General features: G+C 44.3%; 2 pseudogenes; one reads left to right on the forward strand and one right to left on the reverse strand.

The window, feature by feature from the left end:
- Positions 1–23,064: 23,064 nt before the first annotated feature.
- Positions 23,065–59,111, reverse strand: LOC124974565 (pyroglutamylated RF-amide peptide receptor-like; annotated as a pseudogene).
- LOC124974550 (roquin-2-like) lies at positions 41,630–45,117 on the forward strand (annotated as a pseudogene).
- Positions 59,112–72,089: the final 12,978 nt, after the last annotated feature.

Here is a 72,089-nt window from a genome sequence, read left to right on the forward strand (position 1 = left end):
TCATAAATTCTCATTATTTATAAATTTATTTTATATATGATGTCATTATTAATAAATTATTCTCTGACATACAAATACCTAAGGAGTCATATGCCCATGAAATGTAATGTTAAAAAAACAAAATAAAATGATATTATACTGATAAGTCCTGTGAGGTCCTCTTCATGTCATAGTCACATTTTTTTATTCCCATAAAATCATCATTATGCACCTGATATTTAATATAGTTTTGATAAGTGTGATTGTCACATGTAAATGAGCTTACTATGGAAGACTGTCTATTGAGGTCCTGTTGCTTGTGTTGGATTATTATTGTGAGAACTTTCTTTTGTCAGAGATGGGTAGACTGTGGACTTTGAACAATGAATGTACAAGTAAAGAAGTCTCAATATTAAGGAATGTTCCCACTATCCCTATTTTTTCTAGTGTTTTGAGCATGAAGGGGTGCTGTATTTTATCAAATGCTTTTTCTGCATCTATTGAAATAATCATGTGATTCTTGACTTTAAGTCTGTTGATATGGTGAATTACATTTATTGATTTTGATTTCTTGATGTTGAACCAACCTTGCATCCCTGGGATGAAACCCACTTGATCGTGGTGCGCTATCTTTTTAATATGTTTTTGTATGTGATTTGCTAAAATTTTGTTGAGAATTTTTGCGTCGATGTTCATTAAGGATATTGGTCTGAAATTTTCTTTCCTCGATTTATCTCTGTCTGGTTTAGGTATCAGGGTAATATTGGCTTCATAGAATGAGTTTGGGAGGGTTCCTTCCTCTTCTATTTCGTGGAATACTTTGAGGAGTAATGGAATGAGCTCTTCTTTAATGGTTTTGTAGAATGCAGCAGAGAACCCATCTGGTCCTGGACTTTTCTTTGTTGGTAGGCTTTTGATGACTTCTTTTATTTCATTACTTGAAATTGGTCTATTTAAATTGTGTATGTCCTCCTCATTCAGTTTAGGCAAGTCGTATGTCTCTAGAAACATGTTGATGTCTTTGTTGGAGTAAAGATTTTCAAAATAGCTTCTAATTATGTATTGTATTTCAATCGTGTCTGTTGTGATATTTCCTTGTTCATTCAGAATTTTAGTAATTTGGGTTTTCTCTCTTCTTCTCTTTGTTAGTGTGGCTCAGGGTTTATCAATTTTGTTTATTTTTTCAAAGAAACAACTATTTATTTTGTCAATTTTTTGAATTGTTTCTTTTGTTTCAATTTCATTGATTTCAGCTCTGATTTTAACTATTTCCTGTCTTCTACTGCTTTTGGTGGTGGTCTGTTCTTTTCCTAGGGCTTTGAGCTATAGTGTTAGGTCATTTATTTGTTGATTTTTTCTTCTTCTATTGAATGCACTCCATGAAATAAATTTTCCTCTAAGTACTGCTTTAATAGCATCCCAGAGATTTTGATATGATGTTTCTTTGTTCCACATCTCTGGTAATAATAGAAATGCAAATAAAAACCACCCTAAGATTCCATCTCGCCCCAATTAGAATGGCGATTATCAAGAAAACAAGCAACAACAGGTGTTGGCGAGGATGTGGGGGAAAAGCTACACTCATACATTGCTGGTGGGTCTACAAATTAGTGCAGCCACTCTGGAAAGTAGTGTGGAGATTCCTTAGAAAACTTTGAATGGAACCACCATTTGACCCAGCTATCCCACTCCTTGGCCTATACCCAAAGAACTTACAATCAGCATACTACAGAGATACAGCCACATCAATGTTCATAGCTACTCAATTCACAATAGCCAGATTGTGGAACCAACCTAGATGTCCTTCAATTGATGAGTGGATAAAGAATTGTGGTATATATATATATACAATGGAATATTACTCAGTCACAAAGAATGATAAAATTATGGCATTTACAGGCAAATGGATGCAATTGGAGAATATCATGCTAAGTGAGATAAGCCAATCTCAAAAAAAACAAAGGAAGAATGATCTCTCTGATAAGCGGATGATGGCACATAATGGGGGTGGGAGGGGTTAGTGTTAGTGTTAGGGTTAGGGCTAGGGAAGGGGACAAGAATGAAGGAAGGAAGGACTGTATAGAGGGAAAAGAGGGTTGGGAGTGGTGGGGGAAAGGCAAAAAATAGCAGAATGAATCAAACAACATTACCCTCTGTAAATTTATGATTACACAAATGGTATGCCTTTATTCCATGTACAAACAGAGAAACAACATGTATCCCATTTGTTTACAATAATAAAAAAGAGAAAAAAAAGAAGTCTCAAATTTGAGTTTCTGTGATGACCAAATTTGAAATTTGAAATTTGAAAGTATTTTCCCTTCTCAATAAAAATAGCTATTTCTTGGATTGGACTTTCAAAGTTCATAGATGCTTAAAAGGTAAATAGGAATAGGATTTTAGATATGTAGAGAATAAGTCATACCTATTTAATTTGAGAAAGTAAAAAGAGGGAAAAATACAAGAATATAGTGGAAAATTTGAAATAGGTTTACTGGAACACATAATAACAGTGCCTAATATCTCTGTGATAGCATGTTCATTGAACTTTCTAAAACATTATCTTATTTTATGTTTACAAACCATCATTTATAGATAAGAAAATTGTATCTTAGAGTGATTAGGTGACTTGTCCAAAGTACACATATCTCACAAGTGATAAAACCAAAACTCTATTCTGTGTTTTCTGACTCTTGAGCCTGTAAATAAATGTTCAGTGAATAATTTACTCCATCCAAGGGGATGGAGTAGATACATCAGAAGTAAACTGTATGCAATGGAGAAAAGATAGCCTCTTCAACAAATGGTGCTGGGAAAACTGGAAATCCATATGCAACAGAATGAAACTAAACCCCTATCTCTCACCCTCCACAAAAATCAACTCACAATGGATCAAGGACCTTGAAATCAGACCAGAGACCCTGCATCTTTTTTTTTTTAATTTTTTTTTATTGTACACAAATGGGATACATGTTGTTTCTCTATTTGTACATGGCGTAAAGGCATACCATTTGTGTAATCATAAATTTACATAGGGTAATGTTTGATTCATTCTGTTATTTTTTTCCCTTCCAGCCACCCCTCCCACCCCTCTTTTCCCTCTATACAGTCCTTCCTTCCTCCATTCTTGCCCCCCTCCCTAAACCTAACTCTAACCCTAACACTAACTCTTCCCACCCCCCATTATGTGTCCTCATCCACTTATTAGTGATATCATTCTTCCTTTGGTTTTTTGAGATTGGCTTATCTCACTTAGCATGATATTCTCCAGTTTCATCCATTTGCCTGCAAATGCCATAATTTTATCATTCTTTAAGGCAGAGTAATATTCCATTGTGTATATATATACCACATTTTCTTTATCCATTCATCAATTGAGGACATCTAGGTTGGTTCCACAATCTGGCTATTGTGAATTGAGTAGCTATGAACATTGATGTGGCTGTATCTCTGTAATATGCTGATTTTAAGTCCTTTGGGTATAGGCCAAGGAGTGGGATAGCTGGGTCAAATGGTGGTTCCATTCAAAGTTTTCTAAGGAGTCTCCATACTGCTTTCCAGAGTGGCTGCACTAATTTGCAGCCCCACCAGCAATGTATGAGTGTAGCTTTCTCCCCACATCCTCGCCAACACCTGTTGTTGCTTGTATTCTTGATAATCGCCATTCTAATTGGGGTGAGATGGAATCTTAGGGTGGTTTTGATTTGCATTTCTCTTATTACTAGAGATGTTGAACATTTTTCCATATGTTTGTTGATTGCTTGTAGATCTTCTTCTGTGAAGTGTCTATTCATTTCCTTAGCCCATTTGTCGATTGGATTACTTGCATTCTTGGTGTAGAGTTTTTTGAGTTCTTTACAGATTCTGGAGATTAGTGCTCTATCTGAAGTATGATTGGCAAAGATTTTCTCCCACTCTGTAGGCTCTTTCTTCGCACTGTAGATAGTTTCCTTTGCTGAGAGAAAGATTTTTAGTTTGAATCTATCCCAGTTATTAATTCTTGCTTTTATTTCTTGTGCTATTGGAGTCCTGTTGAGGAAGTCTGGTCCTAAGTCGACATGTTGAAGATCTGGACCTACTTTTTCTTCTATAAGATGCAAGGTCTCTGGTCTGATTCCGAGATCCTTAATCCATTTTGAGTTTAGTTTCGTGCATGGTGAGAGATATGGGTTTAGTTTCATTCTGTTGCATATGGATTTCCAATTCTCCCAGCACCATTTGTTGAAGAGGCTATCTTTTCTCCATTGCATATTTTTGGAAGCTTTGTCTAGTATGAGAAAATTGTATTTATTTGGGTTTGTGTCTGTGTTCTCTATTCTGTACCATTGATCCACCTTTCTATTTTGGTACCAATACCATGCCGTTTTTGTTACTATTGCTTTGTAGTAGAGTTGAAGATCTGGTATTGCCATACCCCCTGCTTCACTCTTTCTGCCAAGGATTGCTTTAGCTATTCTGGGTTTTTTATTCTTCCAGATGAATTTCATAATTTCTTGCTCTATTTCTGTAAGGTACATCATTGGGATTTTAATTGGAATTGCATTGAATCTGTATAGCACTTTTGGTAGTATGGCCATTTTGACAATATTAATTCTTCCTATCCAAGAACATGGGAGATCTTTCCATCTTCTAAGGTTTTCTTTAATTTTTTTCTTTAGTGTTCTGTAGTTATCATTGTAGAGGTCTTTCACCTCTTTTGTGAGATTGATTCCCAAGTATTTTATTTTTTTCAAAGCTATTGTGAATGGGGTAGTTTTCCTAATTTCTCTTTCTGAGGATTCATCGCTTATGTATAGAAATGCCTTAGATTTATGTGCATTGATCTTTTTTTTTCTTTTTTTTAATTGTATACAAATGGGATACATGTTGTTTCTCTATTTGTACATAGAGTCAAGGCATACCATTTGTGTAATCATACGTTTACATAGGGCAATGATGTTTATTTTTTTTCCCTTTCCCCCACCCCTCCCACACCTCTTTTCCCTCTATACAGTCCTTCTTTCCTTCATTCTTACCGCTCTCCTTATCCCTAACCCTAAACCTAACCCTAAACCTAATGCTAACCCCTCCCACCCCTCATTTTATGTCCTCATCCGCTTATCAGCGAGATCATTTGTCCTTTAGTTTTTTGAGATTGGCTTATCTCACTTAGCATGATATCCTCCAATTAAATCCTTTTGCCTGTAAATGCCATAATTTTATCATTCTTCATTGCGGAGTAATATTCCATTGTATATATATGCCAAAGTTTCTTTATCCATTCATCAACTGAAGGGCATCTAGGTTGGTTCCACAATCTGGCTATGGTGAATTGAGCAGCAATGAACATTGATGTGGCTGTATCTCTGTAATATGCTGATTTTGAGTCCTTTGGGTATAGGCCAAGGAGTGGGATAGCTGGGTCAAATGGTGTTTCCATTCCAAGCTTTCTGAGGAATCTCCACACTGCTTTCCAGAGTGGCTGCACTAATTTGCAACCCCACCAGCAATGTATGAGTGTTCCTTTTTCACCACATCCTCGCCAACACCTATTGTTGCTTGTATTCTTGATAATCGCCATTCTAATTGGGGTGAGATGAAATCTTAGGGTAGTTTTGATTTGCATTTCCCTTATTACTAGGGATGTTGATCATTTTTTCATATATCTGTTCATTACTTGTACATCTTCTTCTGTGAAGTGTCTGTTCATTTCCTTAGCCCATTTTTTGATTGGATTATTTGTATTCTTTGTGTAGAGTTTTTTGAGTTCTTTATAGATTCTGGAAATTAGCACTCTATCTGAGGTATGGTTGGCAAAGATATTCTCCCACTCTGTAGGCTCTCTCTTCACATTGCTTATAGTTTCCTTTGCTGAGAGAAAGCTTTTTAGTTTGAATCTATCCCAGTTGTTGATTCTTGCTTTTATTTCTTGTGCTATGGGAGTCCTTTTAAGGAAGTCTGATCCTAAGCCAACAAGTTGAAGATTTGTACCTACTTTTTCTTCTATAAGATGCAGGGTCTCTGGTCTAATTCCGAGGTCCTTGATCCATTTTGAGTTGGGTTTTGTGTAGGGTGAGAGATAGGGGTTTAATTTCATTCTATTGCATATGGTTTTCCAGTTTTCCCAGCACCATTTGTTGAAGAGGCTATCTTTTCCCCATTGCATATTTTTGGAACCTTTGTCTAGTATGAGAAAATTGTATTTATTTGGGTTTGTGTCCATGTCCTCTATTCTGTACCATTGATCTACCTCTCTATTTTGGTACCAATACCATGCCGTTTTTGTTATTATTGCTTTGTAGTAGAGTTGAAGTTCTGGTATTGCAATACCCCCTGCTTCGCTCTTGCTACTGAGGATTGCTTTAGCTATTCTAGGTTTTTTATTCTTCCAGATGAATTTCATAATTGCTTGCTCTATTTGTGCAAGGTACATCATTGGGATTTTAATTGGAATTGCATTGAATCTGTATAGCACTTTTGGTAGTATGGCCATTTTGACAATATTAATTCTGCCTATCCAGGAACATGGGAGATCTTTCCATCTTCTAAGGTTTTCTTTAATTTCTTTCTTTAGTGTTCTGTAGTTCTCATTGTAGAGGTCTTTTGTGAGATTGATTCCCAAGTATTTTATTTTTTTCAAAGCTATTGTGAATGGGGTAGTTTTCCTAATTTCTCTTTCTGAAGATTCATCACTTATGTATAAAAATGCATTGGATTTTTAAGCATTGATCTTGTAACCTGCTACTTTACTGAATTCACTCTCAAATTACTAAAATTCAGAATGAACAAGGAAACATCACAACAGACATGAGTGAAATACAAAACATAATTAGAAGCTATTTCGAAAATCTATACTCCAACAAAACAGAAAACCTCGAAGACATCAACAAATTTCTAGAGACATATGAATTACCTAAACTGAACGAGGAGGACATACACAACTTAAATAAACAATTTCAAGCAATGAAATAGAAGAGGTCATCAAAAGCCTACCAACAAAGAAAAGTCCAGGACCAGATGGGTTCTCAGCCGAGTTCTACAAAACCTTTAAAGAAGAGCTCATTCCAATACTCCTCAAACTATTCCATGAAATAGAAGAGGAGGGAACCCTCCCAAACTCGTTCTATGAAGCCAATATCACCCTGATACCTAAACCAGACAGAGACACATCGAGGAAAGAAAATTTCAGACCAATATCCTTAATGAACATCGACGCAAAAATTCTCAATAAAATTTTTGCAAATGTGCACTGATCTTATATCCCACTACTTTACTGAATTCACTTATGAGATCTAACAGTTTTCTGGTGGATTTTCCTGGTTCCTCTAAGTATACAATCATATCATCAGCAAATAGGGATAGTTTGAGTTCTTCTTTTCCTATTCGTATCCCTTTAATTTCTTTGGAGACCCTGCATCTTATAGAAGAAAAAGTAGGTCCAAATCTTCAACTTGTTGACTTAGGATCTGACTTCCTTAACAGAACTCTCATAGCACAAGAATTAAAAGGAAGAATCAATAACTGGGACAGATTCAAACTAAATAGTTTTGTCTCAGCAAAGGAAACTATCAGCAATGCAAAGATAGAGCTTACAGAGTGGGAGAAAATCTTTGCCACTCATACTTCAGATAGAGCACTAATTTCCAGAAGATATAAAGAACTCAAAAAATGTACACCAAGAATACAAATAACCCAATCAACAAACGGGCTAAGGATATGAACAGACACTTCACAGAAGAAGATCTACAAGCAATCAACAAACATATGAAAAAATGTTCAACATCTTTAGTAATAAGAGAAATGCAAATCAAAACCACCTTAAGATTCCATCTCATTCCAATTAGAATGGCGATTATCAAGAATACAAGGAACAATAGGTGTTGGAGAGGATGTGGGGAAAGAGGTATACTCATACATTGTTGATGGGGCTGTAAATTAGTGCAGCCACTCTGGAAAGCAGTGTGGAGATTCCTTAGAAAACTTGAAATAAAACCACCATTTAACCCAGCTATCCCACTCCTCAGCCTATACCCAAAGGACTTAATATCAGCATACTACAGAGATACAGCCACAACAATGTTCATAGCTGCTCAATTCACCATAGCCAGATTGTGGAACCAACCTAGATGCCCCTCAATTGATGAATGGATAAATAAACTGTGGTATATATATACCATGGAATATTACTCAGCCATAAAGAATAATAAAAGTATTGGTTTTGCAGGCAAAAGGATACAGTTGGAGCATATCATGCTAAGTGAGTTAAGCCAATCTCAAAAAACCAAATGATGAATGATCTCACTGATAAGCGGATGATGACACATATGGGGGTGGGAAGGGTCAGGAATGGAGGAAGGAGGGACTCTATAGAGGGATAAGAGGGGTGGGAGGGGTGGGGGGAAATAACAGAATGAATCAAAAACTATTACCCTATATAAATGTATGATTACACAAATGGTATGCCTCTACTTCCTGTACGGAGAAACAAGATGTATCCCATTTGTTTACAATAAAAATAAATTTTAAAAAAAGAAAAGAAATAAACTGTTTAAGTGGTCAGATGATTTTTTAAAAGATGTCATTACCATCCAATGAGATATAACCTTTTCAACAAAGAGGCTGGAAAAACTCATAAGCATGTGCAGAAGGACTGAACTAGACCCTTACCTAACACCATGTGCAAAAATGAACTTACATTGGATCAGAGACCTGGAAATCTCTAGGAAAAATCTCAGGAGGAAACCTTTGTGACTTTGGATTTGGTGGTGACTTTTGGACACAGGGGCACAGGCAACACAAGAAAACGGACAGTTTAAAAATTCATACACTGAAAGCCACTATCAGTAGAAGATAAGACAGTGTCCAGAAGGGGAGAGAATGTTTGCAGTTCTGCATCTGATGAGGGATTATCACCCAGAGCATGAGAATGCCTGCAGCCAACAGCTCAATTAAGATGCACAAAGGATGTGAACAGACATTTCTCCAAAGGCGGCCCACACACAGTCCTGTGCTCACAAAAGCTTTTGACATCACTCAATGTACTCAGGGAGATGCAGGTCAAAAACCACATCCAGGCTTCAGGAAGGCTGCAGGAAAACCCCAGGAAGAGATTTCAGCAAGTGCCAGGAGGAGGTGAAGACATGGGACCCTGGGCACATGGGGTAGGCATGTGAGGTGGCACCGCTGCTGTAAAACGTATGGAAAGCCTTCATTTAAAACAGCATTGAAGTGGTCCCCCTCCTCCATAGGTTCATCTTCTGCAGTTTCAGTTACCTCTGGCCAACCATGGTCTGAAAACATTGAATGGAAAATTTCACAAACAAATAATTCATAAATTTTATCTAAATGATATTATAGTACATTGTTTTGATTTTTCTGTTGTATTACTAGTTGTTATTAATTGCTTACTGTGCCTAATTTATAAATTAGGTTTTATCACAGGCACATATGTGCCGTGTAGGAAAACACACCATGTACGGAGTTCATACCGTCAGCATGGTCAGGCATCCACTAAGGGGGCTTGGAAGGTATTCTCCTGCAGTTGGGGGACACTACTGTACTGTGAAGTTCAGCAACTCCTCTCCCAGGAACACATGCACAAGAAGAGAAGGCAGGGTCCTAAAGAGACATTTGTATCCAGGTTCTCTGCTGCATTATTTACCCTAGCTAAAGATGGAAGCTCCTCAGTGTCCACTGACAGAAGAACATATAACTAGAGCTCCTCCAGTGCCTGGGATATGAAGACAAGAACCTGGCAATCTGCCTTTAATTGCTGAGAGCTTTGTTAATCTGGTTCTTCCTTCTTATGGCATGCTCGATCAAGATTTTACAAAAGCAGAAACTCGGGCTCTGTGAGGGTACCAATGGCTTTATTTCTAAATTCTCTTTGGCTACCTTACACTACTTGATGTTTCTACTGGAGTTTTCTACCTCCTTACTTTAGTCTTGCTCCTCCATTTCTCAGGGTTTTCCAAAACATCTAACATCCTTTAAGAATAGAAAAAAGTGTGTTTGGGGTCAGAGGCTGCAGGTGGCCTGGGGCTGGACATGGCTCAGGGTGACAGCGTGGAGTCGGTCATCAGGCATGGGCACTCCAACCCCCCAGAACCTGCAATACTGACACTAACTGGGCCACTCACCCAGATGTCTCTGATCTCTTTAGAGAGGAAACAGGTGTGTGCTGGGTGAATTGAGGATGAACACCTTGGGGACGCAGTTCTGTTCCTGGTGTTTGATGGACTAGACCAGGATGGCCAGCTGTTCTCTGGAGACATGGGAGCTCCCCAGTTCCGCCTCCCCCATCTCCTGCCCCCTCCCCATTGGCTGAAAGTAAAAGCTCCCAGCCAATGTTCTGCTGAGGAGCATGCTCTCTGCTCTGGCACAACCTCCTGTTTCCCTCCATAACATAATCACATGATCAACATCCAGTTTTCATCAAGACACCGAGAACCCTCATTCCCTGATGCCCTCTTCTTCCCCAGCGTGCTGGGTTCTGGCTGCTCCTCTAAGACCATTCTCGCAGGATCCAAGGGGGAGAGGAATACACATGTTTCCACTCCCTTCTGTAGGAGGAGACTTTCCACACCTGCTTCTGACCCCCCTCAGTGAAATCAGAGAGTGCTGTCCCACCTGCAAGACCCCTCCACTCAGGGAGGACACCTAGAGCCATTTCTCATCTGTTCTTTCCTTCAAATTCCTTTTTTAAGAGTTGCATTTTCTAAGTCAGTAGTGATAGATTTTTTTAAAAAATGTCTATTCTGTGAGTAAGTTTTCCTGAGTTAGTGTATTCCTGCAAACAGCAGCATCAGCCAAGGACGCTGACCTGGTGAGCAGAAGCCACTGGGGTCGGAGCGACTGTTCATTTACTCCTGCTTCACCCCCCACAGTTCATTCTTAATTCCACATTAGCTCATTTATTTCTTTTTTAAAATCAATAAATTACAGGAGGCTGAGGTAGTAGGATTCCAAGTTTGAGGCCATTTTCAGCAACAGCAGGAGTGAGGCTCTAAGAAACTTAGACTCTGTTTCAAAATAAAAAATAAAAAGGTCTGAGGATGTGACTCAGTGGTTAAGTGCCTCTGTGTTCATTCCCCAGTGCCAAAAAAATTAAAATGATAATTATCAATTAAGTCATATTATTAGTTCTGAAAAACAAAAGTTTGGGCAAGCAGGAGAGGGGGTCTGAGGGCTGAGTCAGTAAAGCTATGCTGCCTTTAAAGCTTATGAGTCACCTGGGTCTTATAAATTTCTTTCCTCTGTTATTTAATTAGTTAGCCAATTTTGCCAAACTTACCTGGTGTAGAGAAGAAACAATTTTCTTGATCTGGAGTGGAAGGGGCCTCTCTGCCTGAGTTTCAGAAATATTTGTTGAATAGAGAAGAGCCCTGCCTGTCTGTGCTTGCAGCAGGTTCTGTTTCAGTGTGGGAGGATCCGGGCTTCCCAGCCTACAAATGCTTCATCTGGCAAGAGGCCCAATGCCACTTTCAGGTAGAAGCCACCTCTCAGCATTACCCAGAGCCTGCCAGCCTTGCAGGTCACTGCCTGGAATGGGGTAAGTGGCAGGATGTAAGCCAGAGTCCTGGTGGAGTGGCCGGAGAGGATTTGCTCCTGTCCACTAGGTGGTGGGGAGAAGGTCAAGTTGGCTCAGGCCTTCCGAGTGGGGCTGCAGGTCTCCCGGCACACACTGCTGCCCGACCTGCGGTTAGCACTCAGGAAACAAGGCGTGGTGGCTGCCCACTGCCCCCATGCTCTCCTTGGTGGGTGCTCCTGGGTTCTCCCCATGGTGTGTGTTGTTTGTTTTTGTTTGTTGTAGTGCTGGGGATCATGGCCAGGGCCTCAAGCATGCAGGGAGAGTGCTGGGTCACTGAGCCATTCCCCCACCCTTTTACATTTTTTTTCTATTTTTGACTTAGTGCTTCTATTCTTTTTAACATTACATTAGATATACTTAGAAATGAAATGGTCTTTGATAATGCAGTTTTTACTTGAAGATGTCCTCATTGCTGAAAGACAAAAGGGAACAATTTGTAATGATGGAGTAGACCATCCCAAAGATGTAGGCATCCTCACCGTGCAGGGACTGGACAGTAGAGCCGTGGCACATTAGCAACAGCTGGCAGCTGTGATGGGAAACCAACCCACAGAAGCCTGAGTGGGAGATGGCTGACTTCTCAGCTGTGGACAGCACAGATGTGAGACCCAGGGCAGGGCGGCCATGAGGGGAAGTGTGGGCAGCTCACCTGTGCACTCTGCATCTGCTCCCTGTGATCCTGGAGGCGCAACTTCCATTTGTTACTGATGCTAGTGATAATGACAGTGCCACTCATGCCAAGATGTTCTGGCCATGGAGTGCTGGAGAGAACATGTGGTGTTCACCTGGCCCCACTGGATGTTGGACAGCTAACCTGCAGATGGGCCACTTGCTCCAGATCCTGCAGCTCCCACACTGGGAACCACCAGAGGCCCCAGGATGCACCCTTGTCTACACAGACAGATGTCTTAGGACTATAGGGTCTTACAGATCAACTGAGCCAAGTGACAGGCTTTCTCGTGTGCTTTAACCTGCACCATGGGGTCTCTGGGCTATGTGGACTCAGCCACAGGCTGCTGTATCACAGCCAGGTGCCACAGCACACCACACACTTTGGGACACTCTCAAAACCAGCAGCCTCCACTCCACCAGTGGAAGGTCAAAGCTGTGTCCCCTGGAGCAGAGAGAGATGCCCAGACCCCGAGGGCTTGTGACTGGGTTGGTGGTAGGAGTTCAGGGTACAAAGGCTGGTGATGTACGTAAAGGTGCATCCACACCTGAACACCTCCCCAGGGAGACTGCTCTAAATCTTGCCAACTTCATCTCTACCATCTCTCACTTCCCAGGCACATGTGTTCTTCCAGAGTGGAATCTTCCCCATTATTTTTCCCATTTTGCTGATTGGATGTAAGTAACATCATGTCACAAGTACCCTGGGCCGAGACAAACCTCTGTAGCAACCCAGGCAGGCTCAGGTCTTCATCAGGACTGTATCATAAGGGGACAGCAAACAGACCCCCATCAAGACTGTGGGCTCTGCTCTGTTGTCCACCGTGTCCTGTGCACCTCTCTGAGTTGCCTCTGATGGGTTGAGAAGCATCACACCTTCCTGACCAGTAGCTGCACACAGCATGCCTGTGACCATGGTGACCCGCAGCCAAATCATGCGGCACCGCAGGACACCCAGGCCACTGCTCAGGTCTACTGTCATTGGTCAAAACCCACCTGGGTTTGTAGAGGTTGGATTAGAGAATCAGGCCATCTGGGTCGGGGACACCTGCCTCAGCACTCACCCTTAGAAGCAGCTGGTCTGTGTTCACCCAGGAGGAAACAGTGGAACTCCTGTCTGGTCAGGGGTGGCAGACAGTTTCGGAGACCTTCCCTGCTATGGTGGGCCTTACTCTTCAGGTCAGAAGCATAATTTGCATGTAACAATTTCATCTTTTAAAGTATAAAACTCAGTGAATTTTGACAAATATCTCAAGTGAGCATCATCGGAATCAAAATTTCATTTCTATGATCCAAAATAGTCTGTCACACTGCTTGTTTTCAGTTGTCTGAACTTAGCCAGTTCCTAGCAACCATCTGCCTGCTTTCTGCCCTGGACCTTTGTGCCCTCTGGAATTTCATGGAAATGCCATCATGGAGTATATAGTCTTTCATGTGGAGCTTCTCTCACTTGGCACGATGCTTTGGAAATTATGTTGCATGTATCAAGCAAAATTACCTAACTCTTCGGTGTTGCTGAGTATCATGCAGTCTGGTAGCTTTATCATAATTTGTCTATCTATTCATCAACTGATAAACACTTGGTTTGGTTCCAGTTATTTTTTTATTATGAATTAAACTATAATTAACACTTTGTCCAGGTTTTTTTATGGCTATATGTTTTAATGGCTCTTGGAAGAATATCCAGGGGTGAATTCCTGGGCTGCAGAATAAATGCACCTATTTCCCAAGTGGCTGTGCCATCTCCTATCCCCATCAGCCCCACATGATAATTCTGGTTACTCAGCACTGCCAATCCTTTTTATTCTAGTGGTTCAGCACCAGTGTCTTATTGTCACATCAGCTCCTAGATATCTGATGACTACAGACACTGAGCATGCTTTCATATGCTTATTGGAGATTCATGGAGTGCTTGATCAAATAGTTTGCTGGTGTTCTTACAGAGTTGTAAGGGTTTTTCATAAACAATGGAGATGTGCTCTTCACCACATAGATTTGTGCACATTTCCTCGTACTCTGTGACTCATCTTTCATTTTTGAAGCAGTGCCTTTCAAACAGCAGAAGTCATGAAGTTTGGCGAATTTTATTCTATCACTTATTTCCTTTATGTTTTCTGCATTTATTGCCCAAATGATCCAGGGTACAAGAACTTTCTTCTATGCATCTTTTTTTTTTTTTTTTTTTTTTTATTTTTTTTACGTTTACATAGGGTAATGATGTTTATTATATTTTTCCCCTCCCCCCCACCCCTCCCACCCCTCTTTTCCCTCTACACAGTCCTTCTTTCCTTCATTCTTACTGCTCTCCTTAGCCTAACTCTAAACCTAACCCTAAACCTAATGCTAGCCCGTCCCACCCCCCATTATATGTCCTCATCCGCTTATCAGCGAGATCATTCGTCCTTTAGTTTTTTGAGATTGGCTTATCTCACTTAGCATGATATTCTCCAATTTCGACCATTTGCCTACAAATGCCATAATTTTATCATTCTTCATTGCGGAGTAATATTCCATTGTATATATATGCCAAAGTTTCTTTATCCATTCATCAACTGAAGGGCATCTAGGTTGGTTCCACAATCTGGCTATGGTGAATTGAGCAGCAATGAACATTGATGTGGCTGTATCTCTGTAGTATGCTGATTTTAAGTCCTTTGGGTATAGGCCAAGGAGTGGGATAGCTGGGTCAAATGGTGTTTCCATTCCAAGCTTTCTGAGGAATCTCCACACTGCTTTCCAGAGTGGTTGCACTAATTTGCAACCCCACCAGCAATGTATGAGTGTTCCTTTTTCACCACATCCTCGCCAACACCTATTGTTGCTTGTATTCTTGATAATCGCCATTCTAACTGGGGTGAGATGAAATCTTAGGGTAGTTTTGATTTGCATTTCCCTTATTACTAGGGATGTTGAACATTTTTTCATGTATCTGGTGATTACTTGTACATCTTCTTCTGAGAAGTGTCTGTTCATTTCCTTAGCCCATTTGTTGATTGGATTATTTGTATTCTTCGTGTACAGTTTTTTGAGTTCTTTATAGATTCTGGAAATTAGCGCTCTATCTGAGGTATGGTTGGCAAAGATATTCTCCCACTCTGTAGGCTCTCTCTTCACATTTCTGATAGTTTCCTTTGCTGAGAGAAAGCTTTTTAGTTTGAATCTATCCCATTGTTTATTCTTGCTTTTATTTCTTGTGCTATGGGAGTCCTGTTAAGGAAATCTGATCCTGAGCCAACAAGTTGAAGATTTGTACCTACTTTTTCTTCTATAAGATGCAGGGTCTCTGGTCTGATTCCGAGGTCCTTGATCCATTTTGAGTTGAGTTTTGTGTAGGGTGAGAGATAGGGGTTTAGTTTCATTCTATTGCATATAGTTTTCCAGTTTTCCCAGCACCATTTGTTGAAGAGGCTATCTTTTCTCCATTGCATATTGTTGGAACCTTTGTCTAGTATGAGAAAATTGTATTTATTTGGGTTTGTGTCCATGTCCTCTATTCTGTACCATTGATCTACCTCTCTATTTTGGTACAAATACCATGCCGTTTTTGTTACTATTGCTTTGTAGTAGAGTTGAAGATCTGGAATTGCAATACCCCCTGCTTCGCTCTTGCTACTGAGGATTGCTTTAGCTATTCTAGGTTTTTTATTCTTCCAGATGAATTTCATAATTGCTTGCTCTATTTCTGTAAGGTACATCATTGGGATTTTAATTGGAATTGCATTGAATCTGTATAGAACTTTAGGTAGTATAGCCATTTTGATGATATTAATTCTGCCTATCCAGGAACATGGGAGATCTTTCCATCTTCTAAGGTTTTCTTTAATTTCTTTCTTTAGTGTTCTGTAGTTCTCATTGTAGAGGTCTTTCACCTCTTTTGTGAGATTGATTCCCAAGTATTTTATTTTTTCGATGCTATTGTGAATGGGGTAGTTTTCCTAATTTCTCTTTCTGAAGATTCATCACTTATGTATAAAAATGCATTGGATTTATGAGCATTGATCTTGTAACCTGCTACTTTACTGAATTCACTTATGAGTTCTAAAAGTTTTCTGGTGGAATTTCCAGGTTCCTCTAAATATATAATCATGTCATCAGCGAACAGGGATAGTTTGAGTTCTTCTTTTCCAATTCGTATCCCTTTAATTTCTTTGGTTTGTCTGATTGCTCTGGCTAGAGTCTCAAGGACGATGTTGAATAGAAGCTGTGAAAGAGGGCATCCCTGCCTTGTTCCAGTTTTTAGGGGGAACGCTTTCAGTTTTTCACCATTTAGAATGATATTAGCCATGGGCTTAGTGTAGATGGCCTTTATAATGTTTAGGAATGTTCCCATTACCCCAATTTTTTCTAGTGTTTTGAGCATGAAGGGATGCTGTATTTTATCAAATGCTTTTTCTGCATCTATTGAAATAATCATGTGATTCTTTACTTTAAGTCTGTTGATATGGTGAATGACATTTATTGATTTCCGAATGTTGAACCAACCTTGCATCCCTGGGATAAAACCCACTTGATCGTGGTGCACTATCTTTTAATATATATTTGTATGCGATTTGCTAAAATTTTGTTGAGAATTTTTGCATCGATGTTCATTAAGGATATTGGTCTGAAATTTTCTTTCCTTGATGTGTCTCTGTCTGGTTTAGGTATCAGGGTGATATTGGCTTCATAGAACGAGTTTGGTAGGGTTCCCTCCTCTTCTATTTCATGGAATAGTTTGAGGAGTATTGGAATGAGCTCTTCTTTAAAGGTTTTGTAGAACTCGGCTGAGAACCCATCTGGTCCTGGACTTTTCTTTGTTGGTAGGCTTTTGATGACCTCTTCTATTTCATTGCTTGAAATTGGTTTATTTAAGTTGTGTATGTCCTCCTCGTTCAGTTTAGGTAGTTCATATGTCTCTAGAAATTTGTTGATGTCTTCAAGGTTTTCTGTTTTCTTGGAGTATAGATTTTCGAAATAGCTTCTAATTATGTTTTGTATTTCACTCGTGTCTGTTGTGATGTTTCCTTGTTCATTCCGAATTTTAGTAATTTGAGTTTTCTCCCTCTTTCTCTTTGTTAGTGTGGCTAAGGGTTTATCAATTTTATTTATTTTTTCAAAGAACCAACTATTTATTTTATTAATTTTTCTGATTGTTTCTTTTGTTTCGATTTCGTTGATTTCGGCTCTGATTTTAACTATTTCCTGTCTTCTACTACTTTTGGTATTGGTCTGCTCTTCTTTTTCTAGTGCTTTGAGCTGTAGTGTTAACTCGTTTATTTGTTGATTTCTACTTCTTTTTTTGAATGCACCCCATGAAATAAATCTTCCTCTAAGTACTGCTTTCATAGTGTCCCAGAGATTTTGATATGATGTGTCTTTGTTCTCGTTTACTTCTAAGAATTTTTTTATTTCCCTCCTGATGTCTTCTGTTATCCATTCATCATATAATAGTGTATTATTTAGTCTCCAGGTATTGGAGAAGTTTCTGTTTTTTATTCTGTCATTTATTTCTAATTTCAATCCATTATGATCTGATAGAGTACAAGGTAGTATCTCTATCTTCTTGTATTTACTAACAGTAGCTTTGTGGCATAAAATATGGTCTATTTTAGAGAAGGATCCATGTGCTGCTGAGAAGAAAGTGTATTCATTCTTTGTTGGATGGTATATTCTATATATGTCCGTTAACTCTAAATTGCTGATTGTGTTGTTGAGATCTATAGTTTCTTTATTCAATTTTTGTTTGGACGATCTATCCAGTGGTGAGAGAGGTGTGTTAAAATCGCCTAGTATTATTGTGTTGTGGTCTATTTGATTTCTGGAATTGAGAAGGATTTGTTTGACGTACGTGGATGAGCCAATGTTCGGGGCATAGATATTTATGATTGTTATGTCTTGCTGATTTATGCTTCCCTTAAGCAGCATGTAATGTCCTTCTTTATCCCTTCTGACTAGTTTTGGTTTGAAGTCCACATTATCTGAGATGAGGATGGATACTCCAGCTTTTTTGCTGTGTCCGTGTGCATGGTATGTTTTTCCCCATCCTTTCACCTTTAGTCTGTGGGTGTCTCTTTCTATGAGGTGAGTCTCTTGCAGGCAGCATATTGTTGGATTTTTCTTTTTAATCCAATCTGCCAGTCTGTGTATTTTGATTGATGAATTCAGGCCGTTAACATTCAGGGTTATTATTGTGATATGATTTGTATTCCCAGTCAATTGACTCATATTTGTTTTTGACATGATTTGGTTTCTCCTTTATTTGGCTATTCCTTTAGGCTAGCGCCTCCTGTTGCTGATTTGCATCGTTGTTTTTCATCTCTTCCTCATGGAATATTTTGCTGAGAATGTTCTGTAATGCTGGCTTTCTTTTTGTAAATTCCTTTAGTTTTTGTTTATCATGGAAGGATCTTATTTCATCGTCAAATTTGAAGGTAAGTTTTGCTGGGTATAAGATTCTTGGTTGGCATCCGTTTTCTTTCAGGGCTTGGTATATGTTGTTCCAGGCCCTTCTAGCTTTTAGGGTCTGGATTGAAAAATCTGCTGATATTCTTATTGGTTTCCCTCTGAATGTAATTTGATTCTTTTCTCTCACGGCCTTTAAAATTCTGTCTTTATTTTGTATGTTAGGTATTTTCATAATAATGTGCCTTGGTGTGGGTCTGTTGTAATTTTGTATGTTTGGAGTTCTATAAGCCTCTTGTACTTGGTTTTCCATTTCGTTCTTCAGATTTGGGAAATTTTCTGTTATTATTTCATTGAATAGATTGTTCATTCCTTTGGTTTGTTTCTCTAAGCCTTCCTCAATCCCAATAATTCTCAAATTTGGCCTTTTCATGATATCCCATAGTTCTTGGAGATTCTGTTCATGATTTCTTACCATCTTCTCTGTTTGTTCAACTTTGTTTTCAAGGTTAAATATTTTGTCTTCAATGTCTGAGGTTCTGTCTTCCAGGTGTTCTATCCTATTGGTTATGCTTTCTATGGAGTTTTTAACTTGGTTTATTGTTTCCTTCATTTCAAGGATTTCAGTTTGGTTTTTTTTCAGTATCTCTAACTCTTTATTGAAATGATCTCTTGCTTCCCGTATTTGGTCTTTTAACTGTTGATTGGTGCGATCATTTAATGCCTGCATTTGCTCTTTCATCTCCTCCTTCAATGCCTGCATTTGCTCTTTCATCTCCTCATTAGCTTCCCTGATCGTTTTAATTACGTACATTCTGAAATCCCTTTCTGACATTTCTTCTGCTGTGCTGTCATTGGGTTTTATTGATGTAGTATCTAGGTTTGTTTGGGACATTTTCTTCCCTTGTTTTCTCATAATGGTCAGTTGTCAGTGGGACCCTGAGATATTGCAGTTTTCCACTATTGGCTTATAGTGTCCCAGTAGATTTCCAGTGTATCACCTCCCAGCCTTCAGTACCCTGATGTGTTGGAGGAATCTGATAAAGCAGCTCATTCAAAGAATACTGCCCCTAGCCCCCTACTGGTTCCACGTTTTGGATCTGGCTCTGTGCGGAAATGCTCTCACTGTGGGCCTGCACCGTGCAGCTGGCCGTGTGGGAAGAGCCCACTGCCGGAGTGTGGAAGACTACCTTGGGAAGACTCAAGCTGCCCTGCCCGGCTCTGCTAAGCCACCTCTATCTGGGCCTGCCACCCGGGCTGAGCTTTACCCAGTGGGCAGACTCACCCGTGGCTCTATTTCAGTCCGAGTCTCTCTATGCCTCCCCCTCTTAGCTCCTGGGTTCTGGAGCGACCGGGGTGCAGTCTCCCTCTAGGCCGCCATCTTGGATCGCCCCGTGAAGAGAGCCCGCAGCTGGAGTGGGCAGAGCCGCCTGAAGAGGTCTCCGGCTGCCCTGCCCTTATCCCTGAGGCTGATTGCAGATCGAGGCTCTCCGCTGGTTCTTTGCAGGAGTACACTGCACTGCAGCGGCTCCGGGACTCGGAGCCTGCTCTGTTCAGACAGGCTCTCACTAGCGGGCCAGTTCCGTTCCGAGAACCTGGAGAAGCTGGCTGTGTGGGCGGGGCCCACCGACGGAGTGCACAGGACTGCCTGTGGATGACTCTAGCTGCCCTGCCCGGCTCCGATAAGCCACCTCTATCTGGGCCTGCCACCCGGGCCGAGCTTTACCCAGTGGGCAGACTCACCCGTGGCTCCACTTCAGTCCGAGTCTCTCAATGCCTCCCCTTCTTAACTCCTGGGTTGTGGAGCGACCGGGGGTGCAGTCTCCCTCTAGGCCGCCATCTTGGCTATCTATCTCTTCTATGCATCTTATAGATTTCTCTCTTATGTTTAAATCTATGGTGCATAATGAGTTAGTTTTTGTGTATAGCTTATAGATCAAGGTCCCACTTTTGGTAGTTGGATATTGAACAGTTCTGGGACATTTGTTTGAAAGGTTTAACTCTCCACTGAATTGTGTTGCCCCCTTGACCAGGGCAATCTGAACATGTTCGTGCATCTGTCTTATCTGATATTGCATGCTTTTGTATTTGCTGAATACCTGCCCTCAGGCCACTGCCCTGTTCTCCTGGTTACTGTGATTTATGATAAGACCTTCAGGGAGGCAGTGAAGGTCTGCCACTGAGTTCTTCTTTTTAAAATTGTTCTGGAACTAGGATTGGTCCTTAAGAAAAATAGGATGCACAGCACTGCCATCCAGACCTCCCCAGGCTGTAGGAGCAGGGTGTGCTCTGGGTGGAAGGAGAAAAATGTCCACCACCCTTTGGCACTGATTTAAAACCAAAAACAGGCTCACAGGTTTTAGCTGTGAACAGACCTTTTTCCTGCCTTCCCAGATGTCTCACCCTATGTCGATACATGGAAAATGAGTTTTCTGTACCCCAACTCTTCTTCCTGGATCCCAGGAAGCCTTTTAGTTCTCACTCCAGGCACCAGATAAAGGAAAACCAGGTGGGGGACATGAGTGAGGTCTGCAGAAGAGAATCTGGTGGGAAAAGCGGGCTGGGCAAAGGCAGGGCTGAAAGACAGTGCCGGGAGGTCAGACACGAGGGAGACGGCGGCCACCGGGCAGTCTTCAGGGGCCCTCCCCAAACCAGGCCCTCCACCATCCTCCCCACTCAGTCTCCAGATGGACCCAGAGCTTTGGCCAACAGAAGGACACCCTCCGTCATGGGCTCCCCTGTGCTCCTTCTGCACTTTCTAACAGAGCAGGGGATCCTGTGTATAAAAGTAGCTTCCTGGGATGTCCAGAGATTCTACAGTAAACAGTCATCAGTACCTAGTATCTGCGTGTTCCTAGACCAACCTCAGCAAGGCTTAAGTATTTCAGAAAACCAAAAATTAAGTGATCAACAGCTGTTGATTGGCCATTTTTCTCCGTCGTCTTCGGAGCATGTGTACCCTGTTTAAATTGTCAGATGAGTACTTCGTGGTTAAGTAAGGAGAGCCCACATCAGTGAATCTGATCCACTTTTAATGGTCAATGTTTAACGACAGTGTGTTGCCACAGGGCAACTGGACATGGCAGGTAAATTACAAGATGACCCACCTCCACCTGAGCTGGGCCCTCTTCTCCGTCTCTGCTCTAGTTTGTGTGGTTCCTTGGTGTGTTCCTATGGCCACACACTTCATCACTGTCAACAATCACACAAGCTTTGACATCTAAAGTTAAAGGTAACTCAAGGGTTTGAATGGCCTGGGTTTTTTGGTTCCCAAGTCTTAAAGCTTAAATCCTAAAAGGTCCTGAGAGTTGCTGGACTTCTCTTCCTTCCTGTTACCTCACTGGATGAGTGAGTGCTGGAAAACTGGGGGCATAAAAGTCATCTTGACCAAGAGGCTGTTACTGGACTCTGGGAATCTCAGATTTAGAGGGAAAATGACAGGGCAGTATAGTGGGCTTGGGGTCCCTGACAGTCAGGAGTCGGAAGACTGGAGAGAGCGGGATTGGGTTCAAGGAGGCTGAGGGAGGAACACCAGTGGGGACTCCATTTCCCCTCTGAGCCAGCTCTGGGGCTCAGCCTTGGGACACACACCTCCCTCATCTACTTACTACGTGGAAAGTGTCTTCCATGTAGGAAGAGTCTCCCATTCTGGTAGTGAAAATAAGGGGCTAAAAATATTAGTGGAGACTGGTAGAGGGGTCTCAGTACTTCACAGTCCATCAGCAAATGGCACCTCCAACTCTTCTTGGGATCAGAGACACCAGTTATAGTACAGGCACAGGGAAGTTGTGCAGGGCTGGGGCAGACCTCAGAGGGACTGGGACAGAAGAGGAGCTGGGGGAGCACCTGGGACAAGGCTGTGGAGCTAAGGAGCTCAGAAGACAGGGGCCCTTCCACCCTGGCCACACTGTGTCCCCAGGGACTGCAGTAGAGCTGACCTGCCTGCCATTCAGGTGGGACATGGACAGACAGAGAGCTCAGAGTGGGCACTCCAGAGCTACACAAAGCTGCCACACAGGCGTCTGCCCCTGGGTCTCACTGCTTCCCATCTTCTTTGACTTCATGGTACAGACTTTGTATGCAAAAGACCATATCCCCTGAAGCCACCAGGGCACTAAAGATTCCAGCCCGGCCTTCAGCCAATAACCTAACAGTCAGGAAGAAGGCACAGCTTTCATGTTTTCATTTAATTCAACAATTCACAGAAAGTCACACTATTGACTACACAGGGGAAAACTGCTAGCCAAGAACAAAGATTTCTGTACAAGACAGTTAAAATACCACTTTAATGATCAACAAGGATGGTTCAATACTTTTCCTAAATTCTATCTTCATGTGTGATACAAGATTAAACTGGAAAAAATGATATATTTCCTTCTTGTCATCATTTTAAAAATAAAGTCTCTGACCTTGGCTCAACATGATCTGTGATTACAGCCTGAATGATGACCCTGGAGCTGCTCCAGTTAACACCCACTGCCTGGGGCAGGGCTCTCTAAGCAATCCCGGCTGAAGAGGGCCAGCGGGCACTTGAGGTTCCTGGGGCCCCGTGGTGGCTCCCACAGCTTGACCTCGATCTTGCTGTCACTGAAGGTTTCCACCTTGGTCTCCTCTACCAGGTTCTGTGTCCCAGACAGCTTTGCCTTCTTCTGCATCATCGTAATCCCCGAGTGTCCAGGCTGCCGCACTGGGGAGAAGTGTTCTTTTACTAGGCAATAGCAAAAGGCAGACAAAAAAATTTTTTTGAAGTTCTCATTCATAAATGAGTAAATGATGGGATTGCAGATGGAGTTGGAAAAGCCAATGATTTGCATGATAGCAAAGACTATCTTGATGGTAATGTCATCATACTCCTTTTTGAAATTACCTGGAATAAAGCAATACTATAGAATGCTAGTTTGTCTTTCATCAAGGATTAAACAGGCTGTGGCTCATGCCCTATCTTCACCACAAACTTACATTTACACAGTGGGTAGAGGCCTGGAAACTCTCAAGACCACTTGGGGAGACACCTAGTATCTGAATAAATAACCTCTAGGATGGGGCTGCATTCTTAGGAAACAGCCCTGCATGCATACACATGTGGGCCCTGGTGCTCACACATGGACTGTCCTTCAACCCAAGGCTCCAAGTGTCCTGCCATTTAGAAGCGACGGTCACCTGTGAATGTTTGCTAGTGTTCCAAGAACAGGATTACACCAAGACACCCCCTGGGTCCTGGGTCACCAGGTAGGATTCACTGAGGGTCTGACTGAAATCCTCAGCCTCACAACACTATGCTGGGAAGGCTGGTCCTAAATAAAGAAGGTCCGTGAGGTGCCAGCCTTGACCAGGTTATCAGGGAGAAGAGCAGGGGTTGTGGGGGAGAAGAGTCGCAAAGCTTCTCTTTGTCTTCATGATTATCGACAACTTGGTCACAGTCGTGCCTACTTGCCTCCCACACAATGACTGGCGGTCCTCAGCCTGAAGAAAAGGCATTCTGTAATTGGCATGTGATTATTCAAGTGGGGAGAACAAATCCCACAGACTCCTCTCCCATCAGCAGTCCATGAACAAGAAGCCCTCACCCAGCAAGGACACTCACTGTACTCATTCATCATGTGGACGACATGGAATAGCACCCAGCACACGGCGAAAAGAGCCACTATCATCACCATCATGATGACCGCTCGCTTCTTACTCCTAGACCCACAGGGAGACACTGGTTGGTCATCCTGCCCTGGCAAGGTATCCCTCGATGGCATCTGTCAAGGATGTACTCACTGCGAGCTGGTGCTCAACAGGTGACTGGCAAGACTCTGCCACATGCCTTCCCGTCAGACCACCGCACAGGTGCAGCCAGAGGCACAGAGAAGCTAAGGTCCTTTGCCAAGTCTGAGGGCCAACGGAGGGGTGCTTTGGATTTCAATTTAGGCCATCTAACTTTAGTGGCCACACTCTTGCTCACTGCATGTGGAAGAGCATTCACACCCTTAACGGTAAAATGTTAATGTCTATGAAATGTGTGAGCCTCAAGGACGGGACAAAAATGCAACCCGTTATTAAGTCCAAGGAACTAGTTCTTTACGCAGGTGGGCACCAGGGGGCACTGCACACTCGGACTGACGGAAGCCCATGGGCTTGCTCGACCTCTCAATACTGGGCATTGCTTAGCATTCTAGGAGTCATGAGGTACAGACTGTAAAATAAAACACGTGGACGGCCAGTGTCATAGCAGTAAGTAGTATTTTAAAATGCTATTAGTGAATCAGATCAGAAAGTACAGCCTTGATACAAATAAAGTATCAATAATACTACTTTTTAAAAATAACATGCTCCAAATATCATGCTAAGTAAAATGAGTAAATAACAAAAACCAAAGGCCAAATGGTTTCAATGACATGTGGGTATTGATCCATAATTGGGGGGTGGCAAGGGAAAAATGGAGGAACTTTGGATTGAGCAGAGGGGAGAGATTGGGAAGGGGATGGGGCATGGGGTGGGAAAGATGGTGGAATGAGATGACATCATTACCCTACATACATGTATGATTACACCATGATGTGACTACTTTGTGAACAACCAGAGAAAGGAAAAGCTGTGCTCCTTTTGTGTACAATGAGTCAACATGCATTTTGCTGTCATATGTAACTAACTAGAACAAACAAAGATAATAAAATACGGTGCTCCAGTTTGGAAGGATTTTCACACATGCTGTTGCATGTATTTGAGTGACATCCTTGGTGGGGAGAAGGATGGAGGTATCAGGCCCCTCTGACTATGAGGAAAGCAGGCACCTCTCTCCAGCGTGCTGGCCTACACCATGGCTGGCCAGCCTCTGAGAGAGCCCGAGGGGACCACAGGTCCTGACACCAGCCCTCAGCTCCCACCAAGCCATCTTCACACACAGATAACAGTGTAACTGTGTTCCCAGTGCCAAGGAAGTTTCTATCTATAGATGGAGCTTCTGTTCTGATCTCAGAGCTGGTGACCTTGGTCTTCCTGCCTCACACACCATCTCATAAAACCTCAGGATTTGTAGTCCAGCAATGCTCTACCTTTGAACAAAGAATGATGCTTTGACTAAATTGCCGAGGGTTCTGGATCTCTGGTGAATGCCCTACCCCCAGCATAACTGAGTGAGATCACTTGGAGAGAGACGAGCATTTCGTGGGACCGACCCGGTGATCTTGGACTTTTCCTTCCGGTGAATGGTCCAGAGCACAGAGCCATCCCCCACCCTCTTCTTGACCTGAAGCGCGTAGCCATCTTGCCATAGAGGACCAGCATGAGGAGCAGCGGCAGCAGGAAGAGCGAGACCAAGATGAAGGTGGTGTAGGCCTCTGGTGCACTGGGCTGGCCCACTCTTCCAGGCAGCACACATGCTCTTGGTTATAAAGGAAGTCATACTTGACCTTTACAAGAACACAGAGGGTCAGAAGGGCCAGCAGGCAGCAGCCTGAGGGTGGAAGCTGCCAAACTGGGCCCCTCAGATTCGCTGGTGGACCTCTCCCTGAGAATCGCCTTCCCACTGCTATTTGGTTATAAAGTAGTTTCCCACACAACTGCTCAAGATCTTCAGAGTTTTGTGCTTTTACTTTCATTTTTCAATCTTTCTCAACTCTTATTTCCATGGGCCACAAGCTTTCAGTTGGTCGAAAAAGCACAATTAATGAAGTATAGGTTGAAAACATTTTGTGTGAGAGACCAACAAGCTCAATATTCACTGAGGTAATTAATTGACCTTTTCTTTCTTAGTTGCTGAGGAACCAGGTCTGGGGAGTCCTCAGACTTCTTCCTAGCAAGAGGTTCTGAAAGCCACGATTTTTACTACAGTTCCATAGTGGAATGAGAGGGTTGCTTGGAAAGGTACCAAAGGGCAATGGATGGATTCTGGGATGGAAGAGAAATTGGATTCAAACTTCCATCAGATTGTATTTACTTGCTGATGCGTTCTTATGGTTTCTGGAGGATTCGCTTTGAACGTTCAAAAATATTATTGGCAACCATGACAAAAACACTTGGTTATTAAAGCCTTGATTTCCAGGACACACTAAGCATTTGGAACACATCTGAAAGTCATGTCTGTGCAACAGGAATAGCAATGAGGGAATTTATCCAAACTATCAAAACACTTCAATCATACTAGAGGGCTCCTGATGAATACTTAGGTATCAGGCATATTCTGCCTACATTCCCAGCAAATTCTATCACAAATATTCAACATCAGTTGAAAGGTAACAAAACTCAAGTTCTGATCCAAGTGTTGAGGAATTATAATGAGGAACAGTAACACAGTGGGAAAAAAATTCTAAGCTCCAAACTCCCTGGGTATAGGAGGACAAAAGGAAACTCATTCTGACTGCAGGTGAGCAGACCCTACAGGGTCACGGGGGCCTGTCCCAACACATTCCACAGCTTCTTTTGAGACTGGTGGCATCCACACAGGGTCCTGTAGTGCTGGGGACAGGCCCAGGCTTTCCAAAAGCACACTTCAATGTACTTAGGACAACCAGATACCCTATTGCTCTGACTGGCCCTGGGAAGGGACATGCTGGGCCAACATTCCCACCTCCTCTTTCATAATTGCCCTTCTCCCACCTGGTAACATGCCCTCTCCCTCCCTACCCACATCTACCATGGAGCACCAAGGAAAGAGTTCCAGTGGCAGCCATTGTCAAAGCCCAAGACCAGGCAGCCTAGTCCATGCCAGGACATTCTGCTTTCCCTGGTGAAGCATGTTTCTACTCAGGGTGAAGCCTGGCATTTGGGGAAATGGTATTTTGACAGATGCTGGGACACTGTGTATTGGCATGTCACAGTGAGGGAGCAGAGGGGATGACAACTTTGATTTAATCACCTCCTTGCTTCTGTGTCCTGGAAGTTGTCAGAGACATCCCTCCTGAGAGTTAGGCCCACAGCAGGCTGGGAGTCTTGGGAGCATTGACGGAGGAGCTGCTGCCCCCTGACCCTAGGTGGAACCCAGGTTCCCACACCTCCCACGGCCCCACCCTGCTGAAGCTCAGGAGCCAGAAGGTGGCCCTACTAATGCACTTATGGATCTCAAGAAGGAAATCAGACTTTTTCTTGACAGGAAGCAAATCCGATTTGATTGATCTGTCTGACAGGGCAGCTTTGCCAATTAGATGATGCAGTACACGTTTCTCAAACTAAATAGATGACATATATATTTAAAAATACATTTACAGTACAGAATAAGATAATTTTATTTAAAAACTTGATAGATCTTTTTCTTCCCCATGGGCCAGAAATGGACCCCACATCAATGAGGAACAGTAACACAGTGGGAAAAAAATTCCAAGCTCCAAACTCCCTGGGTATAGGAGGAATGTCCCCTGGAATGCCCCCCAGAGGCTCCTGTACTGGAGACTTGCCCCAGAGCGGCAATGGCCAGAGGTGGGGCTTTGGGGGAGCGATGGGACAGTGAGCCCAAGCTCCTCAGTGGATCAACCTACTGAGTGTTCATAGTCGAATAGATTATTAGGAGACAGTGGAAACTGGAGGAGAACCCAGGGAGCAGGAGGGGGTCCTTCCTGCCCCTGGAGACTACATCTTGTCCCTGGCTCTTGCTCAGCTTCCTGGCTTCTACTAGGGGAGAGGTTCCCTCTGCCACAGCCTTCCACCATAATGCTCTGCCTCACCTCAGGCCCAAAGCACTGGAGCCATCGGACTGAAACCCCTGTAGCCAAACTACTGCTTTTCTCCTCTAAGTCATTTTTCTCAGGTACTTGGCCACAGCAGGGAAGAGCTGACTCTCATTCCCTGATTGAACTAGATTGAGTCACCTAGGGCTCCATTCACATGAGTTTCCTGCTGGACATGATGGTAGGGTCAGCAGGAGCTGGGGGCCCAAGGTGTGTGGCACTGAAGGGTCTTCCTGAGCAGCTGGCAGAAGAGTACAGCCTTTGGAAGTCTCAGGGCTGTTATCCAGGGGACACCCAAGGACCTAGGGAGTAGAGTCAACGTGGGCCACAGACCTCCCCAGAGGGCACCAATTCCAGGGGACATCTGCCCTCCCTCTCCCCACTTGCCTTATGGGCTCCTGAGGAGAGAGAGGCAGTGAGTCAGTTAAGAAGGGACAGAGAGACCAGAGGCAAGGCAGAGACGGAGCTGACCATAGACCTTCCATGGTTCTGGGCCTAAAATCATTCCAAGCAGACAGAAAGGCAACATTTAAATGGACTGCTTGTATGAATTGGTGTGACCATGTCTCTGGGCTGGACATTTGACAAGGGACTGAAAGTGACCAGAGACAGGTATTATCTGTGTGACTGCAAGTGTGATGGGATCCACCCTCAGTCAGGAAGAGATGGAATAAAGCCTCGTTGCGCTTTCACTACGGACTCTAGCTCACTCAACGAGACTCACCTCATTCACTGGGAAGCATGGGCTACTTCTCAAGTGTACCATCACCTTGAGGTCCACTGGATGTCCTTGCTGGCCATGCAGTGTGCCTAAAGCTTCACATTTGCCCATCTCTATTCTTAAAAGAACAAAGGGACATGTCCATTTAAACGTTGCCTTGGTATGTGGGTGTCCTCTGTCTCTGAAGCCTGCTCTGAACTAGGTTCCCTGTGCAGAACACGCTAAGGCACAGCCAGGGGACAGGCTGGGCTAACTGCAAAGAATATGCTGCTCCCTTTACTGCGAACCCCAGGCTAGGCTGGGCCTGTCTGGGGAGGTGTGGGAAAGAAGTTGGACAAGATCATCCCTTGACATATTTCCAAATTCAATTTGTCAATAAGCAAGAAAGAACGTACAAAGGTAGGTAAGAAAGAACTAAGTAGACAATCTCAAAAACAAATTTTTATGTGACTTAAAAATATAAGAAAAATCCACATCAATCATTGAATTCTTAACATGCAGTGTGACTGCGAGAGACCCTAGGGAAGCGTTAAAGTCTTTACAATATCAAGAAGAGCTGGATAAAACAGGGGAGGAGTCTAGTCTTACTCCAGTTAGAAGACTTCCTTTGATTAACTGAGGTCACACATTTGCTCAGCGCTCTTGGAAAAAGGGAAATGACTGTGATTACGATGGGGGTGGGGGTGGCTTGGTGAGGGATCCTCAGCCCGGCCAGCGTACCTGCAGCTGCTGCACATGCCACATGGGTGATCCCACAATGACTGCCACCAGTCAGACCACACCTGCAGAAGGCAGATATCATCAGAACAGGACTCTGCTGGGAAGAACACCTGGCGCCGAGGCCCAGCTGCCCGCCATCCCCATCCACCCATCTCCTGCCCTGGCCACACAGTGAGCTCATGGGTTCTCAGTCCTTTGCCCCTCAAAGTTGCTGTTGGAATGATCTTCCTAGGCCAGTTTTAAATGTTAAAGACTCATTAATGCTGTTCTCTTGTCTGTAAGGTACACTGATTCTCAGGCATGGCCTTGAGTCCTCTCCCTTTGTGCCCCAGTCCTCCCCTGAGGAGCCATGCCCAACTGATTTCTCTTCATGCATCCCAGCGCCCACCTGCTCCCTAGTCCCAAGCATGTACCAGGATGGGCCACCCTGTCCTCACCATTGCCCATGGTCTTTCTTTCCAGGATGATTCGGGTCACCTTCCCCAGTGTCCCTGAAGGTTCCTACCACTTCCAAATGAACTGACCACTCGTTCCTGTCGTCAACTTGTATCCCTATGCAGCCCCTCATGGCCTGATGACCCAACTCTTTCTTCTCAGCTTCTCCTTGAGGGCGAGGACAATCCACTATTTTGTTTCCTCAAATAAAATTCCAAGGAAAGTTCCTGGTCCTCAATGGGAGCTGATCCACTTCTCCTGAGAAGGCAAGTAACTTTATGGTTGCCCTAGATTCTTCTTAAATCTAAAGTGCATTATGCTAAGCAGCATAACATGGGCACTATTCTCTGATCTAGAAAACAAATAAGTGTAATTCAGAAACCAGCATGCTCTTTCTAAATACCCTGCACCTCCATCATGCATTTGTTGAGGGAGTCACCTTAATGATAGGTTCTTAGCAAAGAAGAAGAAGGATATGAATTACCAAGGAGTATCTTAACCTGTGAATTTTAGCAAGTCAAAGGCCCCTCTTTGATTTGGGGAAAAATGAAACTCTTTTTTTTTTTTTTTTTCTTTTACTGGGTGAGTCATTATAAAACAGCACATTCCTCTGGGTTCCAAGAAGTTGAGACTCAGGCCATAACCTGGGGTTGTTAGAGGAGATACTTGAACTGGCACTACCAGCAGAAAGTCCTCATGACCCAGTGATCCCAGATGGCTCAGGACTCTTGGACCTGTCTTCTCAGTCCACACCTCTGTCCATATCTATTCTATTCCCGTCAGTGCAGCTGCCGTGTGTCTGGCCATTTTTCCCGATCTGTAGCAAATCTGGAGGAACTGAGTCTCCTGGCCTTGGTTCACTGCCAACCCTCCTGGGTTCCTCGACCAGCCCTGGATGGTTGGCATAGGGTGAGAGGGACAGGCTCATACAACCCATGAACACTTCTGGGCAGGAAAGCCTGGGAGGCCCCCAAGATGGGACTTGGGGGGCAGTGTCAGCTAGAAGAAGGCACAAGGCCAGGAATCCAGGTGTGACTGAGGAGACTGGTTCACAGGACCAGGAGACCACCTCTGGGGAGCTGCTGGGTGCAGAGTCGGGTGGCGCCGGGTTCTGCTTGACTGCTGAGCTGTTCTGCCTTATTGGCCTACTGTGTGTTAGACCCCTCACTCCTCCTTCCCGTCTGGTCACTCTGCCTTCAGGCATCCGTTTCCTCACCCACCTCCCCACCCACACTGTCTCACACACTTCAATGCCAGGAGGTTGTCAATTATCCAAAGCCCAGAGATCTTTGAATTCATTGTAGGAAAGATGTGACACACATTTGAAGATAACTGAAACTGATGAATTTCTCCCTATTGATTTATCTGTTCATTTCCAACTATTTAAAGTAAGTTTAGGATTGGAAACCCTCAGGAATTCTTGTGTAATTCCACAATCCAATGCTAGCTAAATTCTCATTAGTGGAAATAAATGTTTGTTGATGCCTTTCACATGATATATTAATAAAAACTGCTCTCTCTGATGACCACTCAGTGGCCTACTATGCCTCTGTTGGTTTAGCAGCAATAGATCCCGTCAGAGTCTGAGTTCTCAGCTATCCATTACAGAACAGAAAAGGTCTCCCATGTTACTGTGACAGGTGACTGGATGTACATCAGATGTACCACTTGGCATGTGGCACATTCACCAGTGCAGCTAAAGGAGCAGCCGGAACAAGCTGAGAGTTCAGGGATGCCTGGGGCACAGGGGCAATGTGGGGAGCCTGTCTGGCTGGGCATCCAGGAGCCACTGTGCTCTCAGGCAGAGTGGCCTCCTGCTGTGCACTCATTGCCAGGTGCACCCCTGGGTAGCACTCCTGGGCAGCACCCCTGGGCAGCACTCCAATCCTCTGCTTTTCTGGCCACACTTTCCCTGCTGCCTCAGGACCTGCCCAGCTCAGAGCCTGTCACCTTGGGCAGACAATTCCTGGTCCAGCTGGTTAAGGGTAAGGCTGCTGGCAGGTTTCCAGAGGAGCTGCTGAGGAGGTATGTCCTGAAGAAGTCAGTGCTGGGACAGGCCTAAGCAGTGATGGGTGGGCTAGAAACAAATTGGGGCAGTCTATACCCCTGTAATTGCACCCAGTGCTGGCAGGCTCAGGGGTGCACGCCTCAGGGCATGCATGAGGACCTCCCTGAGACTCACCTAGCATCGTGAGAGCCCTCTGGTTGGTGTACTGCCACTTCATTTTAAAAGTGTGGACAAGGCCCTGGTGCCTTTCTACAGCAATGCAGGTCATGGTGAGGATCTCTGTCTTGATGGCGGTGGACTGGACAAATGGCAGCCACTTGCAGGTGAAGGCACCTGCAGGAGGGAAACAGGACAAGTCACTCAGAGAGCAAGGTCTTCCCACCGCAGGTGGGCACACAAGCCTCTGCTTGAGGACCCCATCACTATAGCGAAACACAGACACAGCAGCAGAGAAGGCGCCTTGGCTTCTGCTTTCTCTCTGATTAGACTCTTAGTTCCTAAATATAACATAATTATGTACAATACTGCAATGGTGGGGGACAAATGGATATCTAGTCATTGATTACAGGTAGGAAACAATCAACAGCACCATCACGTGGGACAGTCAGCATGAAGTGGTCTCCTGGGGTCTAAACTGCACAAGAATCTTAGATTCTTCTTCCTTCTTGGTTCCCTGTTAAATCGTCCCAAAGGCACAATGCTCATTAAACACTCCTAACATCACCTTTGATTTCTTCTCTTTGACTCCCATTGAAAAAACTCCATATGAAGATTGTGCATGCACATTTAGCTGATTTTACTTTCTCTAATGCAAAGGTTTCAAGCTGATGGCAGCCAGGCAAGCTATGGCCCACAATCAAGCTTTGTTTGCTTCAGATGATATTTTTTAAAAATTTATTCTAACTACATCTGAGATACCCATGTCATTTTAATCCTTAAAAAATCCTTATAAAATATATCAACATCTCTTTTGAATTTAGTTTAAAAATGAAATAAAATGTTTGATTGTATCCATTGATTTTCCTCATTTTATTTGATTGGGTTTTTTTTAAAGAGATTTATATGAATACAGAGTGTAATATTTAAAAAATCTGAGTTCATTGCCAATCTTTTAAATGTTTATATGACCTGTCTGTGGAAACTGTGCAAGGCGGACCTGGGAAGAAGGAGGTTCTGTGGTGTGTCCTGGAAAGGTACGCCTCGGCCCTGGCCCTTCCCCTCTCTCTCTCTCTCTCTCTCTCTGTGTGCTTGCTGGCTGCTAGGAGGGGAGCAGCTTCACTCTGCCATGCCTTTCTGACATGTTTCTGGGCCTATGATTAGGCCCAGAAATAATAGAGTCAAGAGACCATGAACTGAAGCCTCAGAGATTGTGAACCAAAAGAAATCTTTTCTCCTTTAAGTTGATTCTCTCAGGTATTTTAACCAGCAACAGAAAGCTCACACAAATGTGATGCTTGAACAAATGAATATGTGAATAACTGTCAATCCTATTTCTTGTAGGATTTTCCCCTCTATTTCTCAAAGCTTGATTGGATTTCTCAATTCTTTTGACCAAATTATTCATAAAAATGTTGACCAGTTCAAGGATAAGGAATGCCGGATGGAAATTTTCATGAAATGGACACATGGCCATTTTAATATATTTTAGGGATAATCAAACAAGCAGGTAGAATTGTGTTGCAGAGTTCACTGTAGTGTTATCTCATCACAAACATTTTCATTTTTGTCCATAATGATAACATGGGGTACATGTCAATTGATTTCTCAGTTTCAGGATATACTCTGCTCCTGATTGATCTGTTGGCCACACTGAGACTCAATTTTACCATTTATAAAAAGAGACCAGAGAAATCCACCTGCTACAAGCCAATGTATGTAGTTAAAAGGCCTGAGTGCCTGGTACAGAACATGCTCTTTTGTAAATGGCAGTTCTCTCATCGGGCACCCCAATTAAAAGAACTGAGGTCAATTTGAACTCTTGGGGCTGATGGGTTATTTGTTGCTAAAAGGATGATTAAAAGACATCTAATTTAAAAACTTATCTTCTAGATAAAGACACTTTGGTTCAAAGGGGTTAAATGATGTGCTCACGTCTACAGGCTACTTGTGGAGAGAGCAAGGGTGTGAACCCAGCTGCCTGACTCCAACCATCACATCACGTCACCCTCATCTGTCTTGATGTGGCTGTGCTAAGTGGCAGTCTCCTTGTCTGTGTGCTCACAGATCCTCTGCTCAAGAGCCCACTCAAGCATTGCACACCACACTGAAGTTATGGGATCTGTAATGTTACCCTTCTCATGGATCCCCACGGAACAGGCTCAGCTCCTGACACCCTCAAACCACTTTCTGAAAGGCCCCTGACAGGAGCTGCCTGACCACATCTACAAGTCCCTGTGACGTGTGGCCCCTGGTCTGTCCAGGATGAAGGTCTGCACTCTTTGACGACCACAGGTGCTTCTGTGACCTGCCCTCTTCTCTTGGGTGTTTGTTTCCTTCAGCTCTAACTGGGAATCCATCTCAGCCCCTGCCCTGCAGCAAGCCTCTGCACCACCCTCCCTTTCCCATCAGTTCCTGTTCTGGTCACTTCTCTGTTTTCATCTCTTCCATCGGCCCGCTCCCTGCCTTAGCTGTCCCAAGGTGAATCCTACGGGTCTAAGCTATTTTGTAACAAGAAGTCCCTCGTGACATCTCTCAAAATCAGCCACTTGAACTGCTATTGTCCTAGATCCTTCCACCAACCACTGGTTTCTCAGGATGCCTGCCATGCTTTTCCCTGCAGGACTCCTGATGTCGAGAGCAGAGCTGTTTCTTAACCCGGCCTCGCAGGGATTTCCCCATAGTTTGATGATCCTGCATCCACCTGCATTTCTCCTACTGGCAACAACTTCCTTCTAGAGCATCAGTGCTCACCTGGTGGGCAGACTGTGTCAGGAGACCCTACTGAGGAAGAGAAGAGGGACAGGCAAGTTGCTTTGGTGTCCCAGTGCAGGACCGGAGGCTTGAGAAGGGAGGTCCTTGCTTGCCAGGTATGTGCTTCCACTGCTGCTGCCCCAGGTGTCTGGTCCCCACCTGCAGGAGTCCACACCCCAGCCTCAGCCTGATGCCCTGGGCCCACAGCTCCTCCAGCGCCTTCCCTGAAGTGACTCCGTACCAGCTGCTGCTTGTGACCAAGTAAACTTCTTTGACATGCTTTCCTGCTGTCTCTTTCTCTGGGAGGTACTTTTCCTACAGCAGCGCCCCGTGGCTGGAGTTCCTGGTTCTGCTGCCTCTAAGGTAAGACAGTCCCGAGCCTCCCATGCAGGCTGCCCATGCTGCTTTCCTGTCTGCTACATCCACCTATTGGTGGGAAACCTCTATTATCTGCCTGGCCAACTAGGTCCGGAAGCCATGCTGTGGTTCAGTACTAGCCACCTGCCACGTCCAGCTTGGACTCACTCTGCTCTTCTCCCCAACATGAAACTTCACCCTCAGTGGGAAAGGGTGCAGGGTCGCCACCTGCTTGTCACACCCCTACCACAGAGAGGGCAGGTCTGTGATCCAGGGAAAAACAAGACCACATGCCTGAAAATGGAAACAGCTGGGACTGTGTCTGTGTCCACTGTGGCCTGACAGTGACTTTAAAAAGAATCCAAGTGGAAGGAACAGGATTTTGAAAAGAGAGCATTCATTTGTAGAAAAGATTTTTTTTAAATTGTCTTATTAATTTAGAAAATGACATAATGAACTATAATGGCATGAAAGTAACTGAGGAGCATAAACACTCTGCCTATAACACATCTGTTCCAAAGTGGGAGAAAAACCACATTAGTGGGCATGTTCAGTTTTACAAAAGAAAGTCTGTCTCATACAGCCACGCTAAAGCACGGTCCCACAGGCTGCAGCAACCGCATGTCATCGCCCTGATTTCCTACACCAAACTGTGTCTAGAGGATCCACAAGCCTGTACCCATACAGCCTGCAAGTTTCTAGCTTTGCCCAGTGTGGCTTTTGGGAAGGGGTTGATGGGCCCCTGGCCACTTTCAACCTCAGCTGTGTCCTATAGGTGAGTGGAATACAAATGTAAAACAGCCCAGGTCAAAATTTCCACACATGCTATGACTGAGGTCCACAGGGCGGCAGACCACGGTGTCCTTCCACTGAAAAGTGCTCCCAGCAAGGACCAGGTGTGGTGGGTCCAGAGCTGGGAGGGGCTCCAGTCTCCAGCCTGTCCAGCTTCGGTGGCTGAGGTTGCAGCACAGAAACCACCCACCAGCTTAAAGACATCAGAAAACCCCGAAATGGATGCCCCTGGTGATTTTAACTGCACACTGAAGAAGAGGACCATAATTACTAAATTCTTCTACAAAGGCGTGAGCCCTGCCTCCCCTAGAAAATGTCCTCCCCATCACCACCCACCTGGCATATGACCATCGAGAGCACAGCAGCAATATCCTTTGGCATAGGAACCTCGGCTGCTGCTCCATTCCAGTGGCAGGAGGCAGGGAAGAAGAGTATGGCTCAGGGCACAGAGGGAGGCATGGGAGGAGGCTGGGGAGCCCAGCTTCTGCAGGGTGCAGAGTGGGCTCTGGAGTGGAGACACAACCCCAGATCAACCACGTACCCTGGAGGTTCTTTTGGATTCATGGGAGGACAAAGCTGGCCCTGAGGAAGGATGCTTGTCCCAAACGAGAGCGACTGAGAAGAATTGAAATGCTGCAGGAAAGAGAGAATGAGTTGCGCCCAGCAGGTGGAGGAGGAGGGAGGCCAGGAGGTGGCCTTGCTGTGAGCAGCCCTGGGGGGTGGTCAGCCCCTGCCCAGAGCCGTTGGGGGCTGTGGGCTCTCCCGCCCTTCCTGAATAGCACTGTGTTCTCATTGTCTTGTTCTTTTTTTATTAATTGAAAGGAGATTATTGTGGACTCACAGCAGTGGAGAGAAATGGTATTGCAAGCCCCCTGTGCTCTCTGCCCAGTCTCGTACGACAACATTCTGCAAGTGTAGTACAATGCCACAACCAAGATTTGACCTTCACATGGTCCCCTGATTTTATTCCAACTTCCTGGATTTTCCTGTGCATGCCGTGCATGATTTTATTACCAACTGCACAGTGAAGACGCTGAGCAGTTCCAACTCCCCAAGGGTCCTTCTTTCTGCTTGTGACCATGCTTACGATCATGTTGATGAATAGTTTGATCCCTTATATCACAGCAAACTTTTACACGCATCCAGTGATTATGTGGTCAAGATCCTCAGGCATTTACATTTTGCTCTAAAGTCTACCATACTGTTTTCTGCTTTATATATGGGCCATGACTTTTTGGTAGAGTATTTTCCCTGGAGTTTTGGATTGCATTTACTTTTGCAGTTGGAAGAAGAAACATGTACCTTCCATCCACAGTACAATGGATAAAGTACAGGCTCTGGAGTTGGGCTGCCTGGGCAAGCATCAAGGGCCCACTGCTGGCTAACTGTGTGACCTAAAGCTAACAACCTAATACATTAGTCCACTCTAAGTTGCTATCACAAAACACCTGGGGTTGGGTACTTGATAAAGAACAGAGGTTCATTGCTCAGTCATGGAGAGAGGAAGTCCAAGACTGGGTGGCCCATCTGTTAGGCTCTGGTAGAGGCCCCTTCTGCTCCATTATGGTAAGGCAAGAGGTAAGGTGGCAGGAACGCACAAGAGAGGAACAGACCCCTCAATGACAGATCAAGTCAGAAGCTAGGCAGGGACCAGTCTTGCTCTGTACACCTCAATCATGAGGACTTACTCTGTGAGACCACCACTAATCCATTCTGAGGGCCATACCTGCCCGGTGACCTGATGATCACCCCCACAGCCCCACCTCTGGAGTTCCACCTGTCTCCATGGCCACAGTGAGGCCCAGACCTACAACACTAGAGTCTTCGGAGGGCGCTCTGGGGCCAGATCCAGACAGCAGCAGCTGTCTTCTCTGGTCCTGGGTTTCTACACCCATAAAACATAGATAAGGACAGCAGTACGTGTCTTGTAGGACCCGCAGCAAGCATCTGCCTGAGGACAGTGTTTGGACCCCTGAAAACTCACTCGCGGCTATCGGCCATGCCGGTACTGCCGGCGGCAGCAGCAGCAGCAGCATCTAGTCAGCTTCAGCCCAACTCCCAGCATGCCACAGTGCTGCTTTGGCTCAGTTGGCATCTGGCCTCCTGGGACTTTATTCTGGAAGACCATCAACTTCCAGTTCTGAGGACTACAGTCTATGCTCTGTTTGGTTTTCTTCTTATCGACTGCTCTACAGCTGTCTTCTTTAAACTTGGTTTGCAAGGATTCCTTCTTCAGTTTCCTTAATTTCACAACTTCTTATCCCTTGTGTTTTATCCTTGTTTTTACATGAATCTTTTCCAAGTATCTTCTTCAAGATGAAAAGCAAGCCAGTTCCAGCTCCTGGGTCTCTGCACGTGGCTACAGCTGGGACTTCCATCAGTTTGCCTTCCTCAGGAGTGCTAAGACCGGCTTTCTCAACCTCTGGCATCCACCTGCTGTTGACATTTCCAGTCTGGTTTCCACTTGACTCTGGGTTGATCTCCTTGCAGCTGGGTCTCTGGGCATGTGGGAAACATGTGTGGCTGTCTCCTCCTCCTGGGGCCCTGCGAGCCTTCTGCACTGGAGACGTCACTGCCTCATCTCTGCGCCGTCTGGTGCTTTGGTCGGAAGTCCCACTGACCAGAGGCTGGAATCCTGGATGGATCCTCCCAGGGGCACACCTTCCATTCATATGGATTGTTTTGTTTGTAGATTCTCTCTGTGGGGATGGTTTTTCTTTGCCTTCCAAAACTTTTATATGTAATTTCAGCAATCATGTATTTTTTACTTTTGAGAGCTTTATCTTGCTCTTGAAAAAGTTCTTTTCAGAGTAACTTGTTGGTGACTTACTAGGTCAGGATCTTCTTAAACCCAGACGCCCCCACTTTGTGTCAGGAACCTACCCTGAAAACGAGGCAGTCAGTGTGGGTGGCCCATTTCCCTTAAGACTCTGAAGAAATTCCAACACGTTTCCTTACATGTAACGGAAACAGAAGGACCGCCACTTCACAGACAAGACGCCTGAATCTCTGCTCCATGATTGAAGGACTATAAGGATGCTGCTGTCACCTGCAGGGGTGTGGTGCCAGTCACACACAGTGCTCACTGTGACCAGGAACACTGCTTCCCACAGGGAGTGGCAACCAAACACAGTCATCAATAAGTGCTTCAGAAAAAAGTCAGTAAAATCTGCAACTAATACAGGGCAATTGCCTGGGATGACCTAATATTATTCCTAAAGGAAAGAGTACACTGGAAACCTGACAAAGCAGGGAGGTTGGGATGGTCATGGGGGAATGGGTGGAAATAGGGCAATTTCAGGTTGAGATGTCTGTGTGGCTCTTCATGAGAGATCCTCAGTGCAGGATGAAGAACTGGAACTGAGTTTTCCTTGCTCTGCTTAGTCTGGCCTTGGAATTCTCTGCAAGGTGCAATAAGAGACATCAGTCAGTCCCAGCCCACCAAGTTCAAGGGCATCATTCATCACAGCTCAGATTGTTTTCAGTTTGACTTAATGCCTCCTGGGTATCATCACCATGACTGACTCTCCTGGACTGCTGTTCTGAACAAGCTGGGTACCTGTGTTCTCAGCATGGCATTTAAAGAGTCTTTAGCCTCTTCTCCCATCTCTTCTCAAAGCCCATTTTCTCTGCATGAGCCGAGCAGCTCACAGTGAGTAAGCTGGTGGGGTGCTTTCTTCTCCCCATCAGCCATGTCTGGCACTCTCAACCCTAGGGAAACTTCCAGCCACACTGCTCAAAGCAAGCACTTGTGCTTCCAATGTGCTTCCAACCTTCTGGAATACAGCCAGAGAATTCTCCTCTCTGTCGCTGTTTAGAAGGTTGCATTGAGTTGGGAACATGCAGTTTTCTGATATGCCCATCAGCTAAAAATCGTCATGCAAGTGGCAGGTTGCAGAAGCCAACAGAAATTCCACTGGAGAAGCAGGACTTGTCACATAGTTAAGACAGGAGCCTGACCTGGTGGGCCAAGAGCACACAGCCCTGTACCTTACCTAGGATGCTTCCTTGACTCCTTTCTGAGAGCCATCTACATGTGTATCTGAGCCAGAAAACAGGCTCTCCAGAGTTCAGGTGTCTATTCTGGGTTTTTTCTTGTGTTTTCATTTTTCTAATAGTGACAAATACCATAAGGAAAATAACTGTGTCGCTTTTCTACTTTCCACTAATAACAGCAATTAGACCTTTCCAATAATAGAAAGAAAATAAGCCCAGGTTAGTCATGAGGACAATAATGCAGAAATGACATGTTCTGCTATGTTCAGAATTTTTCAGAGGTGCAGCGTGAAATATTGAGGAGGAAACCCATGTACTGACCAAGAAGTGGAGAGGGTCCAGGCCAGCAGAGAGGGATTTACTGAAGGTGGTGATCAGGTGGCTATGTGTGATGAATGGGGTGGGAACATGTGCTCAGCAGCTTATCAGACACAGCAGCTCTGAGTTATCATTACCTGGTGTGAAAGAGCAGCATGCTCACATAATACAGATCATTAAGTCCACTTGGAAAGGGTGTTTATGGGATGCAACAGAAAACTAAAGTCACACAGTAAACAAACAAGGGAGTTGTTTCTATTTTGCTAGAGATAGAAACCATGCCAGATGCCATACACTAAGTGATCATCATTGTAATAAATAAGTTCAATTCTCTATTTTTTCTCAATATTAATTAGAATATTTTAGGTGACAAGGAATACAGAGTTCAACTCGGGAGGCTTGAACACTGCGGGAATGTATTCCTCAACAACACGACCAGGCAGGACAGCTGCGCACAGCCAGGCTCCCTCCACCCTGCCACAGGGTCCTCGGTGTGCCTCTGCTTTAGTTCCTAGATGGTCACTTGTGTACACAGGATGATCACAGCATCTCCAAGCACTGCATCCCAGCAACATTCTGAGACCCAAAGGGGAAAGAAAGCACAGACATTCCAGGAAAACCTCAGACCAGAGGGCCAGAATGTGCTGACCACCACTGGCAGGGAAAGTTAAATGTGGACACTGACCTGGCAGCTCGGATCTTGAGGGGCCTTTTTGGGTCTTTACACGTGGAACCCACCCGCCTTCATGCTGCAAGCACAGTGCCGTGATGTTGGCTATCACCAAAACAATATGCAGGTTATTGAAATGTCAATCAAAATCCTAGAAGAATTTTTTTGGAAGTTGAAAATGCATGTACAAAAGTAAAGGTCCCGAGGTCCGCCTCCGTGGTAAGGAGGAGGAGGAGGAGAAGGAGGAGGAGGAGGAGGAGGGAGGAGGAGGAGGAGGCCCCGCCGCGGCCTTCGCCGCCGCCAACGGGGCTGTCCCTGTAGCTCCTGATGGAGTTTGAGGCCGTGAAACCGCCGCCGAGCTCTGCCCCTGCGAGACGAGGCGCCTCCGTCGCTGAGCCACGCCTTCTCGGGGCTCCCGGGAGCGACCCTTAGCGACCCCCCCCCCCCGGGGTCCCCTCAGCTTACAAAACACTACGCAGCAAAATAATGATCTGCTAGACTGCTAACCCGAGCATCCAGCTTCCACAATGCCTGTGCAGGCAACTCAATGGACAGAATTTCTGTCCTGTCCAATCTGCTATAATGAATTTGATGAGAATGTGCACAAACCCATCAGTTTAGGTTGTTCACACACTGTTTGCAAGACCTGCTTGAATAAACTTCACCGAAAAGCTTGTCCTTTTGACCAGACTGCCATCAACACAGACATTGATGTACTTCCTGTCAACTTCCCGCTTCTCCAGTTAGTTGGAGCCCAGGTACCAGATCATCAGTCAATAAAGTTAGTAATCTAGGTGAGAATAAACACTATGAGGTTGCAAAGAAATGTGTTGAGGATTTGGCACTCTACTTAAAACCACTAAGTGGAGGAAAAGGTGTAGCTAGTTTGAACCAGAGTGCACTGAGCCGTCCAATGCAAAGAAAACTGGTGACACTTGTGAACTGTCAACTGGTGGGGGAAGAAGATGGTGTCAGAGCCATGTGAGCAGCCAGGTCACTTGGAGAAAGAACCGTAACAGAACTGATATTACAGCACCAGAATCCTCAACAATGGTCTGCCAATTTGTGGGCTGCTGTCAGGGCTCGAGGATGCCAGTTTCTAGGGCCAGCTATGCAAGAAGAGGCCTTGAAGCTAGTGTTGCTGGCATTAGAAGATGGTTCTGCTCTCTCAAGGAAAGTTCTGGTACTTTTTGTTATGCAAAGACTAGAACCAAGATTTCCTCAGGCATCAAAAACGAGTATTGGTCATGCTGTGCAACTACTGTATCGAGCTTCTTGTTTTAAGGTTACTAAAAGAGATGAAGATTCTTCCCTGATGCAGCTAAAGGAGGAATTCTGTAGTTATGAGGCACTACACAGAGAACATGACGCCCAAATTGTTCATATTGCTATGGAAGCAGGACTCCGTATTTCACCTGAGCAGTGGTCCTCACTTTTATATGGTGACTTGGCTCATAAATCACACATGCAATCTATCATTGACAAGCTGCAGTCCCCAGAATCATTTGCAAAGAGTGTCCAGGAAGTGACAATTGTTTTGCAACAAACGGGCGACCCAGCTAACTTGAATAGACTGAGGCCTCATTTAGAGCTTCTTGCGAACATAGACCCTAATCCAGATGCTGTTTCACCTACTTGGGAGCAGCTAAAAATGCAATGGTAGCTGTTAAAACAGGGGTATGGCCTTGTGGACTTCATACAAAATTACATTAGAAAAGGCCATGAGACACCTCAACCTCAGTCGAACAGCAAATACAAGACTAGCATGTGCCGAGATTTGCGACAGCAAGGGGGGTGTCCACGAGGAACAAATTGTATGATTGCCCATTCTCAGGAAGAGCTTGAAAAGTATCAATTAAGGAACAAAAAGATCAATGCGACTGTAAGAACGTTTCCTCTTCTAAATAAAGTTGGTGTAAACAACCACAGCCGGAAATGTTATTTCTGTCATGGAAAGTACTGAAACAACCGGGAAAATTGTTTCAAGTACAAATGGAATATCAAATGCAGAAAACAGTGTTTCCCAGCTAATCCCACGTACTACTGACAGTACTTTAAGAGCTCTGGAGTCTGTGAAGAAAGTGGGGAAGGTTGGCACTAATGGTCAGAATGCTGCTGGGTCCTCTGCAGAGTCTGTAACTGAAAATAAAATTGGTTCTCCACCCAAGACTCCTGTAAGTAACATAACTGTTACCTCAGCTGGGCCCCCTAATGTTGGAACAGAACTAAATTCTGTGCCTCCAAAATCCAGCCCATTTCTCACAAGAGTACCAGTATATCCTCAGCATTCTGAAAACATTCAGTATTTTCAAGATCCAAGGACTCAGATACCCTTTGAAGTCCCACAGTACCCATAAACAGGATACTACCCACCACCTCCAACGGTACCAGCTGGTGTGGCTCCCTGTGTTCCTCGCTTTGTGAGACCCAATAATGTTCCAGAGTCCTCCCTCCCACCTGCTTCCATGCCATATGCCGATCATTACAGTACATTTTCCCCTCGAGATCGAATGAATTCTTCTCCTTACCAACCTCCTCCACAGCAGCAGTATGGACCAGTTCCTCCAGTACCTTCTGGAATGTATGCTCCTGTGTATGACAGCAGGCGCATCTGGTGTCCACCCATGTACCAACGAGATGACATTATTAGAAGCAATTCTTTACCTCCAATGGATTTGATGCACTCATCTGTCTATCAGACATCTTTGCAGGAAGATATAACTCATTAGATGGATATTATTCAGTGGCTTGTCAGCCACCAAGTGAGCCAAGGACAACGGTGTCTTTACCAAGGGAACCTTGTGGTCATTTGAAGACCAGTTGCGAGGAGCAGATATGAAGAAAGCCAGATCAGTGGGCACAGTACCACACTCAGAAAGCACCTGTGTCTTCAACTCTTCCTGCGGCAACACAGTCACCAACACCACCTTCTCCTCTATTCAGTGTAGACTTCCACACCGATTTCCCTGAGCCTGTGAGTGGTACAAAATTTGAAGAAGATCAGCTTTCCCATTAATCTCCCTGGTCTTGTGGTACCATAGGCTCCTGTATAAATGCCATTGATTCAGAGCCGAAAGATGTAATTGCTAATTCAAATGCTGTGTTAATGGACCTGGACAGTGGAGATGTTAAGAGAAGAGTACATTTATTTGAAATTCAGAGAAGGACAAAAGAAGAAGATCCAATAATTCCCTTTAGCGATGAACCTATTATCTCTAAATGGGGTGCAATTTCCCGATCTTCCTGTGGATTCAAGGTGGAGTTCATATGGCAATGAGGCCACATCATCAGCACACTATATTGAACGGGATAGATTTATTGTTACTGATTTATCTGGTTGTAGAAAGCATTCCAGTACTGGAGGATCTTTTTGAGCATTGAACTTCAACAGGCCAAGAGTAACTCATTACTTCTTCAGAGGGAGGCTAATGCTCTAGCCATGCAACAGAAGTGGAATTCCCTGGATGAAGGCCGTCACCTTACCTTAAATCTTCTAAGCAAGGAGATTGAACTGAGAAATGGAGAGTGTGATTATACTGAAGATGCAGCAGATACTAAGCCTGATAGAGATATTGAGTTAGAGCTTTCAGCACTTGATACTGATGAACCTGATGGACAAAGTGAACAAATTGAAGAAATCCTGGACATGCAACTTGGTATCAGTTCTCAAAATGATCAGTTGCTGAATGGAACTACAGTCGAAAATGCGCATCCAGTCCAACAGCACCAGAAGGAGCCACTAAAGCAGAAGAGACAGAGTTCAGGGAGGAGCAAAAAACAATTCTGCCGGTAACTTCTTGCTTTAACCAGCCACTTCCAGTGTATTAGCAATGCAAGTTGCCTCCCCATCACCACATCTGTCAGTGTTGGCAACCTCATTCTGTTATGTCCGAAGATAAAAACGACTTTTTAAAACCTGTTGCAAATGGGAAGATGGTTAACAGCTGAAAGGAGGTTCATCTTTCAAATTTGTGACCACACCATGGAAGCATTTACACTAGCTTTTTATATATATAATATCTATTATATAATGTATATTTTTTTAAAAAAAAGATATTACTGGGGGCATCCATTTCCTGTGGACTCTTTGATACTTCAAGCCCTCTTGCATTATTAGCATTATGAAAAAAAAAAAAAGAAAATTTACTAGGGTAATGTGTTCACTTTCCAGAAGTGATTGGAATTTGGACAACATTTAACTTAAGCTTCAAGCAGCTTTTTATGAGTTTGTAGCAATCCCGTGCAGTAACTGAGCCATTTCCTATTTTAAATGACTTCTATAGAAAATTAACAACTCAGTTATTAAACTAGCAGGATCCTACAATGATACATCTAGTGAAAGCAGACTTAATTAACTTATTTATTTCTATTTTATGTTTCACTGAGAGAAATTTCCATCTCATTCCAGCTGCTTTATTTATCTTTTTAATGGGACTTTGCATGAATTTTTTTCCTTTTTTTTCCCCCTTTTTTTAATTTTGAAGAGTGGAGTTAGACATTCTTACTATAGAATTTTACAGGGTTATATACTAACTTTCTTTACTGCATTATATGTAGGAGTGTGGTGCAGTGCTTTTATCTGTAGCATTTAATTTTTTTTGATTTTCCATTTTTCAAGAATAGTTTCTGCTTTATTAATATTTACACACAGGCTACTTGTTGAAGTAATTAATTAAAAATATAACCAAGTGCCTAAGTCTTTCAGCCGATGTACTAGATATTAAATTCTCCTAAGTTATGTAGAATCGTTTTTACAATTTTGATAAATTATGCACTAATGTAATGGAAGTTTTTTAAAATACAGATTTAAGCCTGTACATTATTGAATCTGATGACTTGGCAAAAGAATCAGGTGCTTTCAGCTTTCTTGAGAAAAACCTGTATGTAGTGTTTGCACTGACTAACAAGATGGTATTGCTGGGTTTAATTTAAAATAATTAATTTGGATGTTCATTGCATTATCTTGGTTAAATATTGTTTATTGTTACTTCATGTTGGGGTTTTAATTTTCCTTGTTTTCTGTTAGGTTGATAAGAGTATTAACCATGTAATAGTAGAACATTGGCTAACATTTACTCATACTTAAAAACATGAATAATATCTGCCCTGCCGTAATGTGACTGAAATTGTTTTGCTTGGCATCTGAAAGTATGCAGTACATTCAACCAACCATGCCTCAGATTTATGGGAGGTATTTTATTGAAACCTAAATTTCAGTCAACATTTGAAAACAAAATCTGGGCATTCCTTCCTGGTGATCTTGCCTATAGTTTGTCTTTTTGTTTTTCCTCCATTTCTTTAAGATTAGTTTGACTTTTATTATTTTTTTTAAATTATCTTCTGTGAAGTTGTTTACTCTGAAAATTGTACTGGAATATTTTAAGCCAAGCTGATCTTTCACCAGGTGTACTGTATGTAAGGGCTTTTCCTGCTAGCAAGATGCTTAAACAGGATCATGTTATTGGTCGTCTGAACTATTTGGTTATTTTACAAAACCACAGCATTGTATCAGATAAGATTTTGATAAAAGTTTTGTGCACATTTCCAGGGGCAGGAGGGTTGACATTTCCCTGAAATTTCTTGATCAGAATGAGTAAATACTGGTGTTTGATACCTGTCTTAATGAACATACTCATAAGGTGACTGATAAGTTGTAAATATACCTGAGAAACAAAGGGGTAGTTTTGATAATCTGGTGTCAGTATGGAAGATCTTACACATTTATTTAATACACAAATGTATGAAGATGTTTGTAGCATAACAGTACAGTAGCCTTGACTTACTTTCCTTTGTTTAGTACTGTACCTTTTTGCCATGGCCAGTGCTCCCCATCCCTACAAAGAAATTTTTATTTATTTCACTCTGTAATCTGAAATGAATAGGAACAAGAGTTTTAAACCATGTTACACTAACTTATTTCTGACATTATAAATTAGCCTAGGATATTACAGGAACTTGATTGTTATATAATTTATATCAGAACCTTTCTATAAAAAATGTGCTTATTACATTTAAAAAAAACAAAACAAAACAAAAAAAGTAAAGGTCCCATACATAGCTACCTCAACTCATGAAATGAAGGACAAAGGGGTGGAAGACTTTTCCTATGCAATATTCAAATATGCTAAAAGCATTTGCAATCAACACTGGTCCTGGACAGCTGGGGAGGTGGGAAGGGGTGTATGATCAGGTAGTCCCTTGAATCCCTGGGGAAGAGGCGGGGTGTTCATCAGTGGTGTGGAGAAGACTCTGTGGAGAAAATGAGCTAGGGTTCCTGTGTTCCATCACAGGCAGAGTCAGACTCCAGCCAGATGAACTGTCCAGTACTAGCTGAGCAGCAGCTCAGAGAGATGTTAAGAACAACTCAGGCCAGCTGACCATGCAGACACGCAGCCACGACACAGCAAACCAGAGGATGTGCATCATCAAGGACTGCAGCTTCCTCTGCAGGTGTGAGAGGAATGAAGACAGGAATGGAGATTTGATTTAAATATATATGGATGTGATGAAACAGGAGAGAATTATTGCCCCAATGATAATGATAGTGTATTATTAACCCATCACCATGAACCTGAGATCCATGATGGGGCAGGTATACAGGGAGCTGGGAAAATAAGGAAACAACAGGCAAATATTTTTGCAAGAGGGGCAGGGGGAATTGGGGAATTTTAAAGCCACAGTTAGGACTTCCAGCCAGTCCATGTCTGCAGTTACCACCAGGCCGAGGCTGCCAGCTCCTTGTGGGATTTAGACCCACTTCCTGAAGGATGAGTTAGCAGTCTCCGCCCTGCACAGTCCTCCTGTGTGATTACACGACTGGTGTGACTCTGCACCATGTTCAGCCAGAGGAATGAGAGTTACGCTCATGAGTTTTTCTGTCATGTATAGCCGATTAGAACAAATACTCCCCCACAAATAAACAAATGCTTTATTGCTTCTGGGTATCTTAGAAAAGAAAAAGAAATTAAAGCCAGGTGCACAATTTCTGCTGCTGAGTGGCTTGGTGGTCACTCTCACACCAGCCACTGTGGGGTTCTGTGAGCGTGTTCACCTCAGAGTCCACATGTGTACAGGCCATGGAGAGGCAGTTGACAAGGGTCATCTCCATGAAGGCTCTCAAAGGACAATCAGCAAATGTCCCTTGCTGGAATTTGTCCTCTAGGCCCCAAACCAGCACCAGAGTGTGAGGGGGAGCGGTGGTGGACCATGCTGCCCAAAGTGGATGGGGAGGTGAGGAAGCCTGAAGAAGCACCCAGGCTCCTGTCCTGCATGACTGTGGCAGGCACCCGCCCAGCAGCAGAGTCCTCGGGACACAGCTCTTGCCAGCTGCGCTAGCTCAGGCAATGGGCCTAACAGGACCAGCCATGAGACAAAGGCCACAGCAGCCGCTCCTCCCATCACAGCCCCAGCCCCTGCTCGCCAGGCTGTGCCACTTTCACAGCGGGTGGAGGTACGCCTCTGTGGTTTGAATCTGGGTTCCATGGTGACTCGCTTCAGCATAGAAGTGATGTGAGTTCAACGCCCAGTCCTGGGTCCTGAGGTCCACATCAACTCTCTCTCCAGGAGGTGGTGCCTCCTCCAACAGACTATGGGCTCCCCACTGGGGAAGGACAGTCCCAGTCTCTTGGACCCTCTCCTGCAGAGGTCAGCTAACACAAGAACCTGTCAGGTCATCAGACAAATTAACTCTCCAGTGACCCACAGGAGACTAGCCTAGGAGCCACCCAGCCGAGTCCAGTCAAACCTGCTGCCCCCGGGCCACAGAAACAGTGTGAGTCCCCTGACTTCTGAGAGGCCTATTCTGAAGAACAGAAAAACCAACACACCACTGCCTCTGTGCCTCCACACCGCATCTAGACCGACGGGAATCATGAGCCCAGCACGGAAAACCTCTGTCAGGAGTCTGGCACTCATGCTGTTGTGCTTTCTGCTTCTCCACGGTGTAGGGCAGAGCTCTAGGGCCCTCAGCAGCCCAGATGAAGCAAATCTGTGCCTCCATTAGGACATCGTCAGGTGACCATCATGAAACGGACACCACCATTCAATGGTGCCTGAGGTCAGTGGTCCTGGAGGTGCCTCATGTGTGTGTTTCCATGAATCAGTGAGGGCATCCACAATGCCGGCTGCCCATGGGCATGATCCAGGCTGGGGTGTCGCCGCCCGTGGCAACAATTGCACAGGTATTTATCGGAGGGGCCTGGAAATAAACTATTTTTCCTATATTCACTAATTTATAGAAGAGAGACTTTGAGAGAAAGATAGACTTTGCTTAGAGGAAGAGAAACTTTGCTTATCAGGAAGAGAGACTTTGCTTAGAGGAAGAGAAACTTTGCTTAGAGGAAGAGAATTGCTTAGAGGAAGAGAAACTTTGCTTATCAGGAAGAGAAACTTTGCTTAGAGAGAAAGTTTTAGAGAAAGAGAGGCTTCTACGCTTATCAGAGATCTATTTCTTCTTAGTTCTGCTGCTTCTTCTTAAAGGTGCATCCTGCATCCTGTGAACTAAGGGTGCATCTATCTGAGGTGCTTCTTAGTGATGCATCCCGCGTACTGCGATCTACCTATCTGTGATCTAGAGGTGTGTTCTCAATTCTCCACTCTGTGATCTGCCTTCCCCCGCTGCCTGCTGCTTCTCTCTGTGAGCTGCTTCTATCTGCTTGCTGCCTTTTCTTCTTCCTTTCTGCTAGTGGCTTCTACTCCGCTTCTTTCTGCTAGCTGCTGCTCTTACTGTCGCGCCCCCACCCACTGCCCACTATATTCCCTCCAGGAGGCAGAGGGCGGGGCCACACCAGTTGCAATCAGGCGAGGAGCCGCTGCCCCATCACCACAAGGGTCAAAACAAGCAGGCCCGAGCAGGGCGCTGGGGAACACCTGTGCACGCATTGTGCATGTGGACTTAACTGAATACGGCCAGTGATAAATCACCTGAGTGTGCTTATGTCAATTAACCTCCCCACCACCGATGTGATCAGGCGCTGTTCTGGCTGGCACAGCCCCCAACACTGGGGCATCTGGCAAAGGGGTTTGAGGGAGTTGTCTCACACTAGGAGGCAGGCCTGGGTCAGGGACTGCTCCTCCTTGGTGTGGGTGCGGGGATGCCCCACCCACATCTGGGTGGCCTGGAGACCCGGGCCTCAGGGTGCTGCAGAGGCAGCAGGCCCAGTGGGTCTCTGCCATGGAACCAGGTCTGCGGATGCCTCACACTCGGCAACCCACAAAAGCAGCCCTTTGGTGCGCTATGCACACGGGATTAGTCAGAATCCTCAAGATCTGAATGTCAGAAGAAAATACTCTTGAAGTGAATTGTTTAATATTTTAGCATAAATAAGCTATCAATAGATAGAATGATCACGCTTATTTTGTGTATATGCCCATGGTACATATCTGAGCTTACTAATGGTGCAGTGACCATTTTTTTTAACTTTCTCTCATTCTTGTTGGATATAAATCTGCTCCACACACACATGTGCATAACATTTTTAACAGTGAACTTTTTTCTGTGAACAACACTAACATCCTGTCTGTGGGTCCCTAGTAGCAGGTCCTTATGCCTCACGGGGTGGTTCACATTCATAGCAGGTTCGAGAGGCGTGTCTAAGCCATCCCAAGTGACAGATAAGATAAGGAAGTTATGCCAAAGGAAGCCAAATGGCTGCCCCAAGTCAGACACTACTCTGCCAAGGTACACCATTAGCAGAGTGACTTACATCTCATTTCTACCAGGAAGGTATTTTTAATGTTTATATTGTTTCTTAAATGGGTTGAAAAGGATTTTCAAGGGAGATTTTAATCAGATTGAAAAAAATAAAAAGGCCTACCTGCTTCATACTGAAATCAAACTGGAAATAAGACTTGGTAATGCTTTTTGTTGAAAAAGAGCATGAAACAAAACTTGCTTCTTTCCTGTACTTTCTGCTGCTCCACCAGCCTCTGGAGGGTGGCCTCAAATGTCCTGTTACAGCTTCTCTGGCCTCCACCTGGTCTGACTTCATGCCAGGCAGTGCCAGCCATATCCAGAGGATGTGGTGAGGAAGAGCCACAGATGAAATGAGAGGCGAGGTTGTCTGAGTCCACCGTTCATGCTCCTTCTCTGCACCATGCCCAGTCCTCTTTCTCCCTGGATGTGGGAGAAAGTGAGCTTCCTGTTTTCCTGAGGAGCACACTATCTCTCTGGTTGACAGGAAATTTCTTAGCAACCCAACCACAGGAAGAATAAATTCAGCTATAGTTTTAATTTTGCAAAGACAGGTTTAAAAAAAAAAAACTAGTAAGTACCGTCTCCACTACTTCAGATTAACTATTAGAAATCCTTAATTAAGGACAGGATGTGCAACAAGGCAACTTCTTCCAAATCCTTCCTAGAGGACTGAACTGAGGGAGCTGCTGAGGTGAAGATCCCAGCCTGCTCACGGGTTTCTGGTAGTCTCTCAGCAGAGAGAGGTACAAACGTCTGAGCACCAGGGGACTGCAGAGAGAGTGGCCAGTGCCCAGTCCACACCAGCAGAGGGAGATGCCAGTGTCCCATCCAGGCTGGGACAGAGAAATGACAGCTCAGGACTGAGGCCTGGAGACAGACACAAAACTAATCCCTGATGGAGCACATGTGTGCACAGAGCTGAGTTCCCACAGGTAGGAAACAGTCCAACGAGGATAACAACAACTCTGTGAAACATGTGCATCTGGCCATCTCCACCATCAGCACACTGTCATTGTCCCTGAGTAGGACTGACCCACCTCCCGTCTGACCCCATCTCCACCATCAGCACTCTGTCCTGGTCCTTCAGCAGGACTCACCCACCTTCTGTCTGATCCCATCTCCACCATCAAGCACTCTGACCTAGTCCTTTATTAGGAGCGACCCAGCCTCCCTCTGTGTCCCATACTATCATGATGGGAACAGGACTTAGGTCTAAACAGAGGACTTCTTTCTTAGTTCTCAAAGTTTTATTCTATTGGAAATGTAAACCCTAACTGACTGGAATCTTTTCCAGAATTTTCTGGATCTACCAGAAGATGAAGTGTACTTTTGAGAAATTAAGTTCCCTCCCTTCTTCCTTCCCTTTTGAATATGTATAATACAAAACATGTTATTTTATCCCCTCCCTTTGTTTCAGTCCTGGGGATTGAATCCTGATTCTTCCCTGGAGCTATACTCCAACCCACCCACCTCCACTCTCTTTTTTTGTTTTGACGCAGGGTCTTGCTAAATTGGCCAGACTGACCTCTTACTCATGATCCTCCTTCCTCATCCTCCTGAGTAGCTGGGATCAACAAGTGCACAATTGTACCTGGCCATTGTAGCTTTTTTAAAGCATGTCATTAAGTGGTATGAACTCCATTGACAATGTAATCGAGTCATTGCCACTTAAACTCTTCCATAATCCCAAATACAAGCCTAAACATGAACTCTCCACTCACCCCTGCCCCTCATCCCTGGTAACTTTGAAACTATTTCTATCTCTATAATCTTGTCTATTCTAAATAGTTCCTATAAGTGGAGTTAATAATATGTATCCATTTGTGTCTTGCTTATTTCACTCAACATAATGTTTTTAGGCTTCATCATATTGTACTAAGCATCAGAACCTCATTCCTGTTCATGGTGAGTAATTGTTCATTGTGTGTATATACCACATTTGGTCTATTTGTTTATCTGACAATGGACCTGGGATTGAGATAGGAAGTTTTGAAGAAATGTAAGTGTATAGTTCCTGGGTCCTTTTTAAAATGCTATTTGCAAAAGCTAGTTAAAGAATAAGACCACAAAACTATGGCTGGGAGCCTGAAGTAGAGACGGGATGAGCCCTGCTGGAGGACCTAAATGGAGCTGTGCTTGAACTGCCCTAACTGAGCATTTTCTCCCATGAGCAAAGCCTCCCCCTTTCATTAAAGGGAGTTTAAGCTGGACTTCTCTACTTACAAACAAGGACCCTAATAAACCAGCCCAGGACAAAGAACACACTGGCCTACATTGTAGAGAAGCAAATTCAAAGGAGGACACTGTCTGTGCCTCCTATGTGTTCAATGAGCATTTTCAGACTTTCCGGGTGATAGATCCACTTCTGTCATTGTGGTAATGGCAAACTGCTATCATCCTCAGCAGGAAAGACCTTCCATGTGGGTCCTGCCACTCTTACCACCCCTTCCACTTCCCCAGTAATGCTTTCCTTGGCTCGGGGGCTTTCCCTCTCAGGTGCAAGCAGGTTGACACCAGGGACTGGCCCAGAGGCAACCCAGGGCACCTCCCAACTTCACTTCCAAGCGGAGTGCTGCTGTGGGCCTCTCCTTCCTCTCCTCTTGTCATTCTTCTCTGCTTTAAAGAGATTGCTCTTCATCAGCAGCTGTCACTGTCCTGCCAGGAGACTTCTAAACCCCACACTGCTCCTGATTCTATATCAGTTTCACAGATGTACGTTTCCGAAGTGTCATAGAAAAGGATGATATTATGAAAAAGGAAAGGGATGTTTTCTAATTGCTAATTACATCTTAAATGTAAACTGGAGAAGCTTCAGGGTCAGGCCTCTGCTCTGAACTGGCCCCACAATTAAAGCCCGCAGCCTTCCTTTAGTGCATGTCACCAAGGATCACTATGGCTCTCTAAAAACGCACCTGAATGTTTTATGCCTTACCTGATGCATGTTCCTCCCTTCCTTTCCTTCTAGTAAAATCCTTTTCTTTTTCATCTAAAGTCAGATGCAAAGCTCTATTTCATAAAAATAGAAACAGGTGCTGTTCTGGTGAAGCCTGGGAGTTGCCCACTCTGGCATCCACCCACCCCAGTCCCCAGGGCTCTGGAACAAGGCACTGAAAGTCTTTGCTCAGAGGTGTGCTAATTTATAGCAGGCAACCTATTCTCCAGATGACAGAAAAAGGTTTCTAGTCTTAGTATATCTTATATTCCAACCTCTGTACCAATTTTTACTCCTTTCCAAATTCTTTTTCTTCTCCCCTTGGTGCTGGGAATTAAACCCAGGACCTCTATCCAGGTGTGGTGGAGCACCTGTAATCCCAGTTACTCCAAGGCTGAGGCAACAGGTTCAAACAGTTAAGGCTAGTCTCAGCATCTTAGCAAGAACCTCAGCAATTTATCAAGATCTTGTCTCAAATAAAAAATAACAAAAGGGCTGGGGATATAGCTCAGCAGTAAAGCACCTCTGGGTTAAATTCTCAGTGTCAAAAAAGAAAAGAAAGGAAGGAGGGAAGGAAGGAAGAAAGGGAGGGAGGGAGGGAGGGAGAGAGGAAGGAAGGAAGGAAGGAAGGAAGGAAGGAAGGAAGGAAGGAAAGAAGGCAGGGAGGAAGGGAGGAAAAAGCAAAGGACGGAAAAGGGTCTCATATATGCAAATCAAGCACTTTATCCATGAGCTGCATCCCAGTTCTCCACATTCATCTGGAAATACTGCATGAAGTTCAGGGTTTCCATGAAAACATAACAGACTGCCTACAATGCAGTAATTGCCTCAGAGGTCCTGTGGGACTCCATCTTATACAACCCAATTCTGCATTTCCCAGGCACGTGTCACTCCTGATCCTACTTTGAGAACATGCCACCTGTGGTGTGAAGGCTCTGTGCTCTCTGGAAACCTCGCTTCTGTTACTCCGTTAGCCCCATCCTCAGTCCCCACCATGGACCTGTTGCTGGTAGCATTTATGCTATGTCAGTGATGTAGGTGTTGGTTGAAAATAAAGATCCTTTCTAACTTGGGGAACTTTGAAAACTTGACACCAGTTATAACACTCAGGCCAATTAAAGTCCGAATCCCCAGGGTGGGTGGTGGGCAGACACACGTCTTTAAAAACTCTCCAGCCAGATCCGGGTGAGGCAAAGACTGAGAACCACTGTTGAGGGGAGCTCTCAGGAATTCTCGTAGCAGCCACATGTTGCGGGTGAGAGGACACACACGTCTGCCCTCGATGCCCCACCACTCAGGAAGCTTCTAGAACTCTTTCCTTGGAACTGCTTTTAGTCAGCTTGCCAGTCACTATCAGGAAGCTCTCTGGCTGCCACAGCAGGGGTGCAGGGAGTACCAGAGAGCTCAGCGTGCACCTGGGGAGACCCTTCTTCCCCAGGTGCCTGCAAAGCCCTGCTCCACGCCCTCCCCAAGCACACCCTGTCACCTTACTTATGCTGACTTCTATGTGCTGCTGGGAGATATTCAGAACTGGTCCCAGCACTGGTGCTGCACACCCTGGAACCCTGATGAAGTTCCCTGTCATCCCCCCTCTCTTCCAGTGCTTCCTTCTCCTGATCTGACTGAACCCTGGCTGTCCCACAAGGACACACCTCTGTCAACACCTTTGGCATGCCATGCACACAGCAGATACCCAGGGATGCCAGATGCGGGATCAGCTCATACACCTACAGTTTGGACTGCAGGCAGAAGGACAAGATGCATGAGAGTCCTGGATGCTGATCAGATACCCACATGTGCATGCCTAGTCTTCAGATCAGCTGAAAGACATGGCTCAAGATAAAGATCAGATGCTAAGCTCAGAATCATCAGTGGAGAAGTGAGACCTGGCAAAGGCCTCCATGCAGAGATGACTGACGAAGAAAGAGACTGACACTAAGCTTCAGCAGACACTGGCACAAAAGAAGAAGTGTGAGAACCATCTAAGAGAGAACATAAGACATGGAAACATAAAGAAAAGGAAGAAAGAGGAAAAGAGGAGTTTTGGGGATCTGGATAAGAGAGTATTACTCCTGAGCCTCAGCCACAGCAAAATCAATTGTTCTGAATTTAGTTAAAAGCAAAATGTGCTCAGTCAGTGCATTCAGAGGAGACTTTGCAGTTGTGAAGAAATAAAGAGAAGAAGGAGGCAAATGAGAAAGTTCCAGACAAAGATTGTAAATGTAATTCTCAGAGGGCAATGGGGAAATTCACTGGTGGCATCTGACAAAATAGATCATAGGGAGAAAGAGAGAGGACTCTCTGGACAGACTTCTAAGTGCCAGGGCAACACCATCTCATCCTCACACCAACCACAGGGGGGTCATGAGCATAGGCTGCTGACCGTGCCTGGGGTGAGAACCCACTCCAGTCACTGATACAGAGGCTGGTGGGTAAAAGGCCCTGCACACTGCCCCCATCCTGCTGGCATGCTTGGATGCTGCAGATCAGGGGTTCCTTCCTGATGTCAGTGTGATTCACCTAAATAAACTGGGTGTTTATGGGTGACTTTGCCAGTGTGCTCACAGGGTGCCAGAAAACAGCTGTTTGACTTTTGTTTGTTTGTTTTGCAGCCTAATTTGTAGCCGCTGATTTCTATGCTGTAAATACTCTCACTCTGAATGACTGTAGGCCAACAACATGGCCTGCTGAAGGAGGAGTTGGGCAGAGCCCTATGTGAGGCTGAGTCAGCATGAGGGGGCTCCATGGAGCCAAGTATAGCTGGCAAGACTAGAGGCCAGCACGGATGATGTACACAGCCCTTCAGCAGATGTCTGTGCAGGCAGATCCAAGAGTGTCACCCAGCAGCACTTTCACAATGCAACCTGCACACAATCACCAGGAGCTTGTCAAGATGCAGGAGCTGACACTGTGGGTGCTGCTGGTCCTAGCGAGGAGGTGAGTGGAGTAAAGGAAGATCAGCAGCGGTTCCCAGCCCACCACCATCAGAAATGCTTGGACTGCAGAAATACCAACCAGGAGGTGGGGAGTCTGGCTGGGCCACAGAGGTGCTTTCTGTGACTCAATGGCACTATGCTCTTTCATTTCAGTTCGATGCCAACATCATAAACACTGACATCCCCTCCTCCTCTGCAGAGGGGGAATTGCCACCTCAGCAAGTGAGATATGGGAAGCCAGGCCCCATCTGGGCAGCCCCGCCCTTCCCCCAGGGGTCTGCCCTTGGCCATTGCCGCCACCTGCTGATCTTGGGGGCCCTGTCTGTCCTGCCTCACCTGTGAAATAGTCCTGTGGTAGATTGTTACACAACATGTGCATTTTCCTCCCCAGTGGTATTAATCTGTCTCACCTCTCACCATTCCCCACCTGAAAGCTGTGTACTCTGGAAAAGTCCTACATGGAGTTCTTAAAGTGCACCATCTTCTTCCTCTCTTCTACCTTGTGGAGGGAGCCCAGCTCCTATGAAATGCCATCCTTGTCTACTGACAAAAGCCTAAATTATCCAAGCCCCTGCCACAATGCCCCCTCCTTTGGGAGGCTTTCCTGACCTACCCCCATCTCGACCAGAGTTGCCCTCAAACCCTGACTTTGCTCATGGTGGGACAGCCTCTCTGAGGCCCACAGGGACCAAGAAGAGCTGCATTGGTGTCTATACCCCCAAGGTAGAACACTTTGCCACCTAGGAGTCCTCAATGGCTCTGTCAAAAAATGAACTAAGAACTAATTTTCAGCTCTTGAACCCTTTTTTTTTTGCAATTATTTTTGCTACCTTAAAACATACAAGTTGATTCTTGCTTAGCTGTTTCCCAGGCACTCTCCTCTCCCTTGGACTTCAACTTAGGTGTCCTCTACTTGATTATAGCACATCACTTATTCTATAAATCCCATCCCAGAGAAACACAGGCTGCCTCCAGCTGAACACCCACCTTTTGAAAAGGGCCCACCTTTTCAAAGCACATTTTCTAACACTCATCTCTCTCACCCTACAAAATACTTCAGCCACATATCACCCTTTTTCAGTATTTAGAAGCTAATGTGAAATGCCCCCATGAAATAGGAAGCAAGGAAAGCAGGGTGTAAGAAAAGTCTTGGCAGTGCCCTTCTGCCATCAGCAGGGGACATCCTCAATTAGAGTCTCCCTGGGTATCCATCCTCAGAATGGCTGTGGGCCTCATTTCACTAGCAAACAATGCTGATTCCTAATATCATATTGCAACACTGAGGCCCAGACATGTTGAAGTCATGTGCATTAGAGCCAAGGTGGTAACCTGGGTCTCCTGATTCCCAGAAAGAGATCCACGTTCCTTGTCATACAAATGGAGCTGTAATCACACAGCAGCATGGCAGGCTTCACAAATCTGCTCCTTCATCACTAGCTGTCTCATTTCCCACCATTCCACCTGTAAACTGCACATTCCTGAAATTGCTTCAAGTACCCTCTTCTGTCTCTCTTCCCAATTTTGGAGTGAGCCCTGCTCCTAAGAACAACCCATCTTTCTCTGCTTGACAGTCTAAATTATTGTTCAAAACACAGCTCCAACATCATCTCCTCAATAATTTTGTGCAGAAATGATAAGTCTTCATCTTTTGCTCAAAAACCAAGTTCTGTGAGATGATCCAAAATTCTCCCCTTAATTTGATGGTGTTAGTTGCACCAGGCAACTTTTAAATGCCCAAATATAAGCTGCATTTGAGAGCATGAGAAAGTTTCCGATCTATAAATCATTTTAAAATATTTTGCACTGTGTGTCACTTTCAAGTCAATGCTATGTAAATATATGTTTAAGGCTGTTTCAGAAATCCATTACAGATGAGAGGGGAGTCAAAGACAGCCTCCTGACCTGCTGACAGTTAACTCCGTGCAAGGTAATAGAAAACAATGTCAATGAAATAAACCACGGATTGCCAATTGGTAAAAGCGGGTAAGGAAGAAACACCCTCAGCGAGGGTGCGGGGCACTGGGCGAGGCACGTACTCACCCCCTAGCCAGTTGTCCGAGATGTTCTGGAGCATGGTGACCGGGATGCAGAAGAAGGCGATGAGCAAGTCGCTGAGAGCCAGGGAGCAGATGAAGATGTTGGTGACGGTGCGCATGGCTATGCTGCGGGTCACCACTTAAACCACCAGTGCGTTGCGGAAGAGCGCCAGGGCGAAAAAGAGCACCCCGGTGAGCGCCAAGGCCACCTTGGCGCTTGCGGGCATCTCCGGGGTGTACACCAGCGGCTGCAACCCATAGAGCGCGATGAACTGCTGGCTTGTCAGGTTGTGGTCGAGCAGCAGCTGGGAGAAGCGCTCCGGGGTGATGTTGAGTGCCTGCATGCCGCGCCCGGCCGCAACCTCTGCTCCCTCAGCCGAGACTGAAGCATGCAGCAGGCGGGCAGCGCGGGGTGGACAGCAGTCGGGAGACGGGGTCCCAGGTAGGACGACTGCATCCAGGAACCCGCAGGCGCGTTCCAAAAAGTTCTTCCCTAGCAGTCCCATGGCGGGGCGCTGCGACTGCCGGGCTCCACCCGCCCGCAGGACTCCTGAGGCGCAGTGCCACCGCGCCCGCGCTGTCCTAGCACAGCCAGCGCGTGTCCGCAGCGCTGGGTCAGGCCTGCATGTGAAAGTGGGCACCGAGGTTTCCCCGGTTTCACGCCTTCTCCTCCGGAGAAATAACGCGGGCCACAGCTGGCTTATAGCCTTTGCTCAATTGACTCCATTGATTGTGGCTTGCTGAATTATCATTAAACACCAAGCCAGAAAGTAGACAGAGCTAGTGTGAGTGTCTTCTGTCATTTCATCGTAGGAGCAGATCCTGTAGCCCTAACCAAGTCAAGATGCTGAATTCAGCTACACCCTAACATTTCTAACCCCTGGCCATCATTAATCTGTTCTCTGCCTCTGAACTTTTGTCAAAAGGTCGTAAAAATAGAATCATACCAAAGCCAAGATGTTCGATTTGTCTGCAACTTGTAAAGGATGACCAGAGTGCCTCCTGGGCAGCTGCTCCACTGACCTCTCTGCTAGCCATGCCCAGGCAGCCTTTGGCGTTTTCACTGTTATCTGCTGTTCTGGGAGATGTGGGATTTCTCCAAGGATCTTATCTAGGCATTTCCCTAATAGCTAGCGGTGCTGAACATCCAGGTGGCCTTTGCCACCCCACTCCAGTGAAGTGGCTGTCCTTAATTTTGGGTCATTCTACAATTGAGTTTTTTGGATCTTTTCCTGTTGATTCAGGGTCCTTTTTAAGTTCCACATACAAGCCCTTGGCCAAGCAAATCCTTTACGAGTATTTCCTCCTAGTCTGTAACTGGCTGCTTCTCTGGTTAACAGGACTGTGGAGAGTGGTGAGGGAGGATGGGGGAGCAGTGACTGAGATTGGGGTCTCCAATGCCCTCATGCTGTGGTACCTGGCACCTGGGAAATCCTGTACCTGTGCAAGGGTACAGGATGCTCAGCTGCTGTGCCAATGCACTGCATGAGGAGGCTCTGTGCAAGAGTCCTATTAGCTCTGACCTTGATCTCAGGCACACAGCTCCCGGGAAGGAAGGAACTCATGCTAGACAACCACAGTGTTTCACCAGCTCCACTTCTCTAGTTCCTGCCCACCTTACAGTAACTTTAAACAATGGACTTTCTTGAGAGCTACACAAAGCTCCTAGCATTGCACTTTGCAAGTGTGGATTGAAACTGTGGAAAAGCTACATAGATGTCCTAGTTTCTGTAACGTTCCTGAATATAAAGAATAATGCTTGCATAGTCTATAACCTGATAATGAGACCTACACATATAAAGATTGCTGGCCTAACTCTTCAGACCTGCATCTCCATCAGAGAGCAGGCTCCACCTGATCACAACTTAATCTTGAAAATCTGTGTCTGTGAATCTTTATTTTCAAATCCCCCTTCCCCCCTCGTCAGACCCGAGAGTTTGGGTGCGTGGGTCATGGCACAGAACCTTCCACAGAACAGGGCTCACTATTTTGATTGTCAGGCTGGTGTTCATTCCTGCAACTCCTCACCACACCTGGGTCTTGAACGCTTTTTCTCATGTCTAGGTGTTTTGGTTTCACAATTTACATTCCCAGGCTCTGTTCTGTTGCACACATCATGACTCTGCACTCCACAGTCACATGCAGGAATAAATATTGAAATCATTGAGTGATTTCTCCTATTTTATTCTTATTTTTGAAATTACTATATCTCTAGGGCCTGTGCCCATGTATATAAATTTTACAATAAGCTCACCTATGTCTGCAGGAAATCTTGCAAAGTAGAGTCTTCTAATCCACAAGCAGAGTGAATCTCCCCATGTATTCAGACCTTGGTTTTCTTTCAATGGCATTTTGTAGTTTTCAGCATAAACTCTTGTGCCTGTTTTGTTAGATTCTCATCCAAGTATTTCTTTTTTGAAGCATTCATTCAGGTATACTTCTAACTTTTGCTCTTTACTAATATTTAGAAATGTGGTTTATCTTGTATGTTGGTCTTGAGTCCTGCAATGTTAATAAACTCGCTTATTTTTGGAGTTTTTCTTCTCTTTTGTAAATTTCTTGCTATTTCTTTATTAACAATCATGCCATATGAGAAAGGAGAGAGTTTTGTTTCTTCCTTTCTGGTCTGCATGCATTTATCTCATCTTTATTTCTTTGTTTGTTTGTTTGTTTGTATTTGTCTTTGTCAGGGGTTAGACACCGGCCCTACCTTAGGTGGACAGAGGGGGTAGATGGCCTTCTCTTGTCCCTAACCCTGGGGAGCATTCAGTTATCTTTCACTATAAGGTCTGACAGTGGTTCCACATGGTCTTTAAAAAAGGAGAGGAAGTTCCTTTCAATTCTTAACTTGAAATTTTTATCAAGGTAATTGAATTTCATCAAATAAACATTTGTGCCAATTAATACAATCCTGTGATTTTTTTTTCATCTTCATGTGGAGGATTACATGTTCTGACTTTTGAATATCGAATGAGCCTTGAAAGTCTGAGATAAAGTCCATTTAGTCATGGTATAACTTCTTTATACATATTGCTGAGTTTTGTTAGTTATGATTTTTAAGGTTTTCTATATTCAGGAGAAATATTGGGATGTAATTTCTTTATTTTTGAACTTCTTCTCCCCTGCTTTTGGTATCCAGGTAATAGTAGCTTCATACAGTGAATTAGAAAGTATTCTCCCCAAAGACACATCATATCAAATCTCTGGGACACTATGAAAGCAGTACTTAGAGGAAGATTTGTTTCATGGGGCACATTCAACAAAAGAAGTAGAAATCAACAAATAAACAACTTAAAACTACAGCTCAAAGCCCTAGAAAAGAAGAGCAGACCAACACCAAAAGTAGTAGAAGACAGGAAATAGTTAAAATCAGAGCTGAAATCAATGAAATTGAAACAGAAGAAACAATCAGAAAAATTAAAAAAATAAATAGTTGGTTCTTTGAAAAAATAAACAAAATCGATAAGCACTTAGCCACACTAACAAAGAGAAAGAGGGAGAAAACTCAAATTAATAACATTCGGCATGAACAAGGAAATATCACAACAGACACGAGTGAAATACAAAACATAATTAGAAGTTATTTTGAAAATCTATATTCCAACAAAACAGAAAACCTCGAAGACATCAACAAATTTCTAGAGACTTATGAATTACCTAATCTGAACGAGGAGGACATACACAACTTAAATAAATCAATTTCAAGCAATGAAATAGAAGGGGTCATTAAAAGCCTACCAACAAAGAAAAGTCCGGGACCAGATGGGTTCTCAGCCGAGTTCTACAAAACCTTTAAAGAAGAGCTCATTCCACTACTCCTGAAAGTATTCCATGAAATAGAAGAGGAGGGAACCCTCCCAAACTCAAATTCTATGAAGCCAATATCACCCTGATACCTAAACCAGACAGAGACACATTGAGGAAAGAAATTTCAGACCAATATCCTTAATGAACATCGACGCAAAAATTCTCAACAAAATTTGAGCAAATAGCATACAAAAATATATTAAAAAGATACTGCACCATGATCTAGTGGTTTTATCCCAGGGATGCAAGGTTGGTTCAACATCCAGAAATCAATAAATGTTATTCACCATATCAACAGACTTAAAGTTAAGAATCACATGATTATTTCAATAGATGCAGAAAAAGCATTCGATAAAATATAGCATTCCTTCATGCTCAAAACACTAGAAAAATTAGGGATAGTGGGAACATTCCTTAATATTGTAAAGGCCATCTACGCTAAGCCCATGGCCAATATCATTTCTAAATGGTGAAAAACTGAAAGCGTTCCCCCTAAAAACTGGAACAAGGTGGGATGCCCTTTTCACCACTTCTATTCAACATCGTCCTTGAGACTCTAGCCAGAGCAATTAAACAAACCAAAGAAATTAAAGGGATACGAATTGGAAAAGAAGAACTCAAACTATCCCTGTTCACTGATGACATGATTATATATTTAGAGGAACCTGGAAATTCCACCAGAAAACTTTTAGAACTCATAAGTGAATTCAATAAAGTAGCAGGTTACAAGATCAATGTTCATAAATCCAATGCATTTGTGTACATAATTGATGATTCTTCAAAAAGAGAAATTAGGAAAACTACCCCATTCACAATAGCATCGAAAAAATAAAATACTTGGGAATCAATCTCACAAAAGAGGTGAAAGACCTCTACAATGAGAACTACAGAACACTAAAGAAAGAAATTAAAGAAAACCTTAGAAGATGGAAAGATCTCCCATGTTCTTGGATAGTAAGAATTAATATTGTCAAAATGGCTATACTACCAAAAGTGCTATACAGATTCAATGCAATTCCAATTAAAATCCCAATGATGTACCTTACAGAAATAGAGCAAGCAATTATGAAATTCATCTGGAAGAATAAAAAACCCAGAATAGCTAAATCAATCCTCAGTAGAAAGAGCGAACCAGGGGTATCACAATACCAGATCTTTAACTCTATTATGAAGAATAGTAACAAAACAGCATGGTATTGGTACCAAAATAGACAGGTAGATCAATGGTACAGAATAGAGGACATGGACACAAACCCAAATAAATACAATTTTCTAAAACTAGACAAAGGGGCCAAAAATATGCAATGGGGAAAAGATAACCTCTTCAACAAATGGTGCTGGGAAAACTGGAAAACCATATGCAACAGAATAAAATTAAACCCCTATCTCTCACCCTGCACAAAACTCAACTCAAAATGGATCAAGGACCTCGGAATCAGACCAGAGAACCTGCAGATTATAGAAGAAAAAGTAGGTCCAAACCTTCAACTTGTTGGCTTAGGATCAGACTTCCTTAACAGGACTCCCATAGCACAAGAAATAAAGCAAGAATCAACAACTGGGATAGATTCAAACTAAAAAGCTTTCTCTCAGCAAAGGAAACTATCAGTAATGTGAAGAGAGAGCCTACAGAGTGGGAGAATATCTTTGCCAACCATACTTCAGATAGAGCGCTAATTTCCAGAATCTATAAAGAACTCAAAAAACTCTACACGAAGAATACAAATAATCCAATCAACAAATGGACTAAGGAAATGAACAGACACTTCACAGAAGAAGATCTACAAGCAATCTACAGATATATGAAAAAATGTTCAACATCTCTAGTAATAAGAGAAATGCAAATCGAAACTACCCTAAGATTCCATCTCAGCCCAGTTAGAATGGCGATTATCAAGAGCACAAGCAACAATAGGTGTTGGCAAGGATGAGGGGAAAAATGTACACTCATACATTGCTGGTGGGGTTGCAAATTAGTGCAGCCACTCTGGAAAGCAGTATGGAGATTCCTCAGAAAGCTTAGAAAGAATCACCATTAGACCCAGCTATCCCACTCCTTGGCCTATACCCAAAGGACTTAAAATCAGCATACTACAGAGATACAGCCACATCAATGTTGATTGCTTCTCAATTCACCATAGCCAGATTGTGGAACCAACCTAGATGCCCTTCAGTTGATGAATGGATTAAGAAACTGTGGCATATATATACAATGGAATATTACTCCGCCATGAAGAATGATAAAATTATGGCATTTGCAGGCAAATGGATGAAATTGGAGAATATCATGCTAAGTGAGATAAGCCAATCTCAAAAACTAAAGGACAAATGATCTCGCTGATAAGCAGATGAGGACATATAAGGGGGGGTGGGAGGGGTTAGCGTTAGGGTTGGGTTAGGGATAAGGAGGGTGGTAAGAATGGAGGAAAAAAGGACTGTATAGAGGGAAAAGAGGTTGAGAGGGGTGGGGGGGAAGGGAAAAAGATAATGAATCAAACATCATTGCCCTATATAAATTTATGATTACACAAATAATGGTATGCCTTGAAAAAAAAATGGATAAAGAAACTGTGGCATATATATATAACGGAATATTACTCCATCATGAAGAATGATAAAATTATGGCATTTGCAGGTAAATGGATGAAACTGGAGAATATTACGCTAAGTGAGATAAGCCAATCTCTACAAACTAAATGACGAATGATCTCGCTGATAAGGGAGATATAATGGGGGGTGGGAGGGTTTAGCATTAGGGTTAGGGTTAGGTTTAGGATTAGAGATCAGGAGGGTGGTAAGAATGGAGAAAGGAAGGACTGTATAGAGGGAAAAGAGAGGTGGGAGGGGTGGGGGGAAAGGGAAAAAAATAACAGAATGAATCAAACAACATTACCCTATGTAAATTTATGATTACACAAATGGTATGCCTTGACTCCATGTAGAAATAGAGAAACAACAGGTATCCCATTTGTTTACAATAAAAAAAAAGAAAGTATTCTCCCCTATTTCTGGGTGAGATTGTATAGAATTAGTGTTAATTCCTCTTTAAATTTTTCTAGAAGTCTCTCACGAAGCCATCTGGCCCTGGAGATTTCTTTTTCACTCAGACAGATCAAAAACCCAACATAAGGTTAGAAGTATCAAACTCTTGAGAGAAAATGCAGGGAAACCTGTGTGACATTGCATGTGATCATGGCTCTTGGATATGACCCCAAAAGCACAGGCCACAGAACTGGAAGCAGACAGATTGAACCACATGACAACATAAAGTTCCTGTGTATCCAAGGACAGGGCAGGCCAAAAAGGCGGCCTATGGAATGGGAAAAGTATTTGCAAATCTGATAAGGAGTTAATACCCAAAGTGTCCAAAGGCCTCCTGCATCTCAACAATAAAACACCTGATTAAAAATAAGCAAAGACCAGACCAGGAGTGAATATGCAAATGACCAGCTTCACAGGAGAATGTACTTGCCCACACACTAGGAGGTAGGGAAATACAATTCAAACATGCACACTTTGGCCTCACCTCTGTCAGAATGGCTGTTATCAAAAAGGCCAGTGTGGACAGGGTATGGAAGGAGAGACTTCTGTACCGAGGAGTGGGTGAGAATTGGAGCACTCCTCATGAAAATCAGAACCAAAGTTCCTCCAAAAATTAATACTAGAGCCACTGTGTGATCCAGCAATTCCACCTCTGGGTAGCCCCCCCACAAAGAATTGAGAGCAGGATCTGGAGGAGACGTGAGCACACCCACATTCAGGCTGCATCATTCACAACAGCTCATGGTGGCAGCAGCCTGCATGCTCACAGTGGTGGATGGATAAAGGAAATGTGGTCCAGGGCAAACACAGCATGGAATAATACTCAGCCCTGAAAAGAAAGATGACCCCTGAGGACAGCATGCTGAGGGAAACAAGCTGATCACCAGAGGAAAGTAGGATGGTTTCCACTGGGGGCTGGGAGAGAGGAAGACAAGGGTGGTGCTTAATGGGTGCAGTTTTCCATTTCTCAGGAAGTGCTTTTAGTTTTCCCCCATTTGCTATGAGGTTGGCTGTGGGTTTTCGATGATGTCAAGATGTTCCTTCCATGCTTAGTTTACTAGCATTTTTCTCATGAGTGGGTGCTGAATTTTGTCAAAGGCCTTCTCTGCCTCTACCGAGATAACTAAGTGATCGTCCTTAACTCTATTATATGATGAATACACTTACGGATTTGTGTATGTTAAACCATCCTTGCTTCTGTGGGATAAAATGAACTTGGTCATCATGTGCAATCTTCTTAACATGCTGTTGAACATGATTGGCTAATATTTGATTAAGGATTTATGCATCTGAATTCATCAGGGATATAGGTCTGCTGTTCTCTTTCCTTGATGTGTGCTTATCTGGCTTTTGTATGAGAGTGATACTGGCTTCACAGAATGAATTTGAAAGTGTTCCATCCCTTTCTAGTTCATAGAATAATTTGAGGAGCATTGGTATCAGTTCTTCTTTTAAAGAAGTAGAGTTATCTGAGAATTCATCACTTTCTTTTCTTGTTCTTTACTGGTCTGCTTAGGTTTTCTATGCCTCATTGATTCAATTTTGGCAGGTTGTATATGTCTAGAAATGTATCTATGTCTTCTAGGTTTTCCAATTTATTGGAGCATACATTTTCAAAATAGTTCCTAATGATCTTCTGGGTTCCTACGATATTTGTTACCATGATTTTTGAAAAGGAAAAAACAATTGCAAGCATATCTTTGAACCATATCACATCAGCAGTATAAATTCCCAACAACCATTTGAGATAGGGACTTTACTTTTCCTTCATTTTGTGGATGAAAAAGTGGGATTTAGACAATATTGTGAACTTTGTTCAAGGTCACACAGGTAAAACCAGCTTGCTTCTCAAAATTCCAGGCAGTCAGACTTTCTATCTAACACTGCACTGTGTTCACCCACTGACCAAGCTAAACTGTTAGGACAGCATGGAAATAGAAAGAGGGAAGGGGGATGTGTGAGGGACGTAAAAGTAAAAGCGGGTAAGTGCGGAGCCAAAGCTGGGGCCCAGGAAGCCGCAGCAGACAGTACACAGGGCTGCCAGCTCTGCAGCCAGGAAGCAACCAGAGCAGAATGCAGAGGAGTGCTGCAGTCCTCACCAACCAGGAAGAGGGACACCCACCAGTGAGTCAGAAGAGCCCATTTTCCCCAGCCCCACCTTTGGAAGGAATTGGTCACATCAGCTTGCATATGAGACCAGTCCAGTGCACAGCAGGTGGCATGGCCAGCGGCAGTGGACATTCTGCACGTGGTCTTTCCTGATGCCAAACAAGGTGCAAGCTGATGGCCTGATCCAGGTGGCACCTCTGCACAGCCATTTCTATGGAGACTCAGAACAATGTGGGCGAGTGTGGGGGTTTCCGGGACCCCCAGCCTTGGGCATGGTCAAGATGGCGCCTGACGCTGAGCCAAAAGCGGCCAGCTATACAGTAAACAACCAGCGAATTCCAATGATTGGCTAGTTAACGATGTGACTAGAGCATGCTCCCCTCGTGTACCCATCCTGTGCCTGCAGCTGTCCGCGTTTATCTCGTGTACTCTCCCCTGATTGATTGAAGTGTATATAAGCCTGGTGGGTGGGAGAGCGAGAGGGAAACGGAACGGAACGGAAGAAGCGGAAGAGGCGGCGGCGGCGGCGGCGGAGGCGGCAGCAGCAGCAGCGGCTGGAGCTGAGCTGGAAGGAGGGAGTACGCGGGAGCTGGAAGAAGCTGGGAGAAGGGAAGCTGGGAGTGCGCAGAAGCTAGGGGTAAGAGAAGTGTAGGAGAGGAACTGTGCACAATAAACTTCCAAAGCTTCAGACATTTGTCGTGTCTCTCTCTGCGGCCAGAGGGGACGCGATAGGCGAGCTGCTGCCTCTGAGGTGGCCTATGAGGAGAGAGTCCTGCAAGCACATGGCACTCACATCTCAGGGCCCCCAGCCCTGACATCAGTCACCCAACAGGCTTTACATGGGAGCTGTGCTGCAGATGCTCTAAACTGGAGCAAGCGAGCCAGTCTGCTGGGGGCTGAACAGAGACGCAGTGCCATGGCCACACTGTGTCCTGGTGTGTGAAGATTGAGGCCTCAGCTGTGTCATCCATGGCCACCCAGACCTCTCCCTTCTGCATGGGGTGGCAACAGATGGTGTCACTCTGCAGCCTCAGGAGACTTCGGCCAACTTGACTGAAGAGCTGACCCTGGAATCCTTTAAATTGGAAATCCACGGAAAGTCCAAAGACCAGGTTCAGGTGACTCCCCGAGGTCCCGAGAAGAAAATGGGACTTCTAAGCCATGACCCCGAGACCACTCTGGGGTGTGCTGGAGGGAGGGAGGGAGGACATGGGAAGAACAGATTTCACAGAACAGCACGATGTTTGCCTTTGCTATGGCCAGGGACACCTTCTAACCCCGAGTCCCCGCTCCCCCATGCTGAGTGTGTGGGACCTGGACTCTCACTAGCCATGGCCACGAGCCTACCTGTTTTTCTCTGAAGCCACAAACAAAATCACGTGGAGCACACAGTGCAGAATGTGAACAAAGTTGGCTGACACCAGTCTTGCGATTTCTTCTGTCAACAGCCAACGACCACCAGAGGAAACAGGGAACTTGATGCTCAAATCCCCTTTCCAGTAGCCACCCTGCCCTCATATGAAGTCACCAAGGGGTCCCAGGACCTCACTCTGACATCCTGTCCGAGGCCTCGGCGCCAAGGAAGCACAAAGGCAACGCTGAGCCGAAGGCCAGGAACCAGGTCCTTGCCGGGTCTGGCATTTGAATCTGACCTTCATAATGTTTTTCTGATCTGCCTACAAGTTATGGACCAGGAAGATTACGATTTCACACAATATATGGCTGATGAATACAATGATTCAATGCAATGCATGCAACGATATGTAAACATACATTGGCAAAAATTAGCCTTGTCAACAAATGGTGCTAGGAAAACTGGAAATCCATACGTAGCAGAATGAAACTGAACCCCACTCTCACCCTACACAAAACTGAGTAGATCAGGGACCTAAGCATTAGACCAGAGACCCTGCACTTACTAGAAGAAAATGTAGGCCTAAATCTTCACCACGTCAGCTTTGGAACTGACTTCCCCAATAAGTCTCATAAAGCTCAAGAAGTAAAATTAAGAATCAATAAATGGAATGGTATCAAACTCAAAAGCTTCTTCACTGCAAAGGAAACAATCGAGAACATGAAGAGAGAGCCTACAGAATGGGAGAAAATCTTTACCTCCAGCTCCTCAGATAGAGCACTAATCTGCAGGATATATAAAGAACTCAAAAACTAACACCAAAAAAGAAAGGACCCAATCAATAAATGGGCAGAGGAATTGAACAAGAACTTCATGGAAGAAGAAATATGAATGGTGAAAAATATGTTCAACATCTCTAGCAATTAGAGAAATGCAAATTAAAACTACACTCAGATTGCCAGTCAGAATGGCAATTATGAAGAATACAAATAATAACAAATTTGATGAGGATGTGGGGAAAAAGGTACACTCATACATTGCTGGTGGGACTGCAAATTAGTGCAGCCACTCTTGAAAGCAGTATGAAGATTTCTCAGAAAACTTGGAATGGAACCGCCATTTGACCCAGTTATCGCACTTCTCAGTTTATGCCCAAAGGACTTGAAGTCCCCATATTACTGTGACACAGTCACATCAATGTTTACAGCAGCTCAATTCACAATAGCTAAGCCAAGGAAGAAACCTAGGTGCCCTTCAAAAGATGAATGTATAAAGAAAATGTGGTGCACATAGACAATGGAATATTACATAACCATAAAGAAGAATGAAATTATGACATTTGTCGGTAAATGAATGGAACTGGAGAATATCATGGGAAGTGAGATAAGCCAATCCCCAAAACCAAAGGCTCTGATATGCTGATGCTAAAACACTACAGGGAGGGTGGGGAGGGGAAGAATAGAAGTTCATTGGATTAGACAAAGGGGGAGGAAGGGAAGGGGAAGATGGGAATGAAAAGGACAGTAGAGTAAATCGGACATCACTTTCATGACCAGGGCAACTCCACATCATGTGCAACACCAAGAATGGGATCCCAGTTAGAATAAGGCATACTCCATGTGTGTACAATATGCCAAAATACAGTCTGCTGTCACATGTGTCTATACAGAACAACAGCAACAAAAAGATTTGGTAGATGCCCCATGAAACCCTACCTGCCTCCATCTTTGAGATTTTATTTAGACTTGTGTAAAATAAGTTATTATGAAATTACTAAATTATATTTTCTCCTTTATTATTTATTTGTGTACTTATGATATTTTCACTTTGAAAATTAAAGATTAATTTCTGTCATACAGTTTTCAGAGAGTGATTTATTATGTTGTTTTATTCATTTAGTTTATTTTTATACATTTTTTACTCTTCTGTGGTAGGTATTTAACTCTGTTCTATTGACATAAATGTTTAGAATATAAATTTTCTTTATTGTGCTTTAAGAATTCAGATTTATAAAATTTCATTTTAATTTTCTTTCAGAAATTTCGCAGGCTGAAGTGTGTTTGCCATTTGACCCCCAAATGTTGTTTTTACTAATTTTTTATTGTATCTTGTGTTCAGAAATGGCTATTCAAATCATTCAGCTATTTGGAATTGTCTCATTTCTTCTATGACTGCCATAAAAATCCTCATGAAGTCAGCGCAGTAAAATAAGACAATCTTATTGTACACTATTCTGCAGGCAGAAGTCCAGATGGGCCTGACTGGTTTCTCTGCCCTGGTCCTCCAGGGCTGAAATCAAGAGGCCCACAGCCTGGGCTCTTATCTGGAGGATCTAGAGGGACTCTGCCTCCAGGCCCCTGAGGCCTGGGCAGGGCTCATGTCCACATGGCCCTGAGTCTGTGGTCCCTGTTCCGTAACTGGCTGCAGTCATAGCTGATCTGCTCACGGAACTTCCCACATTCCTCCCCTCCCTTCCACAGGCTTCTCCCAGCAACAGCAGTGAGTCTCTCCTGCTTTCAATCTCTGGAATTCTCCTTTCACTCAACCCTCCCAGTCTGATGAAGGAAGTTCTGGGCTGTCCAGGGCTCCTTGATTAGACTGGGCATATCCCAACAACCTAAAATAATCTCCGCACTTTAGGGTTTATAGTTCTCCTGACATCTGCCAAGCCCTCTAGACCTGCAGGGGTCTGGCAGGGCTGGAAGGCTTCCAGTTCTAGGCTCAGACATGTTTGGGGACATTATGCCCACTACAGGCACTTGGCAAGGTTTTCTTTGTGACCCAACATAGCGAAGTTCTCCAGTGGCCTATGTGAGCTAGAAGAAAGTTGTATTCTCTGTTATCAAGCAAGTATGGACACACACACACACACACACACACACACACACACACACAAACAACAGGCCTCCTTTGCTTATGTTGTTTCAGATCTTCTGTAAACTTAACTCTGTTCGCTCAGATCTGTCAGTGTGTCCCAGTCTCTACACCCTGGGTGCTTCTCCTCTCTCTG

Source organism: Sciurus carolinensis, unplaced genomic scaffold (assembly GCF_902686445.1).
Source record: "Sciurus carolinensis unplaced genomic scaffold, mSciCar1.2, whole genome shotgun sequence".
In the NCBI taxonomy this organism is placed as follows: Eukaryota; Metazoa; Chordata; class Mammalia; order Rodentia; family Sciuridae; genus Sciurus; species Sciurus carolinensis.